Source organism: Ptychodera flava, chromosome 3, assembly GCF_041260155.1.
Source record: "Ptychodera flava strain L36383 chromosome 3, AS_Pfla_20210202, whole genome shotgun sequence".
Lineage (NCBI taxonomy): Eukaryota > Metazoa > Hemichordata > Enteropneusta > Ptychoderidae > Ptychodera > Ptychodera flava.
Genome location: NC_091930.1, coordinates 24,140,943 through 24,213,031, shown reverse-complemented (window position 1 = coordinate 24,213,031; position 72,089 = coordinate 24,140,943). Strand labels below are relative to the sequence as shown.

General features: G+C 38.5%; 1 long non-coding RNA gene across 2 annotated transcripts; it reads right to left on the bottom strand.

The window, feature by feature from the left end:
• Positions 1-45,446: 45,446 nt before the first annotated feature.
• LOC139129786 (uncharacterized) lies at positions 45,447-56,269 on the bottom strand. Of its 2 annotated transcripts, none has more exons than XR_011551672.1 (3): positions 55,823-56,269; positions 51,866-51,973; positions 45,447-47,585 (listed from the first exon to the last, which is right to left on the bottom strand). It is a non-coding gene; the product is annotated as an uncharacterized lncRNA (long non-coding RNA). The 2 variants fall into 2 exon arrangements; XR_011551673.1 differs by having other exon boundaries at positions 51,866-51,979; positions 55,823-56,267.
• Positions 56,270-72,089: the final 15,820 nt, after the last annotated feature.

The following is a 72,089-nucleotide window of genomic DNA, read 5'->3' as shown; positions in this document are numbered from 1 at the left end:
AGGCCATGTTTTTCCCAGCGATTGAATGCGCTACCTTTGAGTCTGCGCAGGATAGTGAGTTAGTTTCTGCCGGATTCACCTCCGGGTGAAACTCCCCTGTATAGCCACAGGGGGCTGTCTACATGTCCGTCCCCACGGGTGGGTAGGTGTTTCGTTACATCGCTAATAAAGAGATATTCTACCAACCTTTGGTGTTTCGGTCTTAACTTAGCACTGCCCTTGACAATCTTGCGTATACGTTTTATCGACCTGCTGCGTCTATTATCTGATGAGTTTGAGTGCCTAATTAGCCAAAGTAATCAAGGGTAAATTACTAATCTTTAGACGCTCTCACCAGATTATCACCGGATTAAATATGACAAAGTCAATAACGAACGCACCAGCAAGGTCTTCAGTTATACCTTGCTGGTGCGTTCGTTATTGACTTTGTCAAATTTAATCCGGTGATAATCTGGTGAGAGCGTCCACAGATTAGTAATTTACCCTTGATTACTTTGGCTAATTAGGCACTCAAACTCATCAGATAATAGACGCAGCATGTTGATAAAACGTATACGCAAGATTGTCAAGGGCAGTGCTAAGTTAAGACCGAAACACCAAAGGTTGGTAGAATATATCTTTATTAGCGATATAACGAAACACCTACCCACCCCTGGGGACGGACATGTAGACAGCCCCCTGTGGTATAGCGTTCACCCGACTCATCGCGTCCAATGCACTCAAGCGTGCGTTTCACATGAAAGCAAAATACATATCGTTGCGTTCATTCAACTCAAACATTACAAATCACAGACTTGAACCGAGTCAACTGAATGCATAAAGGGACAGGGATAAGTAAAAATATGGAAATTTAACGCATTAAGGTTTTCGGGCATTTTTCGTTGTAACTTTCGGCCGATCCGTGAACATCACGAATAACGTATTACTTCAGCGGTAGCCAGGAGCACGTGGGACATTGCATAATGAGGCGGTGAACGCTGGGGACCGGACCAACACATTAACCAATCAGGGAGCTGTAAAGTGAATAATACATAGTAATGATACCTAACGCATGAGGTCCCACCAATCTGCGTAACGCAAATGGACCTTTAATTACCAGATGAACCAATCACTGATGTTGGTACATATGTCATGGACCTGACTTATGAAACAGGACTAATGGGACCTTCAGACGAACGCAGTGTACCAGTGCCAATGTCCAACGCGACGTAATCATGTCTGCATCCTGTCAGTTTCTTAACACTCATCGCATCTGCTACATGGTAGGCATGGCAAGTTCAATACACTCGTACCAGATGATCTTTACCGGTAAATAGTCGCACGTGGGCTGCAAGTGTACAGATGGAATTGACAAATCTTCATGAATAGTTAATTCCAGTTGGCTATTTAACTGGCAACAGTTATTTCTGTTTGCTTGTCTGTCTGTGTGTCTGAGAGAGAGGTGAGGGCGACTCCAACGCGTGCTAGGGACACCCTTTGGCATAGACCGTTCATAAACAGTTTGGCAATATATATTTAAATAATAACACTCGCCTGCAAGGGCAAGATAACGATTTTTGCCTGCCAAAGGGATGGTGCTAATGACGATAATATTGATGGTGCTCGAGCCGAAGGTCCGCTTTATTTGGTCTATAACCAAACTTTCTTGGTATCCCCTCTTGATTAACGATGTTGTCAATTCATTTAAGTGGGTGTCCCTCCAGTCATGCCTGGAGCATATTCCACATATGCGGATGGCTAATCCATAAGGAATGCCTAGTTTTGTGTGCCTAAGGTGTGATGACGTGAATGCTAAATGTTGATTAGTGTCTGTAGGTTTTTTGTACAAGTCTGTTTCTATGTTAACCGCTTTATCTTAGTGTTGCGATACATGGGATGGAAGGGGATGAAATGCAGTGACTATGGATTTATCATGTGCCCAGATGGAATTGATATCATCTATAAATCTGGCCCAATCAAGTGGTGTTTGTAGCGCTTTTTGTAAGATCTGAATTTCCGTCCCCTTTCTTGATATCTCGCAACACTTAGACAAAAAGGATAACATTGAAACAGAATAAAGGAATATATAAATATATATATTATATATATATATATATATATATATATATATATATATATATATATATATATATATATATATATATATATATATATAATATATATTATGACCCTCGATGCGCCTTCTACGTAGTACCCTAACTAAATTCACATCAAAGATCACAAGTTTCTGTAATTTGCCATTTCCAAACTGGAGTTCAGGGGCTTCACCGTACACAGCGCGGACATACAACATACACAGCACTGCCAATGCAACTTCTGCTCCGACTAATGTATACCACACTACCAATAGTCCCGTAAACTGTGATAAAACTACTGACTAGAGCAACTACTATACAATGCTGTTAAGGATGTAGCATTACGATAGCAAAACTCCTCGAAATTCCGTAGAAAAACTGGTAAATTCTTCCAGGCGAAATTGCGCAAGTCCTTCTACATGTACTCTGTTTAGAACTCTCTAGATTCTTTCAAGCAAACAAATGCGCATGCGCCTATTTCTATCCTATATCGTTTTTACTTTCACAGAGCGAGGGCGCTAGACTACAAATTCACTTTCTAAGACAAGCCAAGCTAAGTACAGGAGAACTGGACGTCTCTACAATATATATATATATATATATATATATATATATATATATATATATATATATATATATATATATATATATATATATATATATATATATATATATATACAGATATATATATATACAGATATATATATATAGATAGATATATATAGATAGATAGATAGATAGATATATATAGATATATATATATATATATATATATATATATATATATATATATATATATATATATATATATATATATATATATATATATAACTTTATCTTGACCAAAACTGCCTAAGCATTAGAACAGAAACTCGATATACAGCACGGCAGAAAATGAACTGCATTGTTAGACATGATTAACTTATATCCAGTATTTGTAGAAATGTAATCTGTTTGCTTTTTAAACTTTTGAACTCTCTAGAGTGCCGTACACAATGGGGCTCACAAACATTTACTGCCCTTGACTTTTACCCTTCCTTGACTTTTAGCCTCCCTTAAGTTCAAAATATCCTGAAGTGAGCAATCGTTGTACTATTTTATGGCTGCTCGTGTACTCCTGTGTTGCAGAGACAGATGGGGCGCCGGATGGTAGTATCCTAGGCCTGTGGACAGTATACTTAGTAATCGTTGCTCTATAGCGAATACTATAACAGTTTCTCATTCTCGTGTTGCAACTCAAAGCATTAATATTGCAGACATAGGGAATAGGGGGCGAGACTGGTGCACTTGCTTCAAGTCGCGGCAAATATTTTAAGTGCGCACGACCCTGTAGCTGTTTATTTCGATGAGCAGCATTATGTTGCGCGGTTCATGTACTTAAATTGGGAGGAAACGGCGGCGTTTATAGGAGGTCGGTAAAGGTACGTCACAGTATACATCCGTATAATTATCGCTGTAGGTCTAATTTACGTAAATAATGTTGTTGATGGGAGTGCTGAGGGCGTCGGCCATCAATTTAAAATGATAGGTGAAGGAAGGTGAAATGCGTCGGTTCTTTAAACGTAAAGCGTGACTCGTCAGAGGGAACACCTCGAGGACGCACTGGAATGATGTTATGTCGATCGAGAAAATGGCAGTTGTAACGCAAATATCAGAGTACCTTTTATGATTATCTGACCATTATCGAAGATATTAACTGTGCGTTACGTCATCATTATTAATTCAAGATGTGCATGGATAATCAAAAGATGTTATTTACGGCGATAGTTGCAAATACAGATCAGCGAAGTGTCATGTGATTGGCTGTGCGTAGCATATGGCTTTGGCTTTGCCCTTGACTCTTGGCTGTAATAGCGCTGATCGCAAATGACGTGACTGTTTTCTCTCTCATTAATATGCATAAATAAATATTTGTTCGCCTTTTTCGCATAAACGACGAAAACAAAACCTGCGGGTGTTAGAATGGCTATTTAGCGTCACACTTATTCGTATGAATTGATGACTGAGACTACAAGCTGCAACAACAGCCGCGCATTTAACGATAAAATTTGTTCGAATTCAAGCATGTTTGTCCGAAAGTCGCGCGCGTGCAGATATATTAGTAACAAACCCGAAATCACGATCGACGCTATTCTATAATCTTCTGGTTTACTGTCAAAGAAAAAGTAACGTAGCCCTCTTTCGCGAAAAAAGCTCCCCAAGCATAAACAGCGAATCTGAGACCATCGCAAGGTCGTTCGGTTACACGGGGGAAAATAGCAACCGCATTTACTTGGCTGAACACCAGAAAGCTACCACAGTCGCAGGAGTTCTCTGAGAGGTAACATAAACGTATAACCCTCAATTAACATATACCCCTTCCGTCCTTGGAAGCACGTTGTTGTAATTATCATTCTATTTGAAATTTTGCCAGCAACGTATCATTACCATATTCATGATAACTTTAATCACAGAGTAAAATTGACAGAGTGGCAACACTTGCATGCCTTTTGTTCCATGGTCGTCTCGGTAGACTATTTGCTTTTTTATATTAAAATGACTTCAAAGGTGTTAAACTTTTTGGGGCTTTGTTTGTATTGTGGTTGATAATTACACGAGATTATGCGAAAAATTGGACGAGATGGCATCGTACTGCCAGTCGCGTAGCAACCATAGTTACTTTGTGAGCTCTCAGGCCAGAAACACTGCTTCACGCCAATCAAAACATAACACGCCAGCAGTTTCATAAACATGTCCTTCCTTGACGCACGTGTAAAAGAGGGTATGACTGACCGTAAACCATTGAGTAAAACCAGACAGTATCGATAAAAGACTTTCAAATTTGGTTCAAACACACTCATTATATATTCATACAAATGTGATAGGAATTTTTAAAACAGTAAAACTCACTTTTCTGAAGCTCAAAACACTCCCGTTTTCGCCAGCACGTCAATTCTGCTCAGCACCACACGACAACAACAACACAAACTTTGCCGAACATACTTTCGCTTAACAATTGGCGAAAATCCGAAAATTACCGAAGGATTCATGGTCGGCACTCTTCGGAAAAGAGAGACGAGAGCAACCTGAGGCGAGGCGAACATGGATGGTTACGTAACCGCTTCACGCCTTAAACAATACCCGTTGCCACTCTATCTATCTTTCTCTATGAAAATAGAAAACTTAAGTCTTACTAGTCCTGTTCCATAAGTCAGGTCCATGACATATGTACCAACAACAGTGATTGGTTCATCTGGTAATTTAAGGTCCATTTGCGTTACGCTGTTTGGTGGGACCTCATGCATTAGGTCTCATTACTATGTATTATTCACTGTACATCTCCCTGATTGGTTAATGTGTAGGTCCGGTCCTCCAGTGTTCATTGCCTCATTATGCAATGTCCCACGTGCTTCCTCACTACCGCTGAAGTCATATGCTATTCGTGATTTTCACGGATCGGCCGAAAGTTACAACGAAAAATGGGAAATACATGGCGTTCATTATATATTTCAGTAAGCCGTTTACCCTGTTCCAAAGATCGAAAATTGTCACCGTGTGAGAACAGTTGTTCGCAGTCAACTGACTGCAGCTGGTGCCAGCCGTCATAGATTCTTTTGGTCAGTCGTAACCTACATATACCGATCTTTGGACAAACATATATGAATATCTTTCTCGCTAACTCTTGGAGAAATGCAAATTTGACTTGATCAACCATTTTAACCATTTCAACCAACTACCGCAGGAAAAGGACAAAATTTCTCCTGGCAATATTTAATTCATGTATAATTCACAGTATCACATAAAATGCTATGAATAGTGAAGGAACTCTCGAACAAGAACAAATCTAACTAGATATTTTGACAAATACTCGCCATGAGTACCTTTCTTCATATATTGGGATCGAGCTGCGACCACGTGCAGGCATCATCCAAAAGTACATGGGACATTGCATAATGAGGCAGTGACACTGGAGGACCGGACCTACATATTAAGGTGAAGTACTACGAATTACGTCAAAATTAAGTTGTGGTGTCATTTTCTTGAAACTTTGCAAAAATATTCTTGGAAGTTGTGCAAGTGCAAAAATAAAATAAAAAATGGGGGTCACCACGCTCGTTTCCATGGAAACGGACGTTAAAATGGCGTCGTTAGAAATAAATAAAAATGATATAATTCACTTAAACTAAAGAAAGCAATTATAAAACGCTTAGCAAATGAGTTAATTTTAATAAATACCAAGACTTAAGATCCATATCTATCGAATGTATAGTTTTCATGATGTTTGTAAAGAAATTTTTACATAAGTATCGATTACAAAATGACAATATCGAAATTATATCACTACATAATTTTCGAACTTTCTTCCTGTCGCTTTGAATGGTGTCATTTTGACCAAACTTGGCGAATAAAATCCTGACATAATACCATTTAGTTTACACTTTTAATAAAAGGGTGTCACCACGCTACTTTTTTACAATATCTCCAGGTGAATGGGTAATGTGCGCCATGTAAATGGGAGAGAAATGTTAATTTTTCGCTCATATTGAATAAAAACCAGCTTCCTAGGGGGTCAAAATATGACAAGGTTATAGGTCACATGTATTTCTAAGAGACTGGGTCAAAAAATTAGGTAAAAGCGCAATTTCAACAATGACAGGTGATGTTAAATACATGCGCTACAAAATAACCCATTTGCGACAGGCTGGAGTTAAATCTGCTCAGAAACGTTCTAAAGCGTGTGCGCGTCCGAATTCGTCGCCCTTACCTTAACCAATCAGGAAGCTGTAAATTGAATAATACAAAATAATGAGACCTAACACATGAGGGGACTCCAATGACTGCTCCGAAAGTCAGAGCATTTCAGTCAGAGCATGCAGTACATGTGTGTAGGACGTGTGATGTAGGTCATTTGAAACAGGACTAGACCAACGAATGACGTATATGTACGTAGCAGTTTCCAGGTCGAAATCGAAATTGAACTCAAAATTTTGCTTCAGCTACCCACCATCATGTTCACCGTATCCCCAGTCTGTATTTCCTGATAAAAATATGAATAACGACAAAATGTTGAAATCCTGCCAGTTTTTTGTTTCCTTGTATTAGCATGGAATTTTCCTCGCTGCGCTGATCATTGAAAAAAAATTAGTTCAATCTCACAGTCCATGGCCTGCTGCCGACAAGGTTTATATTTGATATTAACGGAAAATGAAAGTGAAAGTGAAGTTATGGAAGTGACACATTTTGTTAGCCCGCTTATATTTTGGTTCTGGTCAGGTCTTGCTGTCGATACACGCGGTTGTTGTTTGTGAGATGCAGAAACTCCAAGACGGCTGGCTGGCCAGGCCAAGGTATGATTTACCCTCAGAAGTATGTTTCTCTATATTAGGTTACCATTTGCAATTCGACTTTGAGGCATGCCTTAGGTTATGAAATATACGATTTAAAATGCCAAATGGATTTCTGCCTGACAGATAGAAACAAGCGGAGCTTTCTATAGACAAGTAGAACGGAGAGATAAACTGATCCTCGAAGAATGTGCGACGCAAACCTAAATCAACATGAAATTTTCCACGCTCGGAATCTGTTTCAATAGTTCGCCAGCCTAATCACATCTCGTTATTTTGCGTGGCTGGATGTATGAAATAACAATGTATGCGGTTATAGAGAAATCTTACTTCCATTGAAATTGATCCAGATGTCAAATTTTGGTAAGTTGAATTAAGTTGAGGTAGTTTTATATTGTTGTGAAAGGATCACATCATCAGTGATTCGGAGGCACCTCGCAAACCGTAGATGCCTTTTTTTTGACAGAAGAGATCAGAACATTGAAACAACGAAATGAAGAAAGTAAAGATATAATTAATAAGTAATATTTACCTGATCCTACAGCTGACCGAGAGAGAGAGAGAGAAAGTAACACGAGATGTGAAATGATCACTGCTCGTGACATCTCAAGCTGCGTCATTTTCAAATGGAATCTAGCCGGGTTATGTAATAGATGTCTACAGCAAGCAGGACAGAGGCGCTTCTGAAGTGTTCTCTTTTCCGTCTGGGATGCAGAGAAACTGTATTAGAGGCTGTTTGTATTGGGAGGCGTAGGAGGTCAGGGGTCGTCTTTCGATGCTCTGGATTAATACTTAATTAGCCGAATTGGTTGTTGGGGTGGGTCAGTACCTGTCACGCAAGACCAGGGCTGAACTGTTTTAATTCAGTCATCAGAGGTTTGCCGGGCGTGTATTCTCTTCCGCCTCGTTTAGGGCCTAAACGAGTCTGGAATAAGCCATAATTATGCTGAGCAAGAATGACCAGAGGCTTAAATTTGGTTAATCGAAATCGATATTAAAATGTAATATGTATGTGCAATGTTCTTAATCGTGTATGGGGGAACATCAAACCTTGGCAATTATCAGATGCGATATTTCTGGTAACTTCTATCGAAGTTACACCTATAGTCGAACGAATAATCGATGGTCCGGGGCAAGTCGGCGACCAGACTTCCATTCACCAATACATTCATTAAAAGGATAGTAGCTGTAACTTTTGACAATTTTTTCCGTCCGACCACATGATAAAAATCAAGCTAGATAATATCTATATCTTCCCAATTGTCAATTGACGAGGAAATAAGTCGAAACTAACACCCGATTGTGAATAACGAACGGTAATAAAACTGTTGCTGGCCTGCCGCTAAGCGAAGTTCGCGGCGCTTGTGTTTACAAAATGTTAGGCGATCACGTGGTATGGAGCACAAAGAGTGATGATATCACTAGCCACGCGAGAGCGGGATTTTAAACGTGATCACTGTAACAATGGAGACGGAGAGCGTCGTATTCAACTTACGCACATGTGTATCTGTTTTGATTGTGATGTACGTCCACTGTTCGTTTGAATCTGGAGTGCTATTTGTTCAAACTCTTGTTTTTCTGTTGCTTGAGTATGAGAATGCTTTTTACGTTTCAAGTGGTGATGCATTAGGTCAGAGTAAAAAAGAGGTAATTTAGGCCCGGTGCATTAGCCGGACCCGGCATCGGCAGTCGATGCATCGCCCGACCCAGCGCCAGGGCCCGAAACGACTGTCAACGCTTAAAATAGCCCTGAAACGTCGAGCATTTCTCCACCAACTATTTATTACAACAGTTTAAAACTAGTGCATTCGTAATTTGGTCAGTTTGCTTTGTCGTTTATCGGCGAACAAGTCAACCAGTTCAATGTTAAGGTGACGATGCGATGCTATACTTCAAGTTAACTGGATTGGGAACGGCTTACACTGGGGCCCGCGGACAACAGTTGTGTAGGCACGCTTGAAGTTAACATACATGATCCGCAGGAATTACCGCTGAAATCACCAATACATTTAAAACGTAAAAACAAAGACCCTGCCGCCAGCACGTCTGATTCTCTGGATTTATTCACTGGTTTACTAGACTTGGTTCAAATGCTGTTCAAGTGCGTGATTTGTGAACGTTGAGTTGGGTGAACGCTTGGAATGCGATGATTTGTGTTCTGTTTTCATGTGAAATGTGTGAGTGAGATTATGTGAACGCGTTGAGTGTGGTGAACGCGATTATAGGTTATTTTCACTCGGTAAACTGTTTGAAAATGACATTGAACACTGCAATATTTTTTTACATTTTTTTGCATGATCAGTGTTTGTGTCACAATATTCAACAACCAAACAATGACAATACAATTTGTGAAAAACAGTTCTATTTGCCAGAGACTGAAGATAAATGAATATACAGGAACGGAAAATCTTTGACCTTCTTGTGTCATTTCTCCGGCTGCCAGCTTCTAATGAAAAGCATGAATATGGTATGTTTAACTGTCAAAATGGTCATTGAACTGAGGTAAATTAAACATGTTTCTATGATAATAAAGGATGAATTCACAACAGTTCAGTTTTGTCCTAGATCCTGTGATAATTTGAGAAATTGATGTGCGCCACAGAGCAGTTTAGTGCAACCTGATATGTATTTTAAATTTGTCTCTTACAATATCTCACTAGAAATACCGTCGGTATGGGCAGAAACCTTCGAATAGCATAGTCTTCAATAACCTCGATGGAAAATATGGAGAAACCCTTGGAGGAACGAGCTGCCCATGTAGGCGTAATACAACAAGATGATACAGTACTGCATGCATATATATATAGAGAGAGAGAGAGAGAGAGAGAGAGGAGAGAGAGAAGAGAGAGAAGAGGAGAGAGAGAGAGAGAGAGAGAGAGAGAGAGAGAGAGAGAGAGAGAGAGAGAGAGACAGACAGACAGACAGACAGACAGACAGAAGACAGACAGACAGACAGAGACAGACAGACAGACAGACAGACAGACAGACAGACAGAGAGAGAGAGAGATGAGAGAGAGGGGGGGGGAGGACCATACCACAACATCAGGGGATTACGACACGGTAACAGAAAATCATATAATTGGCTTCATATACAAATATGAACTCGAACGAAAAAATCGAAAAAAAATCGTCCTCTTTTTCCTGAAATATCTTAGCTCGTGCCTTGCGGTACAAACGTAAAATGTATCGCGTCATGTGACCACCCCACTTATTCGGGCGCTGTTAAGGGAAACACCATTTGATTTTGGGGGTATGGCGATTTTGAGAAAAAAAAAATGTCGCCACGGTGAGATAGAAGAAAAAAAATGACCCCATTTCAACGATATACCGACTACCCTCATTATTCTTAACGAAATTCAAATATCCGTCATTTGCCGGCGTTAAGTTTGACTTTAGTCATGGTCAGCTAGTGATGTTTTAATTTTAAATGTCACGTTTTAAGTTCTGACGACCGACGACCCCAAAAGTGTTGTAATGCTTTTTGTAAGTCAACATCAGAAGGAAAAAGGAATATGTTACCTCCGTCACGATCTGTTCAGAAAAATAGCGCTAAACTCATAAACATCATAATTAACATTGCGAAGCTAAGTTTACACAATATATTAATTTAAGGGGTCAAAATACTTGGCGTTGTCTTTATTTGAGGTCAAGTTCCTCAGCGCTTACCTACACTGCCAGGGAGGAGAACAGGTAAAATGCCGATACGTCATTCCGATTAGCCTACATCGGTTTTATGATTGTTTGTTTTTGCGGGGAGCAGTTATTCGTTAAATGAGGTTCAATTTTCTCGTCAACGTCAAAACAGTGACATCTTATTTTCACATTTGTAAGTTTATGGAAATTCTGAAGTTCATCAGAAAGTTACGGGTATTATATACTACGGTCAGTAGACTTTGGAATTTCTGATATTTTTTTCTACTGGTATTATAACTACGGTCAGTAGTCTTTGGAATTTCTTATATTTTTTCTACTGTTCACAGCATGTAACTTGCTCCATATTTACGTGCATTTTTTAAGGATTGTGGTCCACTTACAACCTTTGCCAGACTAATGTAGTTTTGTTTACTGTTTATCGACAGACCTTTGCAGTCAGTCACCGATGATGTATTCAGAACACAATCTGAAATCATACATTCCTGAAGCAGGCAAACAAAAGACAGAATGGCGGTGATTTGTCTTTTAAAGCGATTAGTGACTTTCTCTGATTTATGAGAACGCTTTCAAACCAATTGAAGACTGGTCATTATAGAATATCACTTTAGCTGCCAAGAAGCTTTTGCCAATCAATCGCTCGAGGATCTTCCAGGCTGCTTTTTATGTGAACCTGATACATCCCTCTTCATCAAAATGGGATGTTTTCGTTTTTTTCCATATTTATTCTGAGGTCATTGCAAGTTCGACATGGGGTTCTGCTTTACAAAACCTTAAAAGTGGTGCGCGCACACGGTTTGTAGGTCACCTTGGCAGTAGTCCGGTTTCAAAATGACCTACATTACACGTCCTACACACATGTACTGCATGCTCTGACTGGTTAATCCGCTTCTCTAAGGTCCCCTTTCGGAGCAGTCATTGGAGTCCCCTCACGTGTTAGGTCTCATTATTATGTATTATTCAATTTACAGCTTCCTGATTGGTTAATATGTAGGTCCGGTCCTCCAGTGTTCACTGCCTCATTATGCAATGTCCCATGTACTTTTGGATGATGCCTGCACGTGGTCGCAGCTCGATCCCAGTATATGAAGAAAGGTACTCATGCCGAATATTTGTCAAAATATCTAGTTAGATTTGACCTTGTTCAAGAGTTCCTTCACTATTCATGGCATTTTATGTGATACTGTGAATTATACATGAATTAAATATTGCCAGGAGAAATTTTGTCCTTTTCCCTGCGGTAGTTGGTTGAAATGGTTGAAATGGTTGATCAAAACGATTTTGCATTTCTCCAAGAGTTAGCGAGGAAGATATTCATACATGTCTGTCCAAAAATCGGTATATGTAGGTTACGACCGGTACGACTGACCCACAAGAATCTATGACGGCTGGCACCAGCTGCAGTCAGTTGACTGCGAACAACTGTTCTCACACGGTCACAATTTTCGATCTTTGGAACATGGTAAACGGCTTACTGAACTATATAATGAAACGCCATGTGTTTCCCTTGAAGCTCTATTGTTTCCTCTTGTCATTCACAGGCCTCACTGTTGTCGATGCGGTCAATGCCCCCGTCAAATCAAAATGAAAATGAAAAGCGTGAACTTTGTACGTAACCAACAATTGGAAAACAACGAGCCAACATGCCTGTAATGCATAAAGGGACAGGGATAAGTAAAAACATGGAAATTTAACGCATGAAGGTTTGTCGGGCATTTTTCGTTGTAACTTTCGGCCGATCCGTGAACATCACGAATAACATATGACTTCAGCGGTAGCGAGGAAGCACGTGGGACATTGCATAAAGAGGCAATGAACACTGGAGGACCGGACCTACACATTAACCAATCAGGGAGAGGTACAATGAACAATACATAGTAATGAGACCTAATGCATGAGGTCCCACCAAACAGCGTAACGCAAAGGGACCTTAAATTACCAGATGAACCAATCACTGGTGTTGGTACATATGTCATGGACCTGACTTATGAAACAGGACTAGTAAGACTTAAGTTTTTCTATTTTCAGGCTTGTCGTCATAACCATCAAACTCTCATCGTCTTGATCGTAGATTTTGCCGGCTGAAATTGGGGCTTTGCTCCACCAGCGTAAAGCTGTATTTCTAACTCCACCACAGCCAATGAAACATCAAATATCTATCAAGACTTTGAAAGCTCATGACATTTACCGCATTCCCTATATCATGGTAATAAAATCGTTACATTACATCTGGCTTTTGACGCAATGTCGTTTTAATTACTTTATATGTCGGAGATAACGTAATTCAATAAGAGTGCGCCGTTCCTCAAAAACACGGATTCCGATACTAGTAACTCGACCAACCGAAGTATAAACATCCGATTGCACTTTCACCACCAGCTATTTGTGTTTCTAAATACCAGAAGCATCTTATTTCAGCCCTTATTTCAGCCCTTATTTGAATTGCATGTTATAATTGTCCCTTAACTACAGAAAAAAGTGTCGTGTAAAATGATATATTATCTCAACAGTTGTACTTTTGTGAGTATTTTCATAGTTACCCTCTGATATTTTCTGATCAAACGTTCCCATCCTCTCCGCATTGCAGTTTTCGAATAAGTTTGGTTGTCATTGAACCTGTGCAAGAAATGAATCGTTAACTGTGAGTGTACCTCACCCCCACGTCTTTATGCAATCCAATTTAGTACGTAAAGTTGTTGATGCTGAAGTTCTACGATAAGTGTGGTGATTGTATTACACGCGAAGATGAAAAAAGAGTCAAATGTATTATCAGAGCTTACAAAACAAACGATGCGTACCGATTAATGGTCCAACAGACGAAGGGAACAAGAAGCTATATTTGTGCCGGCTACACGCATGAGCCAGGTGCAGCCAATGAACGATGCACTTTTAAAGGGGTCCTTACTATTATAAGATATATTGTACATGACAAGAAAAGTGAACTAATTTTAAGTCAAGAGGATAGTTAATTAGCTTTTTATAATTTGTATGGTAGAGCTTTTCTCGCAGTTCTATGAAATGCGTGTTCTAAAATAACTTTGCAGTTGCTTTCGAGAAATTTCGTTAAAGGGCGATTGCATCATGTGGCATCTTTCCGCTTAGTTAATCGATCTATGGACCATCACTGAACAACATTTTGGCTTAGAGTACTCGCCTAGCATCACACTTTGTAATCGCGTTTCATCGGGACAGGAGCTCGACAAAGTGCCACTCAGTAATTTTAACACCAGCTCATGTATTTTGGGTTTCGCTCATTTGTTTTTTTTTACCCGGTCATTTATCGTTTAAGTTGATTATTTTGATTTTTTTCTTTTCATGTAATAATCGAACTTCGACTGTGATGAATCAGCAAAAACTAAATGAGCGAAACCCAAATAAATTTGACGACGGCAAGAAATCCTAATGTCCTATGTTCATGCAATGCAGAGTGAAGCAGCTATAGTTATTTAATTATTTCTCATAACATTAAATCAGAGAAAAAAAGACTATACGTTTGTCTTCAACGTAGCGGTTTACTATTGTCTGAAGTTGAGGCAAATAACTCTGTCCACGTAACCAAGACTTCGATTCTGTATTAGAATTGGTGCTAGGTTATACTCTCTTTAATAAATCGATAAAAAAATGCGTTGCACAATCTGCCAATAACAGGTGGCAATCGCGGCTGTACGTCACGGTACCATGGACAAGCCCTCTTCTTTGTCCTATATTTCGCTTGTTCTCACAATGAAATTCCACTTTATCGCATAATATTATTTTGCGTTGCGTTCCTAGCGTTGGGTAACCGAACAATGCTGATTAAATAATGAATAAAGCGATCTCTGATCCTATGAAACCCCACAAAATCAAAAAATCGCCGCTGGAATACTTCATACAAAATGAGTAAAAATTGCTCAACAAACCGCATTTAGCGATCATCACATTGCCTATGCTAAAGAGAATCAATTAACCAAACGGCAACAAGGCTCAATGTGTAATTGAAAATAAACGGCCCTTTAACTGTAACTTTTGAGGTACCTCATGAAGGCCAATGTTCAACTCGTCAGCGCAGTCTGCATCATGTGTTCTAAGTACGATATCAGTGTTAACATCCGAATTTCTAGTCCAGGCCAGAATTCATTTGTCAACCGCAACGCTGTTGTTCACAATTCAAAGTGCTCGCAAAGGCCAATACTCTGCATTTCGACAAAATGTTGGAGCAAGAACAAAGAAATGCACTTAGTAAGAGTTGAAATATTATCCAAAAATCGAACTATTTTCCCTATTAAAATCTGTCTTCATCTTACACCGTGTATTACTATGCCATCGGAATTCATTGTCACACGTCAACTGTGCATTCCAGCAGGTTGCATGCTGACGTAGTCTATTTACATGTACCCTCTCTTTTAACTGAGTTGATTTTTGTAGTGTCTGTTTTCTGCCCATGATATCTAAAAGCAATTACGAATTCCAATGCTAATCAAGGAACAATGCTAGCATCTCAGTATTTCAATATCTCACCATTTCAAAAGAGAAGAAAAAAATCTATGAACAAACTACTGATGGCGCTGAACTTATTTCTGATCAAAAAAAATTCAAACAGCAACTCGAGGGAGATTTACTGTTTACAGATTCACTGTAATTATGTTTACTCATATCACAATTCTAATTTTGTACGAACATTCCATTAAAAATGCACGGAAAACATCTCTGTATAACAGGCTAAACTTCAAAGTTTCTGTGTGCTTTTCATGAAAATGATAAAGCACTAAAATACTAGGTCATGAAGAATATGAATCATTTGTCCATGGGAATCTCCTATTCTGCGTTAGCCAATTTTAATGTAGTCATCATTATTTTAATAGCGTGAAACGGATTCTTCCACATTGCAAATGCTTTTACTTTTAGGACATTTTTGTTTTGCATATTACAGTTATGTCTTGTTTTTGTTTTTGTTTTTTGTTTTTGTTTCTTTTCTTGGAGTATGTGGAAATGCTAGTAAGAATTTGTACTTCAATTTAGACAACACGTGATTAAAATAGAATGCGCGTCGGGAACAGATATCCGGACTCTCGAGCTTTGGCATTTTCTTCTGGCCTACCACTTGTGGGGCTCTTTTTGAAGCTTATTGAGTAAATAATGTTTTCATCGACTTAGTTTTTGTCAAAATAAGTAATTCCATTTAGCATCATAGAGATGCACGTTAATGGCGGCCATTTTGCATTTCAAATATCGGTAAATGTGTGTGCCCAACGGTTGTGAAAGTGGATGATCGATAGTTTGCTTCAGGAAAGTTTGAGCAAAAGTTTTAGTTTTGTACGTTCGAGGCGCTAACAACATTTATTACAACAACCGTTACTCATATGCCATGCGAAGCAAATTGCAAAGTTTATGAGATACGTTTTGTCGAAAAAAACAAAATGACAGGATGCAGTAGAAGGTGTGGATATAGTTCAGTAATTCACCCTCTTGTAGCTGTAAGTTTGTACAGTACAAAGTTGGTTCAGGCATCTTTCAAAATCGGTATGTCGGTTAGACACTTCCACGGACGCTGTGCTTGTTTTGGTCTTTGAGTCTTTGATCAATTTTCCTATTATCTTTTTAAAATGGACGGTTATCATACCGACGGCACCGCTCAAAATAACAGGACATCGAGCGTGACTTCAAGGACTTATTTCCGATACTAGCTCACCTGTCCTACACGACGACCACCGGTTTCACATTTCCAGCTCGAGTAGCGACTGTTACTTGACAAGTTTTACTTCCAGCGCTAGTATTTGAGTACACACCCTCTCAACTTGTACCGGTGTTTCCGATCCGCAGTACTTCCGTTGACTTGTGAATGAACGTTTACTAAGTGTACATGGCAATCTACAGAAATTCTAGATATTCAATGTACGATCACATGACGAGTAAACACTACCACTATACACGCTTTAACGTTTTTTATACTGAAGGTACCATAGTATTGGTGGTACGGGCCTCAACGCCTAGTATGCATACGGTGCGCGCGCGAAATTTCCAATCAGATTCAGCGAACTGCACGCAACCACAAAACTTTATACTCTGTACTCGGTCCGTCACTACTCCAACACACTACTGTGACCACTATCATAAATTTCCTTCAAAAGTCAGCACAATCGACCTATAACCCCCTTTTCTAACAAAAGGCATTCAAAAGCAACCAGCAATTCAACTTTGCGAGCCAAGTGTGTTAATTAGGGCAGACAACCCCCTTCCACCCAGGCCTCTCCACTCCTCGAAACAACATAGGTTAAGGACACAACACTACATCGATCAAAATAAAGCTTTGCGTTCCGGACGAGGCCAGCCTATATTTGTCTGTCACCCCCCCACCCCAAAAAAAAAAAATAACAATAAAAATTAGTCGGTCAAAATCTTCAATGCTATCAGCTCAGTATTGGATATAGTAAGTGCGGTCACACACTGCAGCTTGCACGAAGATGTAGCGCACTTGTGATGTTATGTTGAAGAGAGAAATGTGTGTCATTATGTCGCTTGCAAAAATTTCAACCAACATTGATTATGCATTTCAAGCGATGCGCCGTGTTTGCACTGCTAATACTCGGTGTTCCACTCTACTCTAGGCAGAAGAAAGAGAAACAGTTCAGGAAAGATAGCTAGGGTACACAAGGCATTTAATCGCGAGGTCTGAAATAAAATTCAATTATAATGTATGTATGTATGTATGTATGTATGTATGTATGTATGTATGTATGTATGTATGTATGTATGTATGTATGTATGTATGTAATTATCACAATAGTCGTTGTTAAAGCTCAGTTATTAAAACTTTATTACATACAGCACTTCTGTGACAAAGAAGACAAAGAGATCGGAAATCACATATCGGAAATTAGTTTACATGGGTAATTTAGAGTTAGCGCCACGTGCTGTTATAAAGGCTATAAAATTCTTTAAAGCAGGTACAATAATAATAATAAATGTAGCTGCAAGCAGCAATGTCGGGGCCAAATCCATTTTAAGTGGGAAAAATAAGGCAAATGTCATCAGAGAGGGCAAAGGTAATCTCAGTTACACGTGGTTTTTGCTACAAAACTTTTGTTCCTATTGTCGACCGAAAATGAGACCACTAGATTTATTTTGCTAGCTCAAAATTATATATGTACATAATTAATGAGATAAAGTATGTGGCACTATATGGTCTACCATCATACCAAAATTGAGATAACATCCCTTGCGACTACTGATTAAGAGGCAAAGAAGTACATTTGCCGTCAAAGGTCATGTGACCTTTTGCCAAAAATCTTTGCTCCCATAGTAATCCCTGTGTGCCAAATATTGGACCTCCTGCTCTATTGCCTAGCCCAAAATTTAATATGTGAATAATTAATGACACATATGACATGGCACCATGAGGTCTACAATGCTACTTAATGTGAACTTTAAAGCTGTTGTGGCTAATGATTTATAAGCAGAGAAGTAAATATGAGGTCAAAGGTCATCAAGATCACGTGACATTTTGTAAAATACATTTGCTCCAATAGATATGCCAGTGTATCAAAAATGAGAGCTTTATCTCTATTGGCCAGCCTGGAATCAGACATGTGCATAATTAATAAGGCATATGATGCGGCACCAGAAAGTCTAGCATGCCACCAAACATGATCTTTATAGCTGTTGCTGATACTAATTTAAAGGCATATAAGTATAATTAAGGTCAAAGGTCAAAGGTCATCGAGGTCAATTGACATTTTGTTAAAATATTTGGTCCCATAGATATGCCCGTGTACCGAAAACAAGAAATCTCTCTCTATTGGCTAGCCTAGAATTTAAAATGTGCTTGGGCCCTTAACAAAATGCACCAAGGGTGAGGGAAACGTACTTGAAAAAACAAGAACGTGTTGACGCATTAGGTACTCTGAATTGATTTTACAAAAAGTGACACTTAGGGAAGGGGTTAGAGTTATTTTATCACAAGCTCATGCGATGTAGGTGAATTAGGAATCTCTTAATTGGCGAACAGGGCTTGAAAATTGATCATCCATTCACCATTTCCTTCAACAGCAAACAAAAGCTGAAGCACTGCTTCCATATTGAATGGCGACGGTTCAGAATCACAAAATCATCTTGTTGTGTACTCAACGGACGACGGTTGAACTTAGGCCATGAAGTCAGAGTTACTGTGTGCTTCTTCAATAAGCGCAGGTAACAGTTAAACGATCAGTATAGTCAATTCAGTGCTGTGACTCATGTCCACCCATTGCTTACGTGGAGCATGTATACCAAATTCGTTGCTCTGGCTTATATAGCTCACCAAGTACTGGAGCTTTTATACCACAACAATGCTTGTGCTCAGTCAGATTGCATAGTAGTGATTCTTTTGATTTTTGCTGCAAATCACGGGGTTAATGATCTTTGCAAAAAGAGAAGGAGATACGGAGTCAAGGGATAATGCTGTGGGATTATTGTAATACAGTTACATATTTAATGAGTTTACATACACCAACAAAAAGCGTTTGCTATTTTGATTGGAGATAGTATACATCATTGGGTAAATATTTTGCGTGGAATTTACATTGGTCCGGCTTGGCTTCTATCACATAGATGGAAAAACAACGTCGATTCATGGTGAGTGAAAATTTTATTTTATCTTTTGAAAATATTGGTAAATGAGCAACCATTATGAGAGATTTATGTAAACGTAACATTGCTTTAAAAATGATCATTACTGTAAACGAGGCGATGTACAATTATATTACTGCACATCAAACTGCTGGCCAACTAGGTGTACAATGCTGTCTGTTTGTCAAGGACGATATCAGGCGCGGCCGTTGCTAATGTTTGCAAAAAAAATTATTCCATTGACCATCGCTATAAGTGACCATTATGGTTTACGATTTAATAAAGCGAATCTAGTTAAGATTAAAAAAAAATCATTAAATTGAACAGTATAGTTAGCACGTTTTGCAGACCTGATGCATACATCGAGTAATGTATCTTGGCTTTCCTCACAAGTTGTGTATTTACGCAGATAACGAATGGCATAGACTGGCATAGACTAAAATGTGATGCTTTCATCCGTACGGTGCTATAACTCTGCATCCCTTCTCTGCTTTTTCATCATCCAACGGGCATTAGCCCAATTACAGGATGAGGTACACATAACCCACTAACCCCAAATGGAGCACTGTGGAGTAAAGTGCCTTGCTCAGGGGCACAACACCGTGCTAGAGTCTCGAACTCACCGACAGTGAGTCCATTACCCTTGAACTACCGGGTCTTGAACTGGGTTTCGAACTCACCATCCTTTGATAGTTAGTCCGTTGCCCTAACCACTGGACCACGGTGCCTTTACAAATAATTTAGATGGCTGACGCTAGGGAATATTCACACTTCCGTTATTGATGAAAATTTTGCTGTGTATATCTGTATGTTTGCAAGTTAAATCACTCAAAAGCGACAATATTTCTTTGCCAGGTGAATATGTAGTCTAAGTCTGTCGGCAGGTTATGTACATTTGCCCATATATGCCTCTAAAAACCAACTATCAATTCAAGTTGTGTTCATGAATGACATATAACAAGAAAACAGCACTGTGCAAACTTCATGTGTTTTACTTTCGGTGATCAAATTCCTGTTGTAAACGCTCTGCTTGATTCTTTGTCTTGATAAATATAGAATAAATGTTTAATTACGATACCGGTGCGCTATAGCTCATTGATGCATGGGCAAGTATAAGCTCAATTAGGGGTTTTTTTGTGTTTTTTTTTTTTTTTTTTTGAGTTGAATGGTAATGCATGGGGAAGTCGGTCCTATTTGAAAAGTGGGCCATTGGTCGAGTAATGATTTTAGTTACCATAGAAACGGGAAAATTTCTAAAATCTTTTAGGGGATTAACAGTCGACAGTTGATACGCTGTAACATATCATGAACTAACAAATTGTATATGAAGAGCTCATCACTGAACAGAACGGTAACACAACCTTAATACGTGTTTCTTTTCTTGTCTGCCTCCAAGCAACACTCAACAAGCTCTTTTAATGCCGCAGTTCAAAGAGAGAATATTGCTGCGCTTTTCCTCTACTTGAGAAGTTTTTAATTCTTCCTTACAGGGTACACCTTGGGTTCACGGCTTTGTCGTTGATTAAAAAAAGACAGAAGGGAGAAAATACAAAAAATAAAGCTTCAAGCAGCCTTGGCGGGGCCCAGCGATCAGCAGTTTATAAGTACATGTAGACATGCAGACAAGTCTAGGTGTTTTCATCTTGCACGTCTAAAATATGCTGAATAGGTAAAAGATGAATGAAATTAGAGTAAAGCTAAAATTTCAGTTCAATCGGTGTTTCCTTTTTGGAGAAGAATAATTTTAAGATTAAATTGCGATTTTCGCAAAATCCAATATGGCGGCCAAACCACGTAACTGCTCAAAATGCCTCTTGCAAACTTGAAAGTGCTCACACTAAGGATAATACAAGTAAAATTTCAGTTCAATCAGTGTTTTGGTTCTAGAGAAGAAGATTTTTAAAGATTAAATTACGATTTTCGCAAAATCCAATATGGTGGCCAAACCACGCGACCGATCTAAATGCCTTTCACAAACTTGAAATAGATCCCACTATAGATGATACATGTAAATTTTCAGTTGAATCGGTGGGTTGGTTCTGGAGAAGTAAATTTTCAACATTAAATTGTTATTTTTAGAAAATTCAATATGGCGGCCAAACTACGTGACCAATCCACATGGCATTCGTAATCTTGAAAGAGATCACACTATAGATGATGCAATTAAAATTTCATTTGAATCGGTTGGTTGGTTCTGGAGAAAAAGATTTTTAACAATAAATTCCGAATTTTACAAGATCCAATATGGCGGCTCAACCGATCAAAAGTCTTTTGCAAACTTGAAAGAGGTCACACTTAAGATGCTTCATGTAAAATTTCAGTTCGATTGGTGTAGTGAAGAAGATTTTAAAGATTAAAATGGTATTTTTTCGAAAATCCAATATGGCGGCCAAGGTCATGTGACCGCTTAGAATTGTTTTGGTCAAGTTTAAAGAAAAAAGCGCAAGCATTCAACACACCAAATTTACAGATGGTTTGAGCTGTGGTTTTGAGTAGTAGTGATTAATAGCTACAAATTTTCATGAAATCCAATATGGCCGCCAGGTCACGTAACACATTTAAAATTCAAGGGTTATGTGCACCACTTCTCCTTAGCCCTGATCACTCTTTCTAGTTTTGGAAGTGTGCCTGCAGCGGTTTTCCAGATCTAGGTGGCAAAGAATTGAAGGAAGAAGAAGCGGAAGAAAACCCTATGAAGCCAATAGGGGCCCAGCCGATAAGCTGGGCCCCTAACAATGGATTGCGATTAGTAATGCATCTTTTTACATCATGTAGCTCCAAAAGTTGTATCAAAATCTCATTATTAATTCGTTGAATTTTTTACTACCTGGATGTATTTAACAATGCGTACAGGGAGGGATTTGTAATCCACTGTGTCAGCTCCCTTTTCACTGCTGGTTTTAAATCTCTAGGGTCATTGATGTTATCATTTTGATGTACTGCTGACAAGTTTCAACTTATCCTCGTGACAGCTTTTCCCCCACACAGATTTAGACGTAGTTGCTATGGCCTATTTGGGCCATACCGGCCATTCCACCTTGTCTATTAAAATTCATGAGTTTACTTTTCTTGTTACGCACACACCATATCGATCGGAAATCTTTGGGAGTGGATATGACATCAGGTTGACAACCCCCACAAGTGGGCAGCGAATTCAGATTACTCTTTGCATGGAGGTAGCTCCATGCTCTATGAAGGACAATTGCGATTTGGAGTAAAGCAAGACAAATTCGTTGGTTCACTAATTTCCCTACAATTACAACACTAACGTTCATCAAACAGGGAAAACTATGCAGACGTAGCAAAGCCATGTGTAATGACATTCGAAACAGTGAGTATGCAATGACCAAGATACTACACAATGCCTGCCCCAAAGCACGGAGGTGCTAGCTTTTTTTTTCAGTTGAATGGTAATGCATGGGGAAGTCGGTCCTATTTGAAAAGTGGGCCGTTGGTCGAGTAATGATTTTAGTTACCATAGAAACGGGAAAATTTCTAAAATCTTTTAGGGGATTAACAGTCGACAGTTGATACGCTGTAACATATCATGAACTAACAAATTGTATATGAAGAGCTTATCACTGAACAGAACGGTAACACAACCTTATACGTGTTTCTTTTCTTGTCTGCCTCCAAGCAACACTCAACAAGCTCTTTTAATGCCGCAGTTCAAAGAGAGAATATTGCTGCGCTTTTCCTCTACTTGAGAAGTTTTTAATTCTTCCTTACAGGGTACACCTTGGGTTCACGGCTTTGTCGTTGATTAAAAAAAGACAGAAGGGAGAAAATACAAAAATTAAAGCTGAAAGCAGCGTTGGCAGGGCCCAAGAGATCAGCAATTTAAAAGTACAAGTAGACATGCAGATAAGTCAAGGTGTTTTCATGTTGCGCCGTCTAAAATATGCTGAATTAGGTCAAAGATGAATGAAATGATAGTAAAGCTAAAATTTCAGTTAAATGGGTGTTTCGGTTCTGGAGAAGAAGATTTTTAAAGATTAAATTGCGATTTTTGCAAACTCAATATGCTGCCAAACCATGTTACTGATCGAAATGCCTCTTGCAAACTTTAAAGTGCTCACAACTAAAGATAATAAAAGTCAAATTTCAGTTCAATCAGTGTTTTGGTTCTGGAGAAGAAGATTTTTAAAGATTAAATTTTCGCAAAATTCAATATGGCGGCCAAACCATGTGACCAATCAAAATGCTTTAATAATATTGAAAGGGATAACACTCTAGATGATACATGTAAAATTCCAGTTGAATCGATGCGTTTGTTCTGGAGAAGAAAATTTTCAACATTAAATTGTTATTTTTAGAAAATTCAATATGGCGGCCAAACTACGTGACCAATCCACATGGCATTCGTAATCTTGAAAGAGATCACACTATAGATGATGCAATTAAAATTTCATTTGAATCGGTTGGTTGGTTCTGGAGAAAAAGATTTTTTAACAATAAATTCCGAATTTTACAAGATCCAATATGGCGGCTCAACCGATCAAATGTCTTTTGCAAACTTGAAAGAGGTCACACTTAAGATGCTTCATGTAAAATTTCAGTTCGATTGGTGTAGTGAAGAAGATTTTAAAGATTAAAATGGTATTTTTCCGAAAATCCAATATGGCGGCCAAGGTCATGTGACCGCTTAGAATTGTTTTGGTCAAGTTTAAAGAAAAAAGCGCAAGCATTCAACACACCAAATTTACAGATGGTTTGAGCTGTGGTTTTGAGTAGTAGTGATTAATAGCTACAAATTTTCATGAAATCCAATATGGCCGCCAGGTCACGTAACACATTTAAAATTCAAGGGTTATGTGCACCACTTCTCCTTAGCCCTGATCACTCTTTCTAGTTTTGGAAGTGTGCCTGCAGCGGTTTTCCAGATCTAGGCTGGCAAAGAATTGAAGGAAGAAGAAGCGGAAGAAAACCCTATGAAGCCAATAGGGGCCCAGCCGATAAGCTGGGCCCCTAACAATGGATTGCGATTAGTAATGCATCTTTTTACATCATGTAGCTCCAAAAGTTGTATCAAAATCTCATTATTAATTCGTTGAATTTTTTACTACCTGGATGTATTTAACAATGCGTACAGGGAGGGATTTGTAACCACTGTGTCAGCTCCCTTTTCACTGCTGGTTTTAAATCTCTAGGGTCATTGATGTTATCATTTTGATGTACTGCTGACAAGTTTCAACTTATCCTCGTGACAGCTTTTCCCCCACACAGATTTAGACGTAGTTGCTATGGCCTATTTGGGCCATACCGGCCATTCCCACCTTGTCTATTAAAATTCATGAGTTTACTTTTCTTGTTTACGCACACACCATATCGATCGGAAATCTTGGGAGTGGATATGACATCAGGTTGACAACCCCCACAAGTGGGCAGCGAATTCAGATTACTCTTTGCATGGAGGTAGCTCCATGCTCTATGAAGGACAATTGCGATTTGGAGTAAAGCAAGACAAATTCGTTGGTTCACTAATTTCCCTACAATTACAACACTAACGTTCATCAAACAGGGAAAACTATGCAGACGTAGCAAAGCCATGTGTAATGACATTCGAAACAGTGAGTATGCAATGACCAAGATACTACACAATGCCTGCCCCAAAGCACGGAGGTGCTAGCTTTTTTTTTCAGTTGAATGGTAATGCATGGGAAGTCGGTCCTATTTGAAAAGTGGGCCGTTGGTCGAGTAATGATTTTAGTTACCATAGAAACGGGAAAATTTCTAAAATCTTTTAGGGATTAACAGTCGACAGTTGATACGCTGTAACATATCATGAACTAACAAATTGTATATGAAGAGCTTTATCACTGAACAGAACGGTAACACAACCTTTATACGTGTTTCTTTTCTTGTCTGCCTCCAAGCAACATTCAACAAGCTCTTTTAATGCCGCAGTTCAAAGAGAGAATATTACTGCGCTTTTCCTCTACTTGAGAAGTTTTTAATTCTTCCTTACAGGGTACACCTTGGGTTCACGGCTTTGTCGTTGATTAAAAAAAGACAGAAGGGAGAAAATACAAAAAATAAAGCTTCAAGCAGCCTTGGCGGGGCCCAGCGATCAGCAGTTTATAAGTACATGTAGACATGCAGACAAGTCTAGGTGTTTTCATCTTGCACCGTCTAAAATATGCTGAATTAGGTAAAAGATGAATGAAATTAGAGTAAAGCTAAAATTTCAGTTCAATCGGTGTTTCCTTTTTGGAGAAGAATAATTTTAAGATAAATTGCGATTTCCGCAAAATCCAATATGGCGGCCAAACCAAGTGAATGATCGAAATGCCTCTTGCAAACTTTGAAGTGTTCACACTAAGGATAATACAAGTAAAATTTCAGTTAAATCAGTGTTTTGGTTCTAGAGGAGAAGATTTTTAAAGATTAAATAACGACTTTCGCAAAATCGAATATGGCGGTCAAACCACGTACCAATCAAAATGCCTTTAATAATATTGAAAGGGATAACACTCTAGATGATACATGTAAAATTCCAGTTGAATCGATGCGTTTGTTCTGGAGAAGAAAATTTTCAACATTAAATTGTTATTTTTAGAAAATTCAATATGGCGGCCAAACTACGTGACCAATCCACATGGCATTCGTAATCTTGAAAGAGATCACACTATAGATGATGCAATTAAAATTTCATTTGAATCGGTTAGTTGGTTCTGGAGAAAAAGATTTTTTAACAATAAATTCCGAATTTTACAAGATCCAATATGGCGGCTCAACCGATCAAAATGTCTTTTGCAAACTTGAAAGAGGTCACACTTAAGATGCTTCATGTAAAATTTCAGTTTGATTGGTGTAGTGAAGAAGATTTTAAAGATTAAAATGGTATTTTTTCCGAAAATCCAATATGGCGGCCAAGGTCATGTGACCGCTTAGAATTGTTTTGGTCAAGTTTAAAGAAAAAAGCGCAAGCATTCAACACACCAAATTTACAGATGGTTTGAGCTGTGGTTTTGAGTAGTAGTGATTAATAGCTACAAATTTTCATGAAATCCAATATGGCCGCCAGGTCACGTAACACATTTAAAATTCAAGGGTTATGTGCACCACTTCTCCTTAGCCCTGATCACTCTTTCTAGTTTTGGAAGTGTGCCTGCAGCGGTTTTCCAGATCTAGGCTGGCAAAGAATTGAAGGAAGAAGAAGCGGAAGAAAACCCTATGAAGCCAATAGGGGCCCAGCCGATAAGCTGGGCCCCTAACAATGGATTGCGATTAGTAATGCATCTTTTTACATCATGTAGCTCCAAAAGTTGTATCAAAATCTCATTATTAATTCGTTGAATTTTTTACTACCTGGATGTATTTAACAATGCGTACAGGGAGGGATTTGTAATCACTGTGTCAGCTCCCTTTTCACTGCTGGTTTTAAATCTCTAGGGTCATTGATGTTATCATTTTGATGTACTACTGACAAGTTTCAACTTATCCTCGTGACAGCTTTCCCCCACACAGATTTAGACGTAGTTGCTATGGCCTATTTGGGCCATACCGGCCATTCCCACCTTGTCTATTAAAATTCATGAGTTTACTTTTCTTGTTTACGCACACACCATATCGATCGGAAATCTTGGGAGTGGATATGACATCAGGTTGACAACCCCCACAAGTGGGCAGCGAATTCAGATTACTCTTTGCATGGAGGTAGCTCCATGCTCTATGTAGGACAATTGCGATTTGGAGTAAAGCAAGACAAATTCGTTGGTTCACTAATTTCCCTACAATTACAACACTAATGTTCATCAAACAGGGAAAACTATGCAGACCTAGCAAAGCCATGTGTAATGACATTCGAAACAGTGAGTATGCAATGACCAAGATACTACACAATGCCTGCCCTAAAGCACGGAGGTGCTAGCTCCGCTCCTGGCTTCATGACTAACCATGGAGGTAGAAGAGAACCTTTAACCTCCTTTGACTAACGTACGCGTGACCTAAAAATAAAGCCACGGAGGTTACTATTAAAGTAATTTTCTGTCACGGTATCAACCGATGTGCGATGGTCAGCTATTAGCCCTACGGCCGGTATGAGTCAAGAGTGCTCAGCTATGACTACATCATGGCCGTATTATAGCCCTGCCACGCAGAGCGGAGTAGCGCGTGTGTAGACGCCAAAGAAGTAGCCGAGGCTCTTCTTAATTATACATGTGGTCTTTGGTCCTTGCAAACTTTGCAGCCATCTAAGTCTGTGTATGGTGATTTGTGTTCGTCCACAGTGTTTCCATCTATTGTGGTGCAGGGTACTATGTGAACGGAACATGTACACAAAGGTCCAACACGGCATCGTACCTATGGTGTATCAGGAAAAACATGATTTTTTTTTTCTCCTTAGAGAGAGATTGAATGCATAAAATAAACGCCTTGTTAAAGCTTGTGACAACGGTTTGGAGAACACAAACTGACCCTGATTCTTGTGCACAAACTGACCCTGAAGCATTATAACCGTCACCTAATTTAACACTCTGATATCGATTCCCAGCATCACTGACGGCTTCTCTATATTCTCGTCGCGAAACATCCGAGTTGCAGCGGGGTGATTGAGTCATTTGTTGCATGGGGCTCTACCTCTGTTGTTGCGTCACGTCACTGTGAAAACATATGACCGAAGTTCGGATTTTTCGACTGCTATACGAAAAAATATATTCAACGTTTCGATGTAGATGAATGTTCAGTCACGGTTCTAATGTATGTCACACAATTTCTGTATCGTTTTCTGTCTTGTAGCGTCTTATCTAAATCCACCCCTATGTTAGAACCCACTGAGAAGGAACTCGCCATGGTGTCGCAAACGAAACTTTTTAGTAGTGTAACAGCTTTTTGTAGTTACGAACATAGACAGTACAGGGGGACTTACCCCCTCTACTGTCTATGATTAGAACTACTATTATATATGCAACGTGATGTCTGACCAGTACATACTCATAGGGGTAATTACAAATACTCAGAACAGCCACTATATCAAATCACATACGCGTTTCGTGAAAGGGTTTCAAAACATTTGACTGATCTAACATTTGTAGATAAAAATCGAGAACAATAGTATTATGCGTGTTTAATTATCCCAAGCCGGCCAGTTTCTGTGTTGGGAAAAGTTGTAATGTCAAGGTTTCTTCCAATCTGGTGATGTATTTTTGAAAGGTCTCCTGGTCGCGCTCAGTTTGCGTTTGTGAGAACTGATTTAAGAAAGTAAATTTTCATTATAATTAAAACAGTATGACGTCCAATACCAAGTTTGACAATGTTCTGTTTGTTTGACCATCACTTTTACAGCCATAATAGTTTGGCCAGTTTTGGCTTGTAAAAGTACATTTAACTTTGAACTGACATACGGTAGTTGACGACCCATGTTGTCTATTTTTATTAACGTCAATGGACACACGCCAGTTCCTCTATGTTAAACCTAAACCTTTCCTCTGTCAAAAGACAACTATAGGAGTGTCCCTTCTGCATACAAAATGACCTCATTTGTAGGTATTGTCCCTGTCAACTACGCGATGTATTTTTATACACAGCATTGCTTTTTTAATGCGATCGTTTTCAATCATGTTTGCTCTATCCCGCGAGTAACCGTGATCTTATCGATATCAAATAAATCAGGTTTATAATGTTGAAAATTTTCTGCAGTTGAAGAGTTATGCTGTTTTAAATTTCGTAAATATACCAATTGTAAGTCGCAGGAAATGGGAATTATACCCACTAATAAATTTATAGCAGCCTTTGAATGCTCGGGTCCCAGTTGGAGCCTTGATCAACTTGACGCATTTAAGAAGGTCAAATTAAGTGAAAAAAATGACTATAGATGAACCATATTTTTGCCTTAATGATTATAAGTGGTATCCTCTCTGGAAACTAAGTGAGTTAAGTAAATGACCGCAAGATTTAGTTATTAGTTACAACAAATATACTTTAAATAAAACCGCTGATCTTATTTTTTATACCACGCAAACCACTTTACACAGTCCAACCTATATTTTACATGTACTAAACTTAAACGTCCTTCAACTTAAACTGTGAAAACGTGTGTCGACGTCTCGATGTGTAAACTGTTCGCTCCGATAGGGGCAGAACAATCCTCCAGTGAATGGAATTGCCCGTCTGTGGAATAATTTAAATCCTTAACAGCTACTTTCTTTGAGTACAGCGAGGAATAATGACGGTTGATTTCTGTCGATTCCATTGTAAATTGCAGAATGTCGACAAGAATAGCATCATAATGTATGATTAAGTAGAATACCGACACATCACTCGAGTACGACGCGATATCGGCAAACATCGTGTAATAGCCCGGGGTGATAGCCCCTAAATATCGCCAGTATATGTGGGTATGTACAATTTGGCATGTCGTGTTTGAACTGTGGTGAGTTCGATTGACCTGTTTCAATGCTTGCAGCAACCTGTCGCTTGTAGCTGGAGAGTGTCCAGCACCTATCAACTTACCACAAGTCAATATACCATAAAAAACATGATTCGCATCCACATCACGCGATTCTTATGAAATCTTTGAACTAAATATCACCTATTTTATTCAATTTTGAAACATAGCTGTTAAAGTAACATGAAACGAATATTTAATCAAGAATGAACTGTGATCTACACGTACGCAGCCAGTGTAATTAAATAAATGACCAAGATGGCGGCCTCGGTACGCAACAGCCCAATGCGTGACTTCACCGGGACACGTCCATGAGCAAGGTTTTAATGACAGAGGTAGGAAGTTGAGGGGTTTCTGTCGTATTCTCGAAGTGAGGCCTTAACTACAGCCAAGTTTTTGTCATTTCAAAGAGAAAAGACGTTTGTTTCCAAAGCACATCACTGCAACTTAAATTATTTTGTTCTAACGTTTGACATTTTGTAACATTTTCGCTAGGGCATTTCGGGTGAATAATCGCATCGACTAATGGTGGCGGTGGTTCTTCAAAGAAAATCCATTTTATTTTTGTTCAAATTCAACAACAGCGACAGAGAACAAAATTGAGAGTGTATTCAGTAAGGAGGTCTTTGAATTCTGGAACAAACCCCGTCGACTTTGACGTCAATGAAGCACTTACGTCGTATGCATTCGTCTTTGCACGCCGTGATACAACTTTGACGTGTAATAAGCCTGTATCGATACAATTTGAATCATATTGTCATGAAAAGTATATAATACTTCAGTTTAACTTACCTGCAATTAATATTGTGATAGTAAGTATATTCCATTGCATATTCCATTGCATCTCTGTCACCTGCAATGTTCTCCCAACCTTTGTCGTCTATAAACCTTTGCAGGCCCAATAACTGTACTTCGGATTGTCAACGAGTCTTTGTAGCGAAGTGCACGTCGGGAAAAATGATTTAAATATAGTATACCATAGACGAACAGAGGTGGCGATCTTTAACAAGACGATAAATAAAGTGGCACCTATCAGACATTGAGTATATTTTGTTCCCTTTTCCCGCCACTGTTATGTTTTACTCTCAACAAAATAATGCGACTGAACGATCAATGTTTGACTTCCAAGTTTTTGTGATAGGCTAAATGTGTTGTGAAGAAATCATTTTCAGCAACATGAAACTGCTCCTCCATTATATAAATATGTGTCATCACAGTGTGAATAACCGGCTATTTTTGCTTTCTGTGGCAGGCTATAACTACAACCACAGGGTAGTCATAGCCGAGCACCGTTGGACTCATACCGGCCGTAGGGCTAACAGCTGTTCATCACGCATCGGTTGATACCGTGACAGAAAATTCAAATAGTAACCTCTACTGTTTTTGTTTTTGTTTTTGTTGTTGTTGTTTTTTTTTTGTTGTTGTTGTTGTTTTGGGGGGGGGCGGTTCGGATACGTGCACACGTACGTTAGTCCATTGAGGTAAAAGAGTTCTCTTCTATCGCCATGGTAAGTCACTTGCTTCGACCACAGAACCAGGAGCGGTGCAAATACGTCCACGGTATATGGCAAGCATTCAGAAATATTGTGTTCACTATGTTTCGAATGACGTTACAAACGGCTCTCCTAGGTCTGTATAGTTTTCCTTGTTTGATAAACGTTAGAGTTGTATTGCGACATTTTTCATGTAAAAGCACGCTGACGTCGGGATCGTGCGGAAGCAAGACAAGAAAGGGTAAGTTTTCTCTCCAAAATAGTAAAATGTGTTAAATTTTGAAGCATCTGTATTATTATCCTTTGAAATTATTTGTAAAGTACTTTGGATTTGCTAAAATACGTGAAGAAACCTTTTTTCTCTTTCAGTGGCTGGTATACCCAGTATACCATACACTAGCTGTGAATACGCAGTGGTGTTTTTGGCCAAGGCGTATCGATCGCACTCGGGTCAAGGTCATCGCCACAGACCCCAGGCCCGAGCACGATCAATATGCCACATTACCGCTTCATAATCACAGCTAACACATGTCTTTTAGTAATCACAATCGCATATAAACAAAGGTTAAACATCGCACAGTGTGCACTCTATTGTTTCAGCATATGAGAGTTGGCCTGTTTTTACTTTTCATCAGTTGATGACAAGAAGAAGCCAATATTTTGTAACAGTATCGAAAAGAGGCACTGTATACCAAAGTCACCCCTTTTCCTTAAACTAATAAGGCCACCTTGTCCTTCATTTAAATTCTCATGTCGCCATATTACCTAATGTTGCATTATTTTCAGCATGTGAAAAGTTGGATTTACCTGATACTCGAAGAGTTCTTACGGAAGCTAGTGGGTACAGATAATGAAGAAGATGAGTGTACACTTAGCTGTCTGGAAACAAACTTGAGAATCTCAGTTAATCTCTAATTTAGATTTTTAAACTTTCGAGGGTCAGTAACTGGATTTTGATAAGTTTCTGTATTTATTCTGAATTTATCTAAGCTTTGATCAACTAAATGTTACTGGAGAATAAGCTTTTTTTAAATACGTGTAGTCTCCTTTATCAGATGCAAGGGTGGAATGAAGAATTAAAGCAGAAAGCGACAGAAAATCCAGAGTAAAAATGTACACTCTGAATTCTAAAATTTTCTGAAATTTTCACTCTGAATTTTCTGTTACTGGATGGATAATGCCTGCATGGATTAATGCCTGTATTTTAGCTGAAGAGTGCATATACAGATGAATACAGTCAAGAATCCATTGCTTGTATTCAGCTAGCCTGTATTCATGTGGATTCATGTGAATTCACGTGTATTATTCTATAATACAGGCAACTCATTAGTGTGAATTTATCTGTATTATTGCGTTTTGATGCAGTGTATCTAATTATACTTCGAAGCATTAAGCAATGTCAAGTTTATAAATAGCCCATTTGCATATTTTATGAAGGTGTGTAATTAGTCATATAACTCCGATATAACTTCACCAATGTGATGAAATCTGCTGCAGATACTGATCTGACAGATATCTAACAGTAATTAAAGCATTTAGTAGTTTTAAATTAATTAAGGGTTCATTTACATATTTAATGAACATTGTAATTAGGTATATAACTCTGAATTTACGGCACCCAAGTCAGTGAAATTGGGTACATATTGTTTTGATAAATATCTAACTGTACTGAGAAGCATTTGGCAGTGTCAAGTTAACAAATAGGTCATTTGCATATTTTATGAAGTTTAATAATTAGTGATATAACTCCAAAATAACTGCACCAAATGTGATGAAATCTGCTGCAGATACTGATCCGACAGATATCTAATTGTGGTGTAGAGCATTTAGTTGTGTGAAGTTAATTAAGGGTTCATTTGCATATTTAATGAACTTTGTAATTAGTGATATTACTCCAAAATTAAAGCATTAAATTTGATGAAATATGCTACAGATGTTGATCTGATAAATATCCAATTGTACTGAGAAGCATTGAGCGGTGTCAAGTTAATAACGAGCTCATTTGCATATTCCATGAAGTCTTATAATTAGTCATATATCTCCCAAATAACTGCATCAAATGTGATGAAACTGCTGCAAATACTGATACGACATATATCGTACTGCGTTGTAAAGTATAAAGTTAATTAAGGGTTCATTTGCATATTTAATAAACTTTGTAATTAGGTATATAACTCTGAAATTTCGGCACTAAAATTTTGTGAAACGTGCTACAGATATTGATTTGATTAATTGTGCTATGAATCATTGAACAATGTCAAGTTAATGTAGGGTTTATTTGCATATTTAATGAACTTTGTAATAAGTGACATCACTCTAAAATTACAGCATTAAATTAAATAAAACGTGCTACTAATGTTGATCTGATGGATATCTAATTGTCCCACAAAGCATTGAGCAATTTACAGCTCATTCGAATATTAAATAAAGTTTTGTAATTAGTGATTAAACTCTGAGAGTACTGTGCGAAGTTTTAAAAAAACGTGCTACATATAGTGATAACATATATCTCATTGTTCTGTGAAGCGTACTACTATTAATGAACCTGTTGTAAAACACGTGAGCATATTCAGTTCATATCTGGTTAATTGTGTATTTTTGTAGCTATTTCCCCATTTTCGCTGAGGCCATCCTGAAGTGAGCTGTCGGAGATCGTATATATAACAGTCTGAGCTCTTCCGACGTCTAAGTCGCTTGTTGTATGGCTATATTGGTGTTGAAATGGCTAGCATTTAGGCCGTTGGCTTAGGTCTCAGACTGCAGTTTTCTTTTATAAGTGGATCTTAGTGAGGACTGAAATTTCCAGGTTCAAATGCTTATTGACACATAGAACAAAACATATGAAACGAAGTTAAAATTAGCCGATGTGTTTTTAATTTCTGAGAAATAGAGTGTTTTAAATGTTACTTATTTATTTCGGGGTTTATTTGATATATATTGCAAACAAACGAACCTTTTCGTTCATGAAGGACTTTGTTGGACAAGGAAATAGGTTTTACACTGCCAAGGACCCACTTTACTCACTTTTTGCATATTGTCCCTTACAGTGACACTTTGTTACAACTTGACATCTTGTGTTTACTTTAGTGTGGACAACTATGTGCCATGTGCATCAGAGAAGCCTTCACTAACCTTTTCCCAAGTTTACATTTGTCTATACAAGAGGAAATGTCTTAAACCATCTTACAAAAATTGAGTAAACATTTTATGCGAATACGTGTTTTCAGCATAATAATGGACATATAACGTAATCCACAATATTTATTAAGTAAAACTTGTTTGGTCATTACTTTCTTCATATTATTTGAAAACGATCGACAGCTTTTATAAGGATTTTCGTTTGTTTATATTTTGATAAGGTGTTAACACCGTTGATGTTTTTCTTTAACAAACTTTATAAAGAGGCCATATTTATTTGCCCATTTTACACACATGATTGTAGAAATGTTTAGTGTATTTTTAAAATAAAATATATTTACTAAATATCAGTGGTCTGTTTTGTTATGCCAAGGCTTGAACATCCACTGAACACCTACATTTAAAGGTTTCAAAAGTGCAAATTGTGATTTCTATCCCTGAACACACTTATCGTTGAACGGCGTCCATGAGTTCAAAGAGCCCTTTAAACGCGTACACTGTATGAAATCGGGCGTTTACACTTCCGGTTTAGCAACGGTTGTCAGCGGTTCGTCACCGGTTCAATGGCTGATCCGACTGGACCGGAAGAGAACCGTCGGTTGTTTACTTACCAATACGTTACTTAACCGTCAGCTTATCCGCTTTGTAGGCCGACGTATACGACATGGCTTAAATGTCCTTTAACCGGCATGGTTAAGCCCAACTTATACATCGGTTAGGGCCACGTCGGTAACGTTGAATCAAATACTCGTAACCCGTTCACAACCTCAAAATTCTGCCGAAACTTTTGTAAAACCGCAGTACTTGCTAGCATAACGTCATTTACCACTGATACCAGTTGTGTAACATAAGCTAGGTATCCGTATCTGCGCGTGTGATTTTTACTGGGATTTACAGGACATGGTTCATGATTGCATTATCAATGGAGGTATGCTACCTCCATGCTACCTCCACGCTGCATTAATGTAGAGAGTGGCAGCGAGACCTGACTTCTACTGTAGCCTATATTCGCTAAAAGAGTGAGCTTATCTAGGCATGGATGTCTATTTTTTACATCCATGATGTAGGCCAGTTTGTGGAGGGACAGTGTGTAGGCCTACGTTTCGAGTATTCTTCAACCAACGGAACGGCTATATGCCGTGAAACACACACGTTTCATAAATTACAACATTTAATGTTTGTCAGTCAGGCAGTCTGTAAAAGAAATCTTACACTGCATACCAAACGTCGGTTTCGAAACTATCGGGAATCGAGCGCAGTCTTATATAGAGCGCTCAATCTGGGGGAAAGCTTTATGACCACAAATGTAGTCGACTTATCACTTCAGACTAACAGGATTAATGTGAAAAAGCAAAAAGCAAACAACGCTACCAGGCGGCAACCGGTAACCAGCTAATTTCATATGCATTTATGCAAGGAATGCCGTGACGCGGTTCAGCTTTGATGCAAAGGGGCAAATAAAAAGCTGTCACTCATGGATCATGTGAGTGATTATTTACTTCGATCATAGACGTGTTTTAGAGGGTCTATGCTTCGATGCGAAGACAAGTATCAGTGACAAGCGTAATATACAGTATGGCCACATGGTTCGTTTGTCCACACGTGCAGCCTCATCAGCTTGATCTGTCGAAGGTGATTAAATATGTGTCTGATTAGCCTTAGCTATCAAGTGTTGGCACGCACAAAACACAAAACTTTCAGATGATCACACCACAGATCCAATTTTAAATGCTGGGAAAATGCCAGGTACGCAACAAATGTGCATGAGTTAGGTATATAGACTGGTCCGCAGCACAAAATCTCATGAACCAAACTGCAGGGACTGACGCAAAATTTATCTCTTTACTAATTCTGTCAACAAAAAAACACATTGATTACACAACAAACAAGGATGAGCGCAACAAATCTCTAAACCGAAGCAATCCGGTTGTTTCGTATCAAAGGCATTTTTCGTTCGGATGTAAAATTTTCGAAAAACTGACGCCAAATTTCTCTCCTTACTTGTGCTGTCAATATTAAACACATTGATTGCACAGCAAACAAGATAAAAGCGACACACCTAACCGAAGCAACCCATTTAATTCTCTAAATGCAACTTTATTTCGTAATTCACAACACTTTGTAAAATTGTGTTAAGTCTTTTGTAAACATGGAGTTTTTACAAATCCCTGTTTCAGATTTTCGACTATTCATCAAAGTTTGGTTGACGTTATGATTGGGAAATGAATCGGATAAGCATGAAGACATGCGTTTACGGTAGTTCTCTTTTTGGAGGAGGTGATTGCCCTGTATGGCCATTTACTCGGTTTCAGATAAACATAGGAGGTGGAGCATGCAGACATATTTGCAATCGGAACTGCCGATTCTTTATTTTGTTTTGATAGTCCTATAGAATATAGTTGCATTTTGCCAAGGTCGGTGCCATTAACTTTACCGAAAGCGACATAGCCATTCAGTCGCCCGAGATATAGTCTTAAACTGCAGAACTTGCAATTGTTTCTTTCGACTTGCTGATTCCTGCTTCTTCAAGGGCACGTGTGACAACGTAATTGTGGGATGAGCTACTACTAGCCCTGCGTACGATGCTGTGTGTTCCGCTACAGCTAACCGCCCCGCTGTGGTGAGCGGGGCGGTTAGCTGTAGCGGAACACACAGCATCGTACGCAGGGCTAAGCTACTACAAGATCGTGTTGAAATTTTGCATCAATGGCGACGTCATGACTCAAATTATGAAAAAAACCCGCAAAATGCCTTTGCTCAAAACCCTATGGCTTGCCTACGAACCTGACCTAGTCCGACAAAGCTGCACGAAAACAACGTTTTCAACGCCAGCTTTTTCATTTACCCGTGATAACCAAGCCTTGCCATTCCGGGAACGTTACTCGTTGATCTTCGGCATTGTTCGGCAATGGTCGGTTACCCATAGCTACAGGGTATCATTCATACTCGGATAGACACGATTCAACCGTCGGGGAAATCGGATGGGAATCGTGACATCGTCATCGTCGCTTGCATCAATGACGGCATCGGAAGATATTTCAATTCACAAAAGGTGAAACAGCCCAAACTGCGGTCAAATTTAATAAGTAGCCATAACTGTCAATTTTACTTGTGGTCAGCTAATCATAAGCTTGCCGCACCGGACGTTGTCAGTTCTTTTCGCGCTGGCTTTGCTCCGAGTCATCTATTTTGCATTGGTCGATCTCTCATTCACATTTTGGAAATGGCATTGTCACTGTGTCAATCGTTCAAGAAGAGCAAGCTTTGAAAATGCGAACACTGACTGCAAAATTAAAATATGATCATGGAGGTAACTGCGCGATACGATATTAAATTGTTCAGTACAAAAGACACTGACGTGCGGATAAAGAAACAACGACGGACGTGAAAACTTGAGTAAGTGGAGATTTTTTGGCTATCGGATATGTTGTCGAGTTGATTAATCAGATATCGGCACATGAAAACGGTATCGGGCTCGATACGCTAACAAACCCCTTTGAGTGAACACTACATACGTACTGCCGGAATCAGTAGGAGGGCTTCGTATCTTGGCTAATCTAAAACAGGCAAAACATTTACACTGTAAAGAAGTACCGGGTCGTTTGTTAAAACACGTATTACCACCCGACAAAATCGCTACATTTACGAATCTCTGCCCATCATGGAAAGGAACTGGCGAGTGAACAAAAGAGAATAATCGATCTGGAACAAGCCTTTGTTTATCAGCTAATCCCAATTAACGAGGATCAGTTAGCACCTCCCGGCAACTGAGGGAAACCGTACTTGACAGTCCGACGTCATAGGCTAACCTGCCATCACACTAATTTATGTGAATACACAAACTGCCAGGTAGACGGTTCATTTTCTGGCGGAAACGTACTTTTTTCATGAAATTTGAAATAATTGTGACATTAGCCGTCTCCGCAATGCGATTTTCACCTCGTAGAAATTTGGATAGGAATCCTAACTGATAAGGGCACAAAAGTAGTTTTAAGGGGTACACCCACCTTCCTTGAGTGATTTTGGTCATTTTTTGTTTTATGATAAATTTTGAATCCGTGTAATATATAGCCTTTGAGTGGACGATAAGTTTGAAATCATAACATACTCGGAAATGTGTTAGATTTTAACAAAAATGAACATTGTGAGCCAGTTCGCGTGCCATCGTTTATCTTATGTCTTAAGGTAGATAAATACTAAATTGGTCATTTTTCTGTCAAATTTTCGAAATTCTCAGAGAATACGCCTTGAAATCAAGGCCATCATTGAGCTGTGTCGCTCATTCATAATAAGTAATTGTTTCCGTGTAATACACGATTTTTAAAATTCAAAACATATGCACGTGGCTATCCCGGTCAAATCGGGGAGCTTTTGTAAACATTGTGGACACATTTGCATTCCTATTTGCATAATTCCCCTTGAATGACACAGCGTTGCGTAATTTACATAGTGACGTTGTTGGGCTTCTCCAAAACCCATGATCACTCCCACCTGTCAACAATAAACCGTAACAATAATGTTTGTTGAAGCACCGTCCCTCCACCCAGGAGGGACGGTGGTTGAAGCCTAGTCCAATAAGTCAGTTTTCGACATACGGAAGTGTCTCCGCTCAAAACGCATTGCGGCCAAAAACTACCTGTTTTACCGGTATGTTTCACGTCTAAGCTTATCCATACCCGATAAGAGACAACTGTTCTCCATCCAACTTAATATTACGACCTCAAAACCCCAAAATACGTCCAATTCTGTTAACATTTTACATGTGAGTCGACATGCAACAAAGTTCCACACTCAAAATTCTTCGATCCTGCTCTGAATGAAATTAGGGTCGAAAAACTACCAAAACCACGACTTTTTCTGGTATATTATGTCGGTCAATACAATGTCTGACATTCAAAAACTGTTCCCAGAATCCCAACCTATGATGCAGAACACCAAATTATTATGTCCGTTTCTGAATATATTTAGCATATCTGCTCAAGTCCGACATCCAAAATTGTACCTACTCCGGACTAATTGGAGCCGAAAAAACGAACATCTTTTCTGATGCAGTGATTGTGTTTTACACATCGGTCAACCATGGTCAAACTCGGTAAACTTCGCGTTGTAAGCTTATGCACCTTCCTCAATGCATCTGAACGTAATCACGGTGAATAAAGATTACGTTCACGTACCTCACCAAGGGTTTCAGTGTCGTTTTATTTTGGAAATGTGGTTATGTTGCGATGTCATACATTTGACAGTCGATCGGCGACATCCCCCACGAACTCTTTTGAACTCCCCCGGATTGTACGCGAAAAAATATGCCGACCGCTCCTCGGACCCTATCGGCAAACGTTGCCAGGGTATTCGTCGATTGTTTTACATTACGTTCGAATGACCTTGCTTTGGTTTGGAATCTCCACCCTCTGACCGGAGCTCAGAGCAATTCAAAACCTGTTTGTTGAAGGCACGATAAAGTTGCTGCGCTACTTGCCAAAATACGGAAACATCAGTCGGTACCCTCCAAACTTCGTATGATAACCCTAATTATACAAGTAAGTTTAGGCTATACCTCGAAAATACCGATAGTTGTGGTTGGAGGATGAACTAGCCGCTTTGCGGTGCTTGACGGTTCTAGTCATTTATTAGATTACTTCTCACAACTTGTGAACAATAAACATTAGTCCGATGTATCTGGGGAACGTAGGCAAGCTTATATTATGAATTAGGACACGTCCGATCTCAGTAATGACTCATCGTCATTTTTTTGCCTGGTAAAGCCATTAGCTCTGGCGACGTGCCGAAACGAAGGCTCCAAAAATCGGTAGTTTTCCGTGATTTATTTTATTTATTTATTTTATTTTTCTCGGAACTTTTCTTTGAACAATTGTCATTCCCGATCGACATTATCACTAGGTAATAAAATATGCCTGCGTTTAGGTTAATGCACGTTTAATTATCAAATACCGTCGCGTCGAAGTAACAAAACAGGTTTTTTGCGTTTTTTTCTCGAATTGACGTGGTCTCTATGCAAAGTATAGTCTGACATTCAAACTGACCCCGTCTCAATCAAACTTGGCCTACTTCGAAAATCCAAAAATTACGTCTTTTTCTGATAACACTTTACATGTTCGTCTGCACCTAATGAAGTCCGACATTCAAAATCGATCCGCTCCGAACTAATTGCGACTGACGATAAAAATGTCAGATGACTTTTATGTCTGCATATGCCCAGTGAAGTCTGGCAATCAAAACTGTTCCCGCTTTATACTGTACGGTTAAAGCATGCAATGAACATTACGTTCCTGTACGTCACCAAAAGTTTTCTGCCTTTTTTGTGAGAATGGTTGCGACGTCTTTTTGTTTCGACAGTTGAGCGAGCAACATGCCTCTCAGTAGAAATTAGAAATAATATGCCAATAGTTCGAACTTTTAAAGCGACAAAATATCGCACCGGTGTCTGCTCTGCCCGGTTTGGAAAAGCTTATTGTTATGTAAATTCTATGCGGGTAAAGAGGGAACGTGATACGGGTAACGCACGTAAAGTTTTGCTATATTACATTAGAATGATGCTGTGATTTACAATGTAAACACAATGTTGACCTAGCATTTGTTTTTCAATTTGTACCGGCGCTCTTATAGAGCAGACCACGGTCCCTCTATCACGAACAGTTATATAGAGCAGACATAATTTGTCATTGGCGGACTGCTTATGAAATGAGTCGAAGTCCAGGGTCGAAGTAAATCTCGATTGAAAAGTATGCGATATTTCACAGCACAAATTCATGTCAGTATAGCTTGAAAACGATATTGAATAAGGTAATTATACACTTATGCAATAAATTTAAAGAACCAAAATAGAAAATAATAGAATTATTTCCATGAACTTGAAAAAACTTAAACAACCACGAAAGTGCTTTTTTCGAATCACCAACTGCTTTTTCCTGTTTATAAACTCAATCACGCGGACAAACAGCGTGCTGCTGGGTTGTCTATCATCGTTATTATAGTAGTTCAACGGCCAGTCGCCACCGAAGAACGACGAATGCTCGATTCAACATATCAGAAAACGCGATATTCAACTGTTTGACTGAAGTTCACGTATTTCTTTACTTGTACAAGACTCGAACCTCACGATTTTAGAATGACGCATTCAGTTATAAGCAGTGTGCGAAATTAACGTCGGTCCGACGGTCCGAGACCGACAGATTTCTCGTCGGGCCGAAGGTTTTTGGCAACATGTCGGTCCTTATGACCGACTGAAATTTGGAATAAATGATGAAAATTTCTCCGTCAAGACCTGTAACAGATGCAGATGATGACTGACTCTGAATCATGCGATTCAGACTTGAATGTCATGCACCTATCAATGTTTTCCACCGTGGGAGTGCGGGCAACAGGGGATATTGATCGCACTTCGTGTCCTGGTAGTGGGGAATTTGATCTCTATGGTACACCAGACCAGGGGTGGTGGGAGTTGACAATGTCGCAACATAGTAATTTTTTGTCTTGCGACTTTTTACATTTACGAAAAGTCTAACCCCTCCGATCGACGCGCATAGCACGGTGCAACTGATTACATTCAGATCAGTATGAATTACGTCCGTGCATGCAGATTCTAGCAATGATGGAATGGATTGATTTTGGTGCAACAATGTGACACAATATTATAATAATACTCGTCTAGAGAGTGTAACCCTGGTAATGTTAGCATATCTGTGTCATATGATAACAACACCCAGTACTACTTCAATAGTTCCACACTTTAAGTGTTCGGAATTTACATGTACACAAATGTACATAATACAGCCCTTCGTTTTATCAAACTGACTCTATTTTCTTTGCTTTGATTTTTCATTGAAGCGTTAAAAACATAAACGGTTCACAGAAGAGTTTAAGACAAAAACCTACTACGAGAACAGTGCTGTTGACTAAACATATTTGGTTTTGAACATGGAGGTATTTGTTTACCTCAAGTTTTGAACAAGGACTAGATGTTACACGACAGCCCAATTGCACTACCTGCAGTCGACAGTCAAGTTCAAGTTTCGCTGCGTTTGTTTGTGGACCGCTAGAACATCTTGCTCGCTTGTTGGTTTTAACCAAAGTTCACAAGGCCGACTCTTACCACGACATATCGTGATAACAAGTGTGCATTTTATAAAACAGAGCGACCTTATCATTAACAGTTTTGTCGAGTTGCACTGTCTGTCGTGTATACTCTCAGAGGCCGAGAGTAGGCTTCAAATTGTTTCGATGTATACCGTTTTACGACAGGCAGGCAAAACTCAGCGTCATCATGGACTGTAGGCCTAAATGTCGCAAAAATTACGTCTTTTAAGATTTTACGGTATCATTAACTGATTGTGTCGATGGTTTTCAGCAGTATCGAGGTCTGTCAAACTTTTCAGAGTCATTTTAATAACTTTACGTCACTGTTCTTATTAATATGCAAAAATTAATATTTGTCCGCATTTTTAGAAATTGAAATTGCGCATGCAAAATCGACGAAAACAAATCTTAGTAGGCGACTGCTAGTGTAACAATGAATAATAAAAGGCATATTCAGGACTCAGAGTACAACCTGCAAAAACGGCCATGTGTGCAACATTGATAAAATTTGTCCGCATTTCAAGCTGTGTGTCCGATGTCGCGCGCGTACAGCTATATTTAGGAACAAACGTGTAACCGTGAACAGCGCTATTGTACACAGCAATGTAGAGAACACCATTCCCCATAGAAAGTTACGATAGAAAAATTTCTCGCTATCATCAGCCACATGTAGCCATGCCAGTGCATGAGCCTGTATTCCCCGGCCCCTGGGTGTTTGACATCATTTTATAGTCCGAGAGTAGGGGATTTGACATGGCTAGGAAAAATGTCAAATTCTCCTGTTAGTCCCGTTGTCCCCCCCCCCCCCCGGTGATGGAAAACATTGATAAATGTGTGCGCATGACCTTGAGGAAGATGAGGGCTGTGATCTTTTTCAGATTCCTGATCATGTAGATGAATATTTCATGATCATTCATTTACACTATTCTGCAATCTATGTGAAAAATAGTCCTTTGGAGTGAATACTTACTGACTCTATTGATAAAAGGATATGAAAAATTAAATATTACAACATTCAAAAGCATAGTATCGGTGGAGAAGTTGACTTTAATGGTCGTTAACAACTGTTTATTGAGGACCGGCAGTTTTCTGTAAGGACCTGAAGCTTTGGCTTGGTGCAGGTCCTTATGACCTGAAGCTATTTTCTCTTAATTTTTTACATGCCTTTCACAAAAGTAATATAATTATTTCTGTTCAAGGGCGACACGCTTCCTCCATCGATAGTAGTCGATCGCGACCTTTCACAGGTAGCTTATAACTGCGACCTTGTTGATTTTTTACATGATTCCCATATTCAATATGTTTTAATTTGTGATTTACGGCATAGAAATACCTGATGAAGAATTAGTCGATGTCGGGACCTCAAAATAATACTCTAATTAATGGGTGACCATCCTTTGAAGCAGTCTCTTCTACCGCCATGCACTTGATTGACCTTTCTATTTTATATCGGTGGCGTTATTTTCTTATTTACTTCGACGATTTTGAATTTCAATCGTATTTTGTGATACAATCATGTAGCGTTCAACAGTAATATTGGGTCAGTACAAACTGAGTACGCTGGGTTTTTAACGCCCAATTTGGCAATAAAGTGAATACGTTTGTCCATTGACGCACATGCATAAATTTCAGCCTTGAGACAGGAAAGTGAACATCCGCGTGGTCCGACAAACGAAACTAGCTATGAAATGGCCACGACGTCGATGGCTCCTGAAATCTTTATCACATGATAGATGTTCTAACAACTACTAAACCGCGATTTGTTATCATAAACAGTAGAGTGGGCTCCCTCTACTGTCTATAGTTGAATTGCGTTAATTTGGGCATCTTTAGAGGGGACGGTGAGAGGGTAATAGAACCAAACTCATGATCTGTGACACAATTTTGTTTACTTTACTATTTTACCATGGGTTTGGTTTGTGTTGATCTGGTTGGTTAGCCGTCCCAGGGCCTGGGAACAGTAGCTGCAGGCTTGTCAAACACTAACTGGTGTCATCAACAGATTAGTCAATTAGGGGCTACTTATCTAACCGGTACACTGTGCAAAAGTGAGAAATCCATTGAGGATTCTTCTGTATATTGTTCTGGATACTTCAAGAATCCACCAGAATACTAAAATATACATTATGTATGCCAGTGGATTCTGGTGGTCAATGGATTCTGTCGGATACGGAACAGAATCCATTGCTTAATCCATTGCAGGATTCTGCTGGATTCACGTGTTATCCATTATATATGTATTTCAGGATACTACTGGATTCTCTAATTTATAGAGAATCAAGGGACCAGTACTTTTGGCTTGATTGATTACATAATAATGGAAGGGACAGTTGCCGCATATATCCATACTTATTATTCACCAATTTTTACATAATTATCCAACACTGGCTTCGGGGGACCTGGGGTGTGGGGGTGGGTCCTCAAATAACAGTAATGCTTTGTAGCTTTTGACTCATGTATTTCTACTCATACAGGCATCACATACACTATATATATATATATATATATATATATATATATATATATAATATATATATATATATATATATATATATATATGTGTGTGTGTGTGTGTGTGTGTATACGCAATGAGTATTCTTTTTACAAGTGAAGACACCAATGTAATGATGCTTTCTACAGCAAAATAGAGTACAGATTGCATCTGAAAACTATACTGCAATTTAGATACACAAATCCAAGATCACTGTAAATGATTCTTCTTTATTCCAAACGAATGTGTAAATGTTAGTAAAATAAATAAAAAATACAGACAAAAAACATTCAGAACAATTTTCCTGAGACACATTCAAAGTTATCTTCAATACTGTAAAAAAAGAATTTCCATAGCCTTGATAACTCTAATATCAATTAATGCAGTCACTTTTAAATATGCCTGAGCCTAACAGGGAGAAATATGGTTCATCAGAACAATTTGATATCTTACCATTATCATCCCTATTGACCTGTATACAAAATTTTGAAGCAATCTGTTGACCTGTTTCAGAGAAATTATTTTAAACAAAAACAGGAAAATAACCCAAAATACAACAAGCAACTAAAAATCAGCTCAATTAAACCCATATGACAATTTTAAATTATAATAGAATTCATTGTTTCACGGCCTGATCTGTGAAAATAAAACACAGTGAATCATGTGTCCCAAACAGCAAAATAGTGAAATTAAATCCTGGTGAAAATTAATGCTCTTTACAGTATGCTGTAAATTTTGGCATACGTTAAAAGATATACATGTGTAGTATTCCTAAGTTTTGTACAGTAAGTTTGTGTCAATTGAGATGTGTCAGCTAATGACTGTGTAATTCACCAAATTACAAGATCAACTATGTGTACCTTTAAATATAGGAATAAAAAATCATTTCAAGAGTTTCTTGATTGAATATGAAGCACTCAAGCTATCTACACAGCAAGAAAAGGCAGACACATGCCTGTAACAGAGGATAATCATTACCTGTAACAGGCCCAGAGAAATAACCTTTTTTGCAAGACCAGTAAAAACCTGTCAAATTTTAGGGTTGTGTAAATTCTGATTCATGGTGGTACAGGATTGTATACAATGCTGTAAATTCTGACTGTATCAAGACCTATAATTGCAGCACTGAACCACCGGTGTGCGTACAGTGGTGTGTCAGCTACAGGGCCTGAAAATTTGGATGGATTTCAGGGTGTAAATTTGTTGTAAAAATTGGCAAATTTTGATGATTGAAGCAGAAAGAAATGTTATTGTTTGAACACTGAAAATTTCAGACCCTGTTAGAGATCAGTGTTCACAGCACTGTGTACAGTTGCTGTAATTGGTAGAAATACAGCCATGTGTTTACAGTACTTGATACAGACATGTGCATCAGCCCCTGATAGAACTCCTTCTGTATTTGCTGACACAGACCTGTAACACAGTTTGTATCAGGGCCTGTGCAGGAACTGTCTCAGGGGTGAATTTTTTTGTAGTGTATGTTTAATTAACTCTTACTTATCACATACATGTATGTGCACTGTTAAATTGTAGCTTTTGTTCAGTTCATCAAAATCTAAAAAAGTAGGAAAAATTGCTCTGAAAAACACAATATTGCATATCTCAGGACAAACTGATTACTGCTTCAATTATATTATCCTAAGAGACCTGCATTTAAAATTTCAAAGCAATCTGACAAGCAATTTCAGAGAAATTTTTGGACAAGAAATAGAAAAATACCATCAGTAACACGGTGTGGCTCACATTTGTTTCAGCATGTTTAAACACTGTAACTGCACCTTGATAAATTCTTGAGGGCACAAATCCAGATACGTCAAAGTGACAAATTTCAGCAGTACTTCAAAGATGTACTTGTGAAGTATTTGTAAGTTATGCCTTGGTTATACTAAACTTTTCTTGGTGTAACTGACCTGTGCCAGCTAATGACTTTATATTTCACTGAACTTACAACACCAGCTCTGTGTACTACTTTTCAAGTAAAGCAATTAAAATTGAGAACAAATCAGTTGTTGACCAACAGAGGGATGATGGATAATTACTCAGAAAAGCTATGCATCACTGTTCTGTCTCACACAATTGTCACTGAACTGTTTTTATCAGGTGGTCTCTCACTGGCTCTGCCATACTTCCTCTGCAGTATGTAGTGTCTTGAATTAGAGTCATTAAGCATTCGCTGATTGAGTGTGTCTATCCTATCAAAACGTTTAGTTTGTCAGATCGCCAAGAAGGCCTGGAGGCAATTATCCTTCCATCTGGTGGGACCTCCTCATCAGACATCAGGTCTGCAGTTACATCATTCCAGAAACCCTTCTCATCTGCATTGATCACTGCACTTCTCCTCTTTAAAATCTGTAGGTAGAAATGATAAATGATGGTTATTTAAAATAATGCAAAGAGTGAGATAAATGATGGCATAATACTTACAGTCACTGCCATAACTAACAATATGGACATTTGATATTTTAAGATCAACTCTGGTATCATGACTTATTACTGATTTGAACATATTATGTTGCCTTCCATTCCACCTATGCTTAGGAACATAGGGAAATTCATGTATCATTTTAACATTGGCATCCTTGTCCAAAGACCTTGAGCACATCAGAATGGAACTGTCAATTTACATAACCCTCAACTAAAGTAAGTCTTGCTTTGTTAAATTTTATTTGAACCCATTAGTACATTTGTACAATTATTGTGACAAAATTGTTGACTCTGTATATCTAATAGTGCTAACTATGCAAAGACCCCAACCCATACTACAAATATCCCATGATTCATTCTGATTTGTACCAACAGAGATTCCCTAGTCAAGCCAGGCATAGCTCACATGTGTAGAGAAAACTGTAGACTACTAAAAATAAAAATTTTGAAAAAATGCTTTGAAGGAGACTCATTGTCAATAACCATTTCAAATGATTTTTCAATATCATGCATTATTTAGAGTACATATAACACAATGGGAACTAATTTGGGATAATTGGATGAAGTAATGTCGATTTCATCTACAAATGTAACCTCATCTACTTTTCTTTTTATGTTATGCACTTGTTTTTATGAGTATTTGGTAATATTGCAACATTCAACTATAGGGCACCTAACATATTTGAGAAATTTGAAAAATATGAAAATCCAATTATCCCAAATTAGTTCCAATCGTGTTATATACATTTTATATAATTTTCAAGAAATTATATAGACAGCCATACAGAAAAGTTTGAAGTATAATAGAGATACTTGAAGCATGGACTGGCTGTTGTTGAATACTGTTCAATAACTGTCAGTTCAGCCACTAAGTAAATACTAGTTCAAAACTATATCCTTGTTCCCAGCGGGTGCAACACTGAAGCTGTTTTGACTATGCAAAATGTTTTTATGAAAAAATGTATATTAAGTTACATTTTGTGAATAAGGCAAGAGTTTTCTTGCACACAGTTGGTTGTTCCTAAAACAGTTTCGTATAATGTTAATAAAAGATAAAACTATGGTTTTTTAGCACATCGTGTAATCTGGAACATGTTATCAGAGCATAAGCTTGTTTCATCTTTCAATATTAAATTTGCAACAAACTCTTGGACATGAGTGTGTCTTGTGATATTGTTTCAAAGTTGTGTTCCCTGGCAAGGTTCATAAAATACACTTCATGGATTCCTTCAACAATATTTTGGCCAGTTAAAAGCTGTTAAAAGTGTTAAAAGCTCATCCTGAGTTTGACTATGCTATTATTGTATGTTATGTTATGTACATTTGTGTTTTGAACTCAATCTAAGAGCCCCTTTAGTTGTTTCAACACTACAGATAAAGTATGGCATAAAACTTCGCCTCAGATCGCCTCTGTATCGTTTCCGACATTGCTGTCGCCTCAGTTTGTTTATTTTCTATATCGTTTCATTACCGCCTCTGTATCAGCCTTGCATTGCTTCCGCATCGTATCAGCCTAAACATCGCCACTGCATCGTATCAAGTCAATTTCATGGTCCCAATTGGCCACGGCATATTATTCACTCAAAAATGCCACAGCAAAGTTGCCGCCTTCGGAAATTTCGCCGCCTGGCATTGCCCATGTTTTTGAGAGTAAAGGTATACAAAATGAAAGATCAAATACATGTGTCCAACCCCATATGTCCAACATTATCCATTCATGAAATGTTGCTTCAACACACAAAAATGGGAACAAAGTTGAAACATATTGTGATTATAATGCGCTTCTTTTACGAATTGCTTTTATTTGATATGAAGTTTGTATACCGTTTTATTTGCGAACATTTTTGTAACAAGATAGCACTCTACCAGGGACAGACATTAACGGTTGCAAGTGAAAGTCGCGTTTGGACAACTGCAACTGAAACACCAGTACGGGTTGCCCGATGAGACAAGTGTCAAAAAGTGACGTGGGACAACTTTTCCACTGACTAAACCCAGATAGAAACCCAGAAATGTGTGGTACTGTGTGCGGATTACCATTTTAAATGACTGAAATTAGTATTTTTAAGCTTAAATACATGTACGTCCTTGAAAAGCGCACAAGAAAAACTGGCCGTACAAAGTAAGGACAATTGCTAAATAATAACTGCAGTGTATCATATACTAGGTTAACACATATAGTGATGCCGCCATGAATTCTCCTAACGCTTTACACAGTGACCTTTAAACCCGATTGACGTGAATAAATTATGATGTAGAGGAAGTCCGTGACCTTTAGTCACAACACATTGATAACACTCTGATAGCGGGAACTTCCAAGTGTTTCAATAATTGCTACGCAATTCATACTATAGAGTTACACTCCGCAACCAATTATCCATCACAAATAAAATTAATTTTAGGCAAACTATCGCACCATGCGCATACGGTATAAATCTGAGTTGGCCTACATATGTCACGCCGCGCCAATCACTCTAAATCACGTACCCACATCGTCCAAGACGTTCAAATTCATGATTATTAACCGATCATTTACCTTCAACTAGATAAAATCTTGTCTATATTCTCAATTTTCGATGACTTTTGACGAAATGACATCGACTTTTCATGCCCGATATCTCATATCCGATGTCTTTGAGTTCCGTGAATGAGGCGATGCGCTAGTGAAACGATACGGAAACGATACCAAACAACCGAGTGAGCGATGTTGGATTTGGGGTTGGGCGATGCGGAAACGATACGGAAACGATAATGAGGCTAAAAAAGCGAAGCTTTGGGCGATACTTTATCTGTATGTTTCTCCAAAATAATTTGCAGGGTTTACACATTTCATTGTGATCTCAAAATTTGACATTGAATAAGCTGCATAACTATCGATTACATCTGTATCTTCAAGGGAAGGTTAACAAGCGACCTAGCGGCCGATATAGCTCCGCTGTGTTTATGTAGAGAATAACTATTTTTGACACATGTTGGTGAAGAAGGTGGAAATCTTTGATAGCTCATTTCAATGGCCAGAAAAAAGAGGCTAAAATATCTGCAAAATATACAATTGAAGATTTCATCATAATTTGATTTTTACATCGGATCATTCCAAAGAACAGGTCCACTAAAGCTATCTGACGAGTAGTTTTTAGAGAATAAAATTTTCTGACCAAAAATGGCAATGATTGTCCCCTAAAATAAAAATTGCAGATTTCACCATAATTTTAGTATATCACATATTACAATAATCCCTTGGAACCTGTATACAAAATATCAAAGCTATCCACTTGCAGTTTTTGAGAAACAAATTTTTTAACAGAAATAGCAAAAATTGCCCCAAAATATACAAAATTGCAGATTTCATCATAATGTCAAAATATCAAATTTAGTTATTCTGTAGGAACCTGCATATCGAATTTCAAAGCTATCAGACCAGTACTTTTTGAGAAATACATTTTTCGACCAAAAATGGCAAAAATTACCCATAAATAACAAAATTGCAGATTTCATCATAATTTCAATAAATACCATTAAGTTCATCGGTAGGAACCTGTATAACAATTGCAAAGCTAAGTTACCCTAAGTAAACTGCACATCAAATTTCAAAGCAATCCGACGATCGGTTTCAGAGAAGATGACTTTTTTACCAAAAACAGGAAAAATTGCCCCAAAAATACAATTATGGAAATTTCACCACAATTTGAACAACCTTGACTGGGGTTACCTCCAGGAACCTCTATACCAAGTTTCAAATTAATCTGACTTGAAGTTTCAGAGAAGAAGATTTCTTGACCAAAAACAGGAAAAATTGCCCCAAAAATACAATTATGCAAATTTCACCACAATTTGAACAAACTTGAGTGAGGTCACTCCTATGAACCTCCATACCAAATTTCAAAGAAATCTGACTTGCGGTTTCAGAGAAGAAGACCATTGTTGACGGACGGACGACGACAGACAATCAGTCTATCGGATAAGCTCCGCGTCTCTGACAGCGGAGCTAAAAAGGCAGATTTTGTCACTTAAAGCTGTTAGGTGCTCTGCAAATATATAACCAAATATCAAAGCTGAACTAAGTAAAATTGATTTTACTTGTGTCATGATGGTTCTACCATGTACATGTACTATAATTCACCAACACTGGTGCTTTGGTTACCTTGTCCTTCAAAGTTCACTGGTTTAGACTAAAAAATTATCAGTGCAGACTTTGTAGTACATACCTCTCTTATTCTCCTGTTGTTGGCATGCCTTTTTGTGTAACTCTGTCTTTCCTTGAGACACTACCCTTTCCCTACTTTTTCAGTGCCTAATAAACATCTCCAAGGGGCCTGCAACTTGCAAGGATATAAATAAAAGAGTTAAAAATCTTACTGTGAAAAATCAAAATATCTGAAACACAGATGATGAATCATCATATTTCATGTGACAATAATGACAATGAATAATCATATTAATCTGAATATCAATTGGTATTCACATTTGAATCAGACAATAGCATTCCCATGGCCTACAAAGGCTTGACATCATCGGATTCCCACTGCACTAAGCATGGATGAAAGATTGACTCTTTTTACATCCATGGTTATACAATAATACAAAATGTTCATGTTGAAAATAAGACCATATTTCATTTGATACAGAAATTGCATTAATTTAGAAAGTTAGAAATCATTAATGAAGTGATGCAAAATAAAATGACATACCATGTTTAGGTAAGATCAGAATTATTCTCATGTTTACTTTAAGGCAGATGAGTTGCAACTTTTGACATTATTTTTATGATTTTTATATTTAGATTAAATCAGTTCATAGCAAATTTCTACAACTCAGAGATGTTTACTCTAGTATAATTATCCACAGAGTTGGACTGCATGAGGAGATTCTTGTAAGACAAATAATAAATGGGTGCCGCACCCAAATATGGCTGCCTACATGCAACTACATGATAAACAGCGTAAATGGTGGATGTACACATTTAAATCTTTACAAATACAACATGGTGCAACCCACTGAAAGGAAGGGAAAGGGATTCACTCCACTTAGAGGAAAAATTCTTGTTTTCACCTATTAATTATGGCAAGATTTTGAAAATTGCGGAAATTTAAAATTAACAAAGATGTGCTCAATTTCTTGTCTATTCTGCCACAACCAAATGCTGTTGAGGCACAGTTAATGACTATATATCGTTCAATTTGTAGATTGCAATGAATATCTGAAGAAATTGAAGGTACTTTGAGGTTGGACAAATTTCACAGTGTTGCAGCTCACGGCCTTTTAAAGCCCCAATAGCAGTATCTTTAAGCATTATTTTATGCGCTAACCCTTTTCCTGCCAAGTCCATATTTCACCATCAGGTCAAGATGGTTAAAATTAATGAAACACAACATATTCCATATGGTGTATTTTAACATAATATTGTACATTTGAAGGCTGTAGAAAACATAAATATTGTAAGCTTGATTTTTTAGACTAAAGATGCTATAACAGGCCAAGCCAAGCAGGTGAAAAAACGCCATGTTTGGGCTCAATACCGCGTTTTACTGACTTGTCTAATTGGGAAGTAATAGTCTTAATACTGTCTGGCAGGAAAAGGGTTAACTTTCAAGTTGAAATAAGTTTGTGAGAGTGTATAAGGTGGTGTGTAAGACGCTGGGTAGAAAGGACTGATGTAGTGTAGAGCTGTGTGCATGTGACATGGCTAATGAATGTAAACAAAACAAAATAGACTGTGCATAATGGCGATAGGCTACGGTAGTTGCGACTTGGATTTTTAATGCCAGTAGTTGATGCACCCCTGTTTTAGACAAAGGTGATGGGGCATGCCCTCAAATTGAAGCGTCTGCAATGTCTACCACCCATACAAAGGTTGAACACTACAAGGCAAGCATCCATGTAGGGCCAGCTATGATCGTTTTGAACAGCAATATTTTAGGTCGGACATATCTGATTTTCCAGAGAAACAGCGCTATGTAAAACCCTTAGGTCAGAACCAATGATCATTAATTTCCAAATACATACAAGTTAACAGTATGTTTAAGAGTTGATATATACTTTATTTAAAGCTCCATAAGCTGTATCTTTTGGCTATTTTTTCAGAACTTTTGTTTTGTGGTTTTCCTACACTTTCTGCATTGAATCCCTAATTCGTAATTTAATGCCAAGTATTTAGCATGTCAACACAACCTAAATGAGTATAATCTACGAAATTACGGTATTGTTGAAAATTGCATTCAAGCCTGGACTAGAATTCATTTGTAAACAATAAACAATGATCACTACACACATACAAGCTGTGTTGACAAAAAGAATACTTGAAATTTCAGCATGACAAACTTTTTAGGATCAGACACAGTAGTTGATATACAGAAGCAGAACACTGAAAAACTTGCAACAAGTTACAGCTTATGTCCCTTTAAATCCCACGTTGACAGAATATAGTAATTTCCACAGAAGATTCAAGGGTTTTACATGTGTGTTGATGTCCCCCGAATTTCTAAAATGGTCCCCTTGGACAGGAGTAGGGGTTTACAGTGACCCCCTGTTTTGACATCCCAGATTGAACACTGACAGAGGTGAATGTTTTCACCTGTGACGTTGCATGTTCTGTTCCTTAGGAATATTACCAAAATCAAAATGACTGTTAAAATTTGAATTTACTCATCATATGTTTCACAAATGTATGGTTTCCTACTGCAGTAAAAGCCAACATCCTTCAGAGCTGAAGTAAGTTTGTGAAAATACAGTAATTTTGGTGTATGTGCAATTTTGCACAAGGTAAAGATTGTGCTGTGATTAAATATTTGCCCAAACATGCAAACACTGAGGATACTGTGCATACCTGCACTGAAATCTTCACATAAAGTGCACAGAGTAGTCTAATGTATAATGCAGAGCGCTGAATGTTTTCAACTTAGACATTGTATGTTCTATGTCCTTAGTAATATAACCTATTTTTGAAAATGGGGAATTGCGAGGTGTAAGTCTTCCTAAAAGTTTATTTTCTAGAATCGATTTTCATTCTAACATTACTCAAACCTAGCGGCCGATATAGCTCCGCTGTGTAACTAAGGGATACTGTCGCATACAGTTGTCTAGCATCATTCCTTGCAAGCTCTATTTGGAGGCCAAAAGAGTACGCGACAGCTTTGAAAAGAAATGAATTTTTATGTATAAAAATGTGAAAGAACCTTGAGGCTCCCACCTCAATATCAAAATGTTTATGTTACAAAATATTTTGGTCTCGACAAGTTTATCCAGCAAAATCGCTGTAGTGAATATCGCCATGCATTCTGGTCATTTTGGATAAAATTAGCATATTTTTAATGCAAATTCACGTACTTGTCACATTTAAGGTGTCAGAGATTCAGAGATTTTTTGTAATTGATATATTTACCAGCAACGCGGCTCAGAGCAAACAGGAGCTGTTTCCAGACCGGTGGGTGGAGGGACGGTGATTCACTTCACATTGTATCTATGAGGAAACCATTAAATCTTATTTTTCAATACAGAACTAGCCACATCTGTGTATTTATAGATGCTTGATTATTGATATTAATGTACTTAAATTAGACTGAGCTGGTTACTAGTGAATCATGAATGTTGGTGCACGAATTTGGTTTTTCGAATAGTACCGGATGGTGAGAATAGCGTTTGAAAGCAGATGTGAACAACAAATATGCTATTGGACTTTCACCCAAGTGATTACATGTTTCTAAAGGTTTAGGGTATTCTTTGAAAGTTCAAAGGTCAAATAAGAAATTTTACGTCAGTTATTAATAAAACATCAAATAAGACTGTGACACAAAGGACAAATGAAAGTTGGGGGCAATCTTTTTCTTGAAAACACTTTTGAAGGGTGATTATTCTATATTTTCGAAACACCAACACCAGAACCCTAACACCCCCCCCCGTAATTTCTGTACAGTCCCTCGCCACGAAAAGGTTACATTAGCATGAAGTTGCCTGGGAATTAGATGTTCATTGTTTATTGAAATTTTATCAGCAATATCGATGATTTAAACAACACAAACGTTAGACATTTTTGCAAGATAATAAAGACATTGCTGAACACGTTTATACGAGAAGGAGTAGACGTATGTACGAAAAGACACTTGGGCTGGTTACATATGGCTGGTTAAGAATAAATAAGACAAAGAGGACAAGTTAACTATACATACCTGTACCTGGTATACTGTACACGACCTCCGTCCAGCTGATGCAGGACTCAGCAGCGATCGAGGGGTCGACCTTTCGCTTGTGCGAAAAGAGTTGCCCTCTTCCGTCCAAATTGCTAAAATGGGTTGTCGAGTTTCGTCCCGATTGAACGGAGAATAAACTTGCTGCTTGTCGAACCGTTGAGCTTCTGGTAGTAGCTCTAAACGTAACTAAGTTCATGACATCGACACGATTGGACTCTCCAGTTGTACTAGATTAAAACGTACAGCGTAGTCGTCGAGATGGTCCAGGATTTCAAGGTAGACTGTAGACATTCCTAAACACGGGCGGGACATGTCAGTAAACGCTAAAAGATGAACGACTGGAGATTTTGATCATTGTTGGCGGTACGTGTACGCGACGCCACGCCAACACCACACTGGGTCTTCTGATTGACCTTTGACCAATATGGCTTACGGCTCCTTAGGTTTTCAAATATTCACGAAACGAACTGCGAAGAATTTGATGATAACTATCATCTTTTACTCAATCTTGAAGAAAATGTTATTTTTTCGCTCTCGTTAGACAATAATATTGCTAACTTAGCCCCATCTTTGTCTTACACCAGATAAATGTACAAACTCAAGGGCAGCAGGCTAGAGGGTCAAGTTTTGCCGTGCTATCAGACTGCGGCTTGTATTGTATTTACGCAATATTATCCTCATGAATATTCTGTGTTACGCACACAGACGTGCCAAACCCGTGCACAGAACAGGAACATCGAAAAAAGCTGTTCCGAGGCGATTTTTGAGGGCAGAGGAAATTTTAATTTTGCTCAGGCAGGGAACATGTTTTTAAGTGGCAGGGGAGCAAATTTTAGTGTTTGTTTTGTAGGGCAGGGCAGATATCGGTTGATTGTCCTGGGGACAGAGCTTGGCGAAAAACGAGGAGAGAGAAAGCTACTTTTAAAACGGGGACAGGGGAAGTTGAGTCATGGTGTTTCTGGGGATTGGGACACAGGGCTAGTACTTATAACTTTTCATGTCTGCAGGGGAAAAGGAATGACAACATTTTGAGGGAATTTTTTTCCAGGGCAGGGGAAATTGGCAAGTTTTTTCGCCACAGGGCAGCTTCAAAATTCACAGTAGGGAGGGGAAACGGGCAAAAATAAGTGGGGAGTGGGTTGAGTGCGGCAGGGTAGGTCGAAAAAGTTTTAGTGGGAGGGCAAATTATGAATTAATTACCCTCTCGACTGAAAATTAGTCAGTTCACACTATATACCTTATCATTAGTAAGGACCCCTTTAAAAGTGAATTGTTCGTTGGCTGCACCTGGCTGAACCGGATATTTGGCGAGGTCTTTTTCAAAATAGTAAAAACTAGCAGCAATTAGGCCTAATTAAAACTTTGGGTAAGGCCTGCAATCGTGTGTCAGTCATACTAAGAGGTACCAAAACGACTGAAGACAGTATTTCCTAACCAAAAAAACGGGGGTGTCAAAGAAAGTCGATAACTAAATTTTAAAAGTTGAATAAAATATTCATGGTCGTTGCTCACTGTTGATTAATTCGTGGAAAGTATCGTGTCTCCCGACTTTGATTCAACATACCCTCTCTTTCTTTCTTTTTTTTTGTCGATCGATAAAAGTATTTTAATCTTTAATATTCCATCATTTGTAACCGATGTCATATCCAAACCTACTGTATTTAGTTTCTGACGAAAATACAAGGACGTGTCCAATGCGCCAACGTGGTGCAATATGTTTTGAGACATTGAAGAAATATTGTAGTTCGGTCGCGCTCAACCAGGTTGCTCCAGAAGTAAGGATGTCACAACAAGGTCTAGGCGAAAAGATAACGAATCAGTTGTATAAAACACGTTTTTAGTTGGATATCGTATCTGTTTCAATTTCTAAATAAGCTTTGGAATCAGCCTGGTATAATAACTATCAACCTGTAGGCACCCCCCCCCCCCCTATGACGGGAAAAGCGAAATATAAGCACTTTTTTATGCAATTCATCATCATCGGGTCACGGTCGCGATTTCACATGCGGAACTGAGCTCGGTGTTCACCACAACTTGATGTGGGATTTGATGGAGCTTGGAGGTACCGGTGTATGAGTTAGGTAGTCAGAATAACAATAAATCACAAAAGATTTATGCATCAAAATGTACAGATTAATGTGACTGAACTATCTTATGATTTGTTTGCTGATTGACGTTTGGGGCAAGGCGGCGAAAGTCCAAGGCCAAAAGAAGAAGTACGCAGTCGAATCACATATTTTGTAAGAAATAACCACCGGTTTCCATAGGTACTGTGCTCAATCCGGCCCTGACTTATGCTCCCGTCCTGTTTCCAAGAATAAGTTTCTGCGTTGCTAAGCAATGTCGCTAAACAACCTTGACTCACCCCCGAGCCGATTTTGATGTCGTTGATGTCCCTGGTGAATGTTAATGAGAGTGTATTGGCAATATTCGAAAACACACCGGTACAAATGTAATGCAGCTCTCCTATAGTTATGTGTCAATTAATCAATTTTCGTCGCAAGTCACATCAATTTTAACAAAGTTGAACTCACAAGAGAGTGTCGTCTGCTGACTGCACATATTTGTCATATAAATGAGCGACATTTGCGATGGCAACCCTAACAAATCGAAACGAGAGCATTTTGCTAAATATTATGATCTTAGTTGTCCGCGGATTATAAAGTTGTTATAAAACGTGCCTGTCTATAGAATTCTTTGGAAGTCTTGATCGCTTACGTCGTACAATGATTCATAATAAACTGGACAAGTAGAATTCGGACGTCCGTCAATTCTAAATCTCTCATGCAGGATTTTTTTACTTAATCAGGCAGTCTGGTATAGACCATCTTGTAAAACGCTCCATCTCTATATACTCGCTAACTCTTTGCAATTGGAATGCTATGCCTGGGAAAACAATACGAAAAGTTCAGACATGTCGCCATACGGTATATTTTCTATACACTTCGGGGGAAGAACAAAATATAAAAAGCTTCATACTTCATAATTGATTTTATTGGTAATATAAACAGATGAAAGTCGATGTACATCAGCTCTCCTCAACTTTATTACATTTTGACTGTATTTTGGATAGTGTGCGGTTGTTGGTGTACTCTTTACATGTAGCTACCGAGGGACACATCTGACTGCGTTTCCGCTGTATATCGTAAATGTTCTTGTTCTGTACAAGTTTACGAGCATTTTCGTCTCGCCAGTCGTTAATAACCCGTTCCAAACGCCAATCATGTGATTTTACCCACCCAGCAAACAAACAAAATCTGCCACACATCCAGTTAAAATATTGTTTCACTGCCCTTAAATATCCACTGCCATTAAAAAAATAAAACGATTCCCCTGCCCCTTTCGATGAACAGCTCCGTTGACTACCTGTACCTGAAAATTTAGCGTTCTTTCAACTGTCACTATGGGTCTGGTCAGTTTCTTCTCGCCTGGAGGATCCCAGGCTATGGAATTTTACCCGAATAACCGCCGTCACCCCACAAAATGGAGTGGCAATGAAATTAACAAATCACACAAATTGCGTAACTTCTCACCCGTAGGATGGGACCGTTAGAGACTAGTGACAACTGCTTCTGAGAATTAGTCTTTGACTGTTGAGAAGATTTTGCGGTCATGTAACGTCTCTTGTCTTACCAATCAGATATTGTTCATTTATATGTTTATCATCAAGGGGAGGCGTTAGAATCTAGTTTCGCCTTACAGAAGTTTAGCTATGTTTTGTTGATCCTTTGACAAAAATGCTATCGGCGCGTGCCATGGGACCGCAAAGTCATGCAAACACGTGCTTTGATGCAAATACTGTATTGCTGATGCGTCAGTTTTCGGTGCGGAGCTAAATCGTGGCGATCAACAGTGCTCAGTGAACGATGGCTTGAAGCAGGGGACCTGGGCGATCTTCACCGCTCCTAAAATTAAAGGCTGTTTTTTCAGTGAAAACCGACTGTTTTGGAGAAAGCCCGAAATGTCACCACCATTATCGTTTCACCTCTTTGACACTGATAGTACTCGCACCATACACCATAGGCGAAAGAAATCAGTCCCCTGGGGTAGGGAGGGGGGTTTATTTGTGCAACGGTTTACCTTATTTTATTTTATTAATTTTGACTGTGATATTTCAAATAAAGTTCAACTCCAAACCATCTGACTGCTTTCTTGATCATCGAAATCTTTATTTGAAATACCACAGTCAAAATAATAAAATTACTTTTATTAATTTTACCACAGTCAAAATTAATAAAATTACTTTTATTAATTTTGACTGTGGTATTTCAAATAAAGATTTCGACTCCACACCGTCTGACTGTTTTATATATTACCCGACAAGTCCTTATCTCCTCTCCAACGTGTGTATACACCATTGTAATTGCTCCGAAAACATTGCCAACTTGCTAATCCGTTGTCGGTATCAGCGGATTAAGTGATTGAGTCAACACCACAGCCGCCCTACACATGTGGGACGAATGTGGTGTTGACGTAATTAATAAGCCAATCCGCTGATACGCTGATACAAGTTGGCAATGTTTGCGCAGCAATTAGAGTGGTATGTGCACTGGTTGAAGAGGAGATAAGGACGTTGGAAACACAGTCAGACAGTTTGGATTCGAAAGCTTTATTTGAAATATCACAGTCAAAATTAATAAAATCAAATAAGGTAAACCGTTGCACAAAAAACCTCCCACCCCGGGGACTTTCATCTGCCCCTTGTGCATACACAATGAACCATTAATTACAACACCGTCCCTCCACCTAGGTGGTGGAGGGACGGTGATTACAACATCGCTTCAACCCGTGAAAACGACAGGTTGAAATCTCATTTCACATGCATATGTGCAAATCCAAAGCCAAGACGGCTTCATTTAGATGCAAATGAACGAAGGGTGCAGTTGCTAATCATAATATCAAACAAAGGACAGCCGACTTCTAAGAATACCTAACATTAAACTATTTCCCCATCGATCTGCGTATCATAATATGAAAAAGTTCTCTGGGAAGGAAATCAATTCTATAATTTTAGCGTAGCATTACGGTGTTTTTGTCCAACAGTAAAACCATATACAGAAACAAAGCCTGTGGTTAAAAATGAGCTTACGCGGACCACGGTCCCTTGGTGGAGGGACTGTGCACGGACAAGTACAATGAGACATACACTGATTTTCTTGATTTCGTTAATGCTTCTCTCGGACTAATTTTTCTTTGATTTTTTTCCTTCTGAGTCCACCAGTAGAATTGAAAGCCATCTAGTCGATCGACACCCGTGACACACTTGTCAGATGTTATCTTCGATACCTCTAATGTCCGATGCAACATTCTCTTCGACAAGCTTGCTTGACTTATTCTACCTGCAACTTAAAACTTATAGTGATTTTGTAGCTCATTCCACTGTCATTCTTTACTATTTTGCGTAGTATTTGATAGCCGGTACGTTCTCTCGATACCTCGACACACTTGTCCGACAACCTCTCAAATGGGTTTATTTCTCCGGGAATATATTGGCTATCAAATGCGGACCTGTGAACTTTATCTCATTTTTGTACTAAATTGAACTGTCTTGGCTACAATCACTGCATGAAAACGCAATAATACAGATAAATTCACATTAATGAGTTGACTGTATTATTGAATAATACACGTGAATTCACATGAATCCACGTGAATACAGGCTTGCTGAATACAAGCAATGGATTAATAACTGTATTCACCTGTATATGCACTCTTCAGCTAAAATACAGGCAATAATTCATGCAAATACAGTAAGTATTATTGGCTTTTCATGCAGTGAATGTTTGTCGGCTGAAATATTTTTTTCATGATTGTTTAGAGAGTTTACTGGCGCAATGGTAATTGACACGTTTTGTACAAAGAAAACACCGTTTGAAGGACTTCCTCTGCGGGAAAAGCGTACCCGTTTCACACGATCTACATTTGTTCACCGTCCCTCCACCCACGGAGGGACGGTGATTTGTTGCATAATTGTTCATGTCAGTGGCTTTTCTGCATTTTGGAAAAAAGTTATGTTTCTATCATTTGTCTTTCACTCGTAGTTCTGACGTCGCGAAGGTCGGACGAATTCTGATCGCATGGTTTAGATGTCAAAGGAAAGTTTCACAAACGGCGATTTTCAGAAATTCTCTCGGATATTTGAGGAAGCCATTAGGCCAATTACCTCACAGCCATGATATAGCTGAATGATCTGGGCCTGACCTACACTTTGACAACTGTAATTACCACGATAAAAATTTGCGTTAAAAAGACTGATAGCTTGTGGAATAAAAGGGTTTGCGTAGCGCTGGCTACCGGTGGCCTCCAGCCAGTCGTTTCAACCCATGTCATTACGATCTCAATTTCCGGCCGCAAGTCACATCGGCATCGTGACCTAAGTCGTTTCAGCATCCCTGTTTCGATTTGTTTTGTTTTGTTTTGTTTTTCTTGTTGTTGTTGTTTTTTTTGGGGGGGGCAAACTTATCAGTCATTGACTGACTAGTTGTATTCGTAAGCTTGATTGACCTTTGCCTTCTTACCTTTACTTTTACGTGCATTTTGTTTTTTCTCCAACGGATCCGCCTTCAAGCTTTTGATTTATCAGCGGCTAGTGCTATCGATAAACTTGTGTCACAGAATTGAAAATGATGTGAAGATATTACTGTGTTTTACCATGTTCCCTGTAAGATAGAACATGCTAGAGGCCGACACGAAACGGCTTGCGGTCGGAATTTACGACTTTATGCCGAAACATCTAGAAATTTAACCCGGAAATAAATGTTAAAATACGTGCCAGGAGGGACCGTGGCCAGTATCATGGCGTTTCCAGTCAGTGGACTTTTTCAGGAATTTCCCAGTTTTCACTGAAGCGCCATTATAAATTGACGAAAGTCCATCATGTGTTTTATGATAATTGCTTATTGCATCTGTCTTTGAGGTTGCGGTATTTTGTAAGTATATCATAGTTCCCAGCGATATAAACATTATAGTGCTGGTTTGCTCACAGTGGCAAGAAAATTCATATCATGCAATCGCAGATTCCATCGCGAAACATGAGGTGTCAAGAGGTTAGAACTACATTTACACATAAGTACCAGATACACCTCCATGCTCTATTGTATTTCACATTCAGAACAGGCGTGATCGGTGTTTGCGATGAAACGCTTTGCGTTGTTCATGTAGTTATGTGTTTAGGGACTGTCGTTGTACATATGATTGTCAAATTGATAAATTGATGTATAAATTAGCGACATTTCCTATAGTATATGTATTCTTGGCAGCTATTCTATTCATTCGAGGAGATTTTCAGGGGGATAATTCACTTCACTCATGGAAACACGGTCCCTTGATCGTTCGAAACGTCAGTCGTACCGGCTTACTGTCACTCACAACTTTTTATCCTGTTCGTCCTGTAAAACATCGGAACATCGTTCCGTCGCAACTTACTGAAACCACGGTATTTAGCGGTTCACTGACCTTCAAAAACAGGAACAATTGTTTTCGAAAGTTTGCGTAATATGCCTTTTTTTCTATAACACGACCCTAACTTACACTAAACTTTTTTTCGCATTTCAAAATTACTAGTGAACTTTCTTAATTTTATAGTTTTTTTGTGCGTCCCTATTGACCAGCCAGCGTTTTTGAATGTAAGTTTCGGGAAACTTATTTTAGGCTCAAATCAAAAGTAGCTCGCGCGCACCTAAGGACCACAGTAGGTAACGACATCGTCCAATTACTGATCAACGTCCAGCCAGAATTATTGCCACTTCGATCCTGATCATTCTGAGTTTGTGTGAGCAGTCAATCCATGGCTAATTACAAATCAAATCAGAGTGGGTTGAAATGATCCAAAGTTAAGCACGTGTAATTATGAGGTAAAGAAGGCGCTAGGCGATAATGTGAGCTAGTAGACACTAATGAAAGCCATGCTACCGTGCCTCGGAGTGAGAGTTAACACGTTCTTGAACGTACTACATGTAGTACCTAGAATTAGCTTCGCCTTAAAACGTGCGTTAACATGAAGAAAAGGAGTGAAATGAGAATTTCCCTTGTTGGAAGTGACTAAAAAGGGGAATCAATGTGGCCGCGGCAAAACTAGACGTCGAATAACTCCTGTCGAAATGGTCCGGGTGTCCAAGTGAAGCTGGCTACCGTCAGCCTTTAGTTACTGGGAAACTACATATTTACTGGGAGACATTCTGTGCTAAAATTGACCGAGGCTGCTCCACTATTAATGTTCCTTTATATACCAGAACTAAAAGAGTGTGGTCATAGTATTAGTAAGGCACGTAACCGAAGCGATTCATACTTCCCGTGTGTTACCCGAGCGCGTTGCTTATGTAATCACAACGGACAGTGGTGACAATTGCCCCGCCTGTCCACTGACGCCACTCGCTAGCAACTTCGACATAGTTGAGTAACCCTGCTCAAAACCATATTTTCTATCCAGTTTTAGCTCCGTAAACCACAAAAGTGCATGTTAAAGACAACGTAGATCACTATGTTAGCACTATAGTTGAAAATTGCAACGAATCACCCTGCTGAAACGTACATTTGGGCGTATTTGTAGATTCGACGTACACGGCCTGTAACAGCTTAAGTGTGAGATTTAGGATGTGTAAGTTTCTGCCGTCACAACCCTAGGAAATATAAGCTGGCTTAATCGACGGGACAGGAAGTGGATAAGGCGCGTTTACGTTAGCTTATAAAATCGTAAACGCCCGATTTCATACAGTGGTAAATGCGCTCTATTTTTTGAACACATTTCATGTGCAACGTGTGTTCAGATATGGAACACCATGGTGTTCAATATAAACACATAGTGTTCATAATCTGCACACGTGTGTTCAAAAATTGAACGTTGGTTGAACAGGTAGTGTTCAATTTCTGAATGCCTAGACGCGTTCAAAAAGTGTTACAAAAAGGCGTTTAATTGGTGTTCTATCCTTGAACACTTAACTTTACAGTGTAGGCAAGAGTCTGTAATGTTTTAGTGAAGGTAACTGGAAAGAGAGGCTCTTGAAGGCCCTTAAAGCAAAAAGATAAACACTGTAGAAAAGATAACGTACAAAGTAGATAAGTCTCGTAAATGTTTTTTAAAAGAAACGTGACCTTGTATGTTTAAAACAAATAGATGCACAGATCTAACCTAGTCGTTGAACTAATAATAAGAGACAGCTGCCCAAGACTTCAGGCCTCAAATGTAACATTGGCACAAATAAACATGACCAGTAGAGGGCACTGTTTCCCACGCTGTCAGTGTAGATAATTATACAACATTACTACAGTAATGTGGCCTTTCGCAATGTTGCCTAAATTATGAGGTGAAATAACTGACAAGGACATGAGTTTGGCAGTTAGCAGGCAAGAGGCTGTAATGTTTTAATAAAGATAAGTGCAAAGAGAGGCTCTAGCAGGCCCAACCAACCGATAAACATATTAAGCCTGGAATATTGACTGAATGTGTGTGCTTATTGCCCAAGTGACTTGGTAGCGTGTGTGAAAAGGAATATTAAGTACCTGAGATAAGCACTATACTGCCAATCTCCCTGGAGCTTTAATTCTCCTGGTACATTGCAGCTGAAAGCAAACGATGCTCCGACACGGCGCAACTGTGGCCAGATTACAAACTAGACTAGGTTTATAACCTGCTTTTCGGAGGAGCTCTTTGAGAACAAAAACTAATCCTGTATGAGTCAAGCATGACATACCCCCGTAAACTGGAAAAATGAATGCTTGGCTACATGGGGAAGCAGAGATCAGAGAACACATGTGCTCTACGCTTGTAAAGGGCAGAGTGAAGAGTTGGGAATCTTTGCAAGGGGTGATTAACTATTTTTCTTGTGTCCAAAATGGATTGTTTTGGACCACGTTGCGCCTAACAGTAAGCCGGAATCTGTGCACACTATCTTACACCTCCACAAATGTTTTTGAGGGTCTAACGCAGAGGTAGTTTTGCCTACCACGTTTGACTTCCGGAAAAAGGACAAAAAACGACTAAATAGCCGCCAACACGGTGGCATCTTCAGTTGTTGGTTTGATTGCTCTTTGGGGTAACTTTTTTGTAGCCCCAATGATGATAACACAGTCTCGAATGTCAAACAAGCATCCATAGCCTTTTCAGTGGTCATTCCACCCCACCCCCCCCCCCAAAAAAGAGGTAATTTACGCATTTGTACCTTATAGAGCAGCTGTACGTAATCCAAATGGTATATCAAGTCGAAAAACAAGAGATCTTTCCATTTATAACCTAAGGGATTGTAGATTTTTGGATCTACAGGAATTTGTCTATAGGCTCTGCTCAGGTCACGTTTAAACAAAGGGCAGCCTTTACGCTTCGGAGTTACAAGATCGGCAAGGTCATCAACAATGGGGTACTTGAGTTGTACTCGTTCTCAATAATATTCCCTTTTTGTTATACCGTAATTGACAGAAAAATAAAAAAATGGAGGGAAAGCTGAGATCAAACACGATTCGCCTATCAAAACTGTCTTCCTTATCTACTGTGTACCACTCCGCTGTGGCCCACGCCGCTACCTCCCTCATGATCTAGTGTCAACTTGCTCGGCATAACCCAGTGCTGAGAGATTATTTTTGTACTGCTTACTGGTAAATTGAATGCTGTATAATTGATTGGCCCGTCAAATTCGAGATAATTGCGAAGATAGCCATTCATCTTGCGACAAGAAATAAAATAAATCATATCGATCCAGTTGATCCCCAAGAAATTTTGAAAACCATCATACCAGTACACTTACTTCTAGATTTGAATATTAAAAACAGGTTCAAAATACAGTCTTGTTCACTTCGACATGGATCTTTAATAATTTTTTACTCCTATAGCATAGGCCAAAATTACTTTAGTGTACACTGACTGTGCAAAATTTGTTTCTGTTACATGGATGTGCATTTTATTACTGAAACAGAAATGTGTGTTTGTCGCTTTTGTCACCTGTCCTTTAAATACAGCCATGTACCTCATGTGTTCTCAATTATCAGTGGTAGTGTACAGTTATGTGCAGAGCCATGTACAAGCTATGTATAAAACACCCCTGAAATAACTTGCCCTCAAACATGCATTGTTAAAGCCCTGTACCAACTATTCCATTTTACACTAGTGGGCCATACATTGATCTATGGACTCAATTTATTATAGACAGCGATCTTCAATATGTAAAATGTTTATCAATTCTATTTGTTTACCAATCTTAAAGTACACAAAAATACATTTGATGAATACCAAACAAATAATATTTTGATAAGATATCAGAATACTATTTTTGTTTCTTAGGTTTGTGAGTGAAAATCACCATGGTAGGTAACAAGTACACACAACTATCTATTACAGGGTAATTTAGAATAAACACCACTCAAACACAGTTTTCGTTATGGGAAATGTAATTTTCAAGGTTCAACGTCCGAATACGAAATTATACTGTTAACATTTTGCAACATTAGCTGTACAAGTCATAAATAAAATGCACTTGATTCAACAATTTTGGATATAATTTCAAAATGAATGTATGCAGGATTTATTTAATTAGGAACTCCGATTAAAACAAATGTGTAAAATTCATGAAGATAACTGACACTATCTCTCCTACACTATCATTACTTGTGATGGATTATCTTGTCACGACTCACGCCGTTTTGGACATTGCAAAAAGAAGGTCTGTCATCATTCCAAGAGTCTTTAATAACAACAGACTTAAGATGCATTGCAGGAGTATTTAAATGAAATGAGTGCGACACGTCACCGTATTAATTAAGCAATAACCCCCCATTGAGGACGGGTAAGCTTATACCACTCTGTATAGCACAATTCACGACATATATACACGATTCGGAGGCGAGTGCATAAATGGATGAATTGTGCTATATCGAGTGGTATACCCGTCCTCAGCGGGGATTATTGCTATTATATTATATCTACTTCATGTTAGTACTTTTGTAGACATTAATATTGATAAAAAGTGGGCCGTATTCAAATATTTGTTTGGAGCGCTATTTGCTCAAAACAGTGATTAAATGAAATGGGCCTAGAACAAGCATTTTAACTTTCTCCAGAAACATCCAACACACTTTTTTTCAACCAATATTGCCCAGTTAAGACAACAAGGTTACCCCTAAGTGTAGTTTTACTTTCAAATACGTGTAGCTGAAAGTTATTTCTACATGTATCTTTACTTGTAACCAGAAATGGATCGCTTCTGGGCAAAAAAATCCATATGTCAGTATGACGTTCAAATTGATATAGATACATCAGTCACATTTACTTTTTCAGACTTTTCATTTCATTCAAGACATAAGCTTACGTGGGAAAACAAGGTCAAATTGTCTTCCCATATTAGCAGTCGAATATGATTGGCAACTCTCTATATATTTATGTTTTATAAAACTGATCAAGTATACGTGATTGCTCATAGCACTGTTCTAACTCTGCGCAGTTTATCACTAGAAGTTTTGTACACATTTTCTTTACAGATCAACTGAATATTTTAGACAAAATTACCACGCACAGCCGAGTATATTCTTTAAATTTATATTGTACGTCAAAATTGAGGCCGAGATGCAATTTTGTGACAGGAAACTGCTTTCTCATTGATCATGCTCTTCATAATCGTACTACCGCTAACTGTTGATTGCTGCATTGTTGTCTGCAATACAACAGGAACAATGTCGTTATCCTCTATGTAATAAATCAATTTAATCTCGATCAGAGAATTTGATACATAATATGATCATATTATTTTGAGTTTTCATTACCCTGACGATTCTTCTCATGCCACTACCTTTAAGAATCGGTATCTTTTCTTAGATAAAAAGAAGTTATCGAGCGTGGCAAAAACCTCATATTCTTTGTGAATGACGCCACATTTCATTGTATTTTCATGTCTATGCGCAAGGCAGAATAAAAGTAAAGCCTCAAAATCTAAGGTTTTCCTAGCTTTTGGACAATTCCTGGCATGCTTACTTGATAAATCGGCCATTTAAGCAGTAAAGCACACCCAGCGATGGTATACAACGAGATTTTGACCAGTTCACGACATATATGCATTTATAAGTTGAACTGGTCAAAATCGAGTGGTATACCGTCGCTGGGTGTGATTTATTGCTATCATATCATAACAGTATATTGAAATTCTGGCGTGGAACGTCATAAAAGGATTATTGCTCAAGCTGAGAGCTCACGCGTATGCCAGCCGTGGTATATTGCCAATATACCATGGTTCGACCAATCAAATCACAGTATTTGCACCATCAATATACTGATTTCATATAATACCCAACATCGCCTATTCTTCAATGTGTGGTTTCAGCGTTCGTGTCATTTGTGCTGCGTCAGACACAAGACGAAGTCGAGTATCTGAAGCAGTACAAATGACACGAATGCCGATACGACACAAGGAACAGGTGATATTGGGTAATAACCTCTAAATATCACCGAAACAATTCAAGTTAACTTTCTCGTGTATGATATATCCAATATCATTGTAGCGACGTGTTAATAATTCTCCTGGAAGTAATCTGTTCATTTATTTATCATACAGTTTACTGTCTTGTTCTATGACAAAATAACACCATCGATTTCGACTCCAATGCTTACAAACACTAATAACCACATAAAGTTAACTATAAATTTCGCAACTTCAAATTCCCACTTTCCTTCACTTAATAAGGTGCATTATAGTGTTTTTATCTTCTGACTGTCTGATCTCTCTCTCTCTCTCTCTCTCTCTCTCTCTCTCTCTCTCTCTTCTCTCTCTCTCTCTCTCTCTCTCTCTCTCTCTCTCTCATATATATATAGTTAACCCTGGTAACAATTGTAAGTCATGTCACTAGGTCTAGTTAACTGTGATCACACATGTGTAGAATTCCATTGATAGCGTCTTCACCCACTATGCATTGCCTTTACTTATTTTCTCTGCTTGAAGATGGTACTTTGGTGTGGAAGTACTCAGGAAATATCATCAGTTTTACTACCAGGAAAAATTCCAAGACAGCGAGGTTGGTCTTTTTACATGACTGTGTATACAGAGCTAAGCCAGTTAATGAATAACAGATAGACTTTTTGTGTTCCAATTGTGTGTCCTGAGTGGAAAGCCAAAGAGAGCCTAGGAGTTGTTCGTGTCAATATCAGATTATCATAGACTTGATTACTGCTACCAGTGGGTGGTAAACAAAATCCCCAGGAAGGGTCGTCTGGAAGAATGCTGTGTTTGGATAACACAAACAGTCCGTAGGCTTGAGGGGCCCACCGTGCAACTCATATATATATATATATATATATACAGACACGGACGCACACACATTGGTAATCTAGAAACTTGCAGTTGTCGAGTTTCTTGCTTAGGGAGGGGGGGGGATGAAGGATCCGATGAGTTCATATACCTCTACCCGTCAAACTTCCCAAGGTCACGTCGAACATGTCTTCTGAGTTTTTCTTGGTCCATACGAACCGTCGTTGAACAGTAGGGAAATTCTGGAGTGCATTATGATGTCTTCTTCTAATTGAAGAGGTGAGGCAGTTTCCTGGGAGCGGTTCAAAAACTGGTTCCAAAGCATAAAACAGAAAGCAAACAAAACGTTCATTACCTTTGACATGATGGAATTCTACCCGTGAATTCATCACCTAAGGAAATACATCGTTATCTCTGTATATTAAGACTACAAAGGAATGCAAACATGATTTTACAAAAACCATATAGCCGATAGCTTATTTCCCCTAATTTCCCTTCTTTATATACACGAAGATAAAACCAGTCTGATATTAAATATAAATGAAAAAAATGTTTCATGCTTAGCTCTAGTTTGTCAACGAAATGAAAGCGAAGGTTGAAATGGGAACTTCTTCTTTGTAAACGATTTTGAACTTGCAATCAAATTTTTTATATTTGTTTAGTTTTGAAAGATGTTAATGTGTTATTCCGAACCTCAGACAAACCTTTCTGTATATATGAATCCGCTAGATGGACTAAAGGCATAACTGGCACAATTGCAAGACCATTTACTCATTATTGGTTTGAATAGAATATAGTTCGGGTGTAAATATTGCGCACCCGTGAGTTCTGTACAATCACGGATGCTTGTTTGGTTTGAACTTTAATTTGACGTATTTTTTTAAAACGATAACTGTCTGCTTGAATCAAAACGCAGACTATTATAAAAGATGACTTTAGTATACTTCGGTAGTACATGGAGTTTCAAGGCCGGTGAAAATCATAGTGATTAACATGAGCATGACATTCAGCAAAAATACCATTGGGGCGTTATTTTCGTCGCTTATAAACCGATTTACTTTCCTTGAATTCGTCAGTGGTACAGCTGGCATTATGTAAATTGTTAGCTTTTGGCATGACCTTAACCATTACATCTAGCTCCACGTCTCGGATTCATTTATAATTCGTTTATATAAAGTTCCTATCACATTGAGTTTTTTTTATATATACTGAAGCTTGAGAGATATGACATTTTGCGTAACTAACATAGACGTTTAAAGGAAGCGTGTAAAAGGTAGTAAGTATAATTGTGCTCATCATGTATCACACATTCTTCCGGCAACAGAGATTTCAGTGTCCTTGAAAATGAAGTCGATCTAGATTCGACGTCTGAGGTAAGGTGATGGTGCACCAAGAAAGTAGAGATAAGGATCATTTTAACCGATGATTTAGAAGCAAACTTACCTTGGAGTCACAGGGATAATCGTTGGATTTTACGATGTGCCAGAATACCCTCTCAGATATTTCCCAGTCAGACGTTATGCCCTCTCTTCGCTGCTCCGAATTACTTTACAGAAGTTTCCAGTAAGTTAACCACCAAAAGGGTGATGATTACTGCGTACGTAGCAGGAACGGGTCGTGCATCGACCAAAAAATTGTATAATATCACTATATTAAATTCTACTTGACAACAAAAATTTGATCATGGATAATGGAAGTCACTTCCTAAATTTTACATTAATTTGACGATCTTGGCTTGCTTCGACTTATTTTAGACCTTTAAGTAAACCTGCGTAGTCTATAATTTATCCCACAAACAATGTAACAACTTTTTGCAAGGATTAGACACAGGGAGAGCAAAACATTTTAGATTCCACATGTTGGAATATATGTAAAGTCCATTTCATGTTCTGGTACCAAACTTTGCAATGTGATATTGCATGTGTTTGTTTGCAACCATGAATGAGAGTGGTGGAACAGTTCCCAAGAGAATTTTAAACACAATCAAAGCAAAATTTGCTTCAGTGGCGTGCTGTATCTCGAAATAA